The following is a 72,089-nucleotide window of genomic DNA, read 5'->3' as shown; positions in this document are numbered from 1 at the left end:
AGAAACTTTAAGGGGAGGGAGGAAGGGCATAAATGGGGGGGGGGGTTGCTTTAATTTATATATATATAAAAGTAGGTTCTTAAAAACAAATATTTTAGTATATTTTTGTAATATCTTCCGAACTGCCAATAATGTTGTTATTTTATTGTGGAATGACAAATCTGCCACGAAAATTCCTTTATAAAATCTGATCATGTTGTAAATGATTTTTTTTAGCATTTTTTTTTTATTAATGCCTAAACTTTAGAGTATATCCTTGTAGAACTAAAAAGTTAAAATTCAACCAAGTCTTTTGACATTTTGAAGAGTGTGAAGCTTTTAGGGGGGCAGTATCACATTTTTGTCAACGTTGAATTGTGAAATAAATCCGCAAAACCAATTAGTCGAATTTGAATATTTGTCTGTAAATCTGTCGATTCCCAGTTAAAGGTTTACTTTCTTAAGCTGCTTGGTGCTGTATGTTCTTAGCTATTTTTTTCTGATGTTTCGCCCACATTTTTATCTTTTTAATTTAGCGCCCGATTTTTACCAAAACTGCAAAAGCAAATGTGGATTTGTTTTTTTCATTGAAAATTGTATCCTGATTTCTGATTAGTTGCCACATCCTGATTAGTTGCCACAGTGTAAAAAATCAGTAAGTTGCCACAGTGTAAAAAAATCATTTTTTATTATCACTATGCTTGGTCCTTTAAAGTTTTGTTTTTTTATAGCTCATCTTTTTCTACGAATCTTAGTATTTTTTAGGCGTTGGTTACTTAGTCCTGTGCTTGTAACTGTGTATACAGAAGGAAGATAACGGTTGTGTGTGTCTTTTTAAGGGGCAATTGTATCAACCCAGTGGTCCAAGAATGTCGCAAGAGGGTTCTTTCGAACGGAAATTAACAGTTCAATGTCTTTGTTAATTAAAAAAAAAAAAAAAAATAGAATCACTTTTACCAAAAAACGGCATTTTGTTTTGCACGGAATTTAGTTTTGCTAATTTCCCTTGTTTTTGAATTTCTAAAAGTAATTAAAGATAATTAAAGTAATTAATGTAATTAGTATTTAAAGTAATTAAGAATTTATGATTAGTCTTGCAACAGTAGGCATGCATCAAATACCATTGAAGTAAAGAGCAAATGCTCTTTACTTCAATTTAATCACATGTCTTTGCTCAAAAGGTGCAGAAGAAATGTTAAGAGCAGTGCAATAACAATTCTCGAAGACGTTGCAAGTGAAGAGCCCAGTAAAAAAAATATTATGACCCTCAGTTTAGCGATTTGAACTGGGAGACCCACGTTTGTTATATTATTAAACAGGCTAGTGTATCTCTGTCTCGTTTTTTTAGCATTAGCAGAATCTTTTACTTTGGCAAGCAATTTATTGAACTATATTCCATATTTTTGCGCGACTAGGCAATTTTTTTTCTGCGTAACAGCAACGACCATTAAGTACTTTCTTAGATTTTCTAAGCAACAGATATGCATGTTTGATTATATATATATTTAATTACACAATTTTATGTGTTATCTGTATATGTCGTTTAATTTTATTTATTTAAGACGTGGTACTCATTGATCTTGTCGAAGATGAAGTCGAAGATGAACTCAGCGATAGCAATTTAACTGTTCCATTTAGAAGCCCAGGACATGGAATGGAGCCAAGCTCCGACGTATCTTCTGATCGTAATCTCTCGGAAGATTCACGAGGGGACGTGGACATGTCTGCTGTAAGTAGAATATATTCATTTCAGTGCATTTTTCGAGTAGATACAGTTTTGCGCTTCTTTTTGCTCTATTTTGAAAACTTTAGCCAATTATTATTGTGCTGGGGGACGGGAGAGGGAGTTTGTTTAAAGTAGACAGGTGTCCACTTGTGCTGCATACATGTGCAGAGCGGATAGTAGTTAAAAAAAATATTAATTTTAACATTCTCTCTCCCCCTTTCTCTTTCTCTCGCTCTCTTTATCTCTCTCTCCCTCCCTCTCTCTCTTCCTCCCTCTCTCTCTCTCTCTCTCTCTCCCCCTCTCTCTCTCTCTCTCTCTCTCTCTCTCTCTTTTTGTTTATTTTACTATTTTTTTACTTAAACTATTGCTTGATTATTTTGATTTAGGGGTCCTGGCCATTTTCATACGGAAATGTGATGAGCTTTTGACTCTTTTTTTTTACTTAAAACGAATTATTAAATTTAATTAAAAATTCAGATATCTTGTCATTTTGTTACCCCTTAAGACATCTGATCGACATTTCGAGGTACACATTTTTACTTTATCTGTGGCTGCTCAATGTTGCAGGTAGGGGAATTTTCCGTAGAGGGGGGGGGGGAATTAGCGATCATTTTTTTCCCCCTTTCGGATCATCAAGTGAATATGTATTAAATGCGTATCAATGGAGATTTTTCGCCGGATGAAAAAATTTTTTTTTTTAAAAATTAAAAGTAAAACGCGACTCTAAAACTTGGAACTAGTAGAAATAATGCTATATGAGAGTGGGTGCCTCCTCCGTGAACCCCAGCTATTCAGGGTAAAGTTTGACCAATCTTCAACTGATAATATGATTAATAACAACAAAATAGCAACTAAAACAAAAATCATTGATCTATTTACTCTCTTTAAACGAGCAACTGTGTATGCATGTATGTATGTATATGTATTTATAATTTTTTTCTTGTAAACAGCTCCATATTATTGTTATTTTGAAAATTGTCACCCTGAGATTTTCTGGCCTGAAAAAATGATTTGAATAGGTCACGAGTTTCAGAAAAGTCGTTTAGAGCCTTAATATTGGAAAAATAATTGTGTGTGCAACATCACATTTATGTACACTTAAAGAGCAAAATTACATACTTTTCCCCTAGGGGTGGTCGTATTGTTGTTAGAATCTAGGATGCACGCACAATTACACAAGAGGACAAATTACTCTGAACAGCTAAAGAAAAAGGTATGAAAATAGAAACAGCAAAAATCACATTGAATTGCAAGCGAAAATGTTGCACAACGAAATCCATGGAATGAAAAAAACAAGGAGAGCTTGAATATGCCTCCTTTGATATTCCGATTGATTTAGTAAAAGTATTTCCTGATAAACTATCAAAACCTTTATCAAATATTTATACATACATACAGACGAAATATACATAAAATGAAAATATTTTGGATTTCTATGGATTCCCACCAGTTTTCTTAACATCGATAGTCTCTAAACTGTATAAGAGCTTCGCAGCAGATCAAACAGTTCGTGGTAACGAACTGTAAGTAAGGAGCGACCCAGCTTAATGGTAACCGAAACTCTAAAAAAAACGGAATTTTTTATACCAAAAGAACATCAAAATAATCAAATTTTAATTCTGATTTCAAATATATAAGTTTCATCAAGTTTAATCTTATCTATTAACAGTTAAGGGCCTGACACAATTTGGCTGATATTTGAAAAAAGAGGGAAGACTCTCTAAAAGCTAAAAAACCTTAATGAAAATCACGCCATCATATTCAGCGTATCAGAAAACCCCACTGTACAGGTTTCAAGCTCATATCTACAAAAATGTGGAATTTTGCATTTTTTGCCAGAAGAAAGATCACGGATGCGTGTTTATTTGTTGTTTTTTGTTTTGTTTTTTTTCCAGGGGTGATCGCATTACCCCTATGGTACTAGAATATCGTTGGAGGGCTCATTCAAAAGAAAATTAATATTTCTTGTGCCTTTTTTAAATGACCAAAAAAAATTGAGGGCAACTAAGCCCCCTCCCACGCTCATTTTTTTCCCAAAGTCACCTGATCAGAATTTTGAGATTGCCATTTTGTTCAGCATGGTCGAAAATATTATAACTATGTCTTTTAGGATGACTTAATCCCTCGAAGCCCCCAGGGGGAGGGCTGAAAGTTATGAACTTTACCCAATGTTAACATATAGTATTGGTTATTGGGAAGTATACAGACGTTTTCAGGGGGAATTTTTTCTGGTAGTGGGGGGTGGAGGTGGGTCGGGGGTTATATGGGAGGATCTTTTCATGAAGGAAGTTTTCATGGGGGAAGGGACATTGCCATGAAGGGGGCGCCAGATTTACCATCATTATTTTTTAAAAAAATCAGAAATTAAATGTAAAAAAACAAGTTTTTTAACTGAAAGTAAGGAGCAACATCAAAACTTAAAACGAAAAAAAAATATTAGCTATATGATTGGGTTCAACTTCTAGTCAATGCCTCTTTAAGCCAAAGATTGTTTAGCACTTTCATAAGAGCTATTTATTCTAAATAACGGCCTTTGTGATTAAGGGATCATTTTAAAAAATTGGAACAAAATTCGAACTTTAGCTTAAAGAGCAAGGTATTGACTAGGGGGCGAACCCCCAAATATACGTATTAAAAATCTATTAATATAGAAGTTCGTTCCGTAAGTTAATTCGTAAGTTACTTATATTTATTACTAATAAAAATGTTCGTAAATAAAATTCAACAAGCTTCGAGAAAGCCTTTTAACCAAATAAAAGTAAAATTAATATGCAAATTTTATTGTAATTATTCATGCGCGGTTATCAAAAATAACAACCAGCATTAATTAAAAAACGTTCACAAATGAAATAAAAAAAAACAAGTTATTTTAACTAAAATTCAGGAATGACGTTAAAACTTAAAACGAAGAGAAATTATTCCGTATATGAAAGGGGCTGCCCCATCCTCAACGCCTCGCTCTTTAAGCTAAAGTTAGACTTTCTCAAAGCTCAATTTTTTTTTAACAATACAATTTTGCTTTAATTGCAAATTTTTCAATTAACTTTAACGAAATTCACACCATCAGATCCAGCTTATCAACGAACATTATTAAAGAAAGCTTCAAACTCCTATCTGCAAAAATGTGGAATTTTGCATTTTTAATTAACTTTAACGAAAATTACATCATCACATTCAGCTTATCAGAGAACCCTATTAAAGAAGTTTCACGCTCCTATCTGCAAAAAAGTGGAAATTTGCATTTTTTGCTCGAAGAAAGATCACGATGCGTGCCCTCCAAAAAATGGAGCGCAACTAGGCCCCCTCCCACGCTCATTTTTTCTCAGTCACCCAATTAAAATTTTGAGATAGCCATTTTGTTCAGCATAGTCGAAAATCTAATAAAAATGTCTTTTAGGATGAGTTAATCCCCCACAGTTCCCAGGGGAAGGGCTGCAATATATGAACTTTGCCCATTGCTTACATATTGTATTGGTTATTGGGAAGTATACAGACATTTTCAGGAAGGAATTTTTTCTGGTGGGGGGGGGACTGGAGAAGGGAGGTACTCGGGAGAATCTTTGTGAAGGATGTTTCTTTGGGGTAAGGGACATTTCTATGAAGGGTGCGCCAGATTTCCAAGCATTATTTAAAAAACGATCAGAAATTAAATTTAAAAAAAGAAAATTTTTCAACTGAAAGTAAGAAGCAACATTAGAACTTAAAACGAACAGAACTTATTACTTATATGAGGGGGGTCTACCCCAAGTCAATACCTCGCTCTTTACGCTACAGTTTTTTTTTAGTGCTTTCAAAAGAGCTATCTATTCTAATTAAAAGGACTTTGTGATTCTGGGTTTAGTGAATTAAAATTTTTTTTAACTTTTAACATAAAGAGCGTGGTATTGACTAAGGGGAGAACCCCCTCATATATATACGTAAAAAAAGCGATACGGCTCAATAGTAATCGAAACTTTTAAAAACGGAATTTTGATGTCAATAAATGTATCTATGGGACATTTAATAGCTGTGGGACAAAATGGGACAAAATGTATATATGGGACATTTAACATCTATTATTGCTTTTTCCCCAGATGGGAACAGTACTATGCCGTCAGGACTAGCAGCCAAAAATGTGAAACGTTTGCGGATATAAGCCAGCAGGACTAATTTTGCGGTCAAACTTTATTTCAAAAGACGACTTTGCCTTCGGTTCATGGATATGACCGTATTCCATTGCTTTAATTCTGTATTGCTTAGGATACAGAAGTTGTTTCACAACTGGAGCTACTGTCTTAACACGCTGCTTGCATATAAGCCCTGCTACTGAAGAAGTAATTCTATTTTTTCTCTGCAGCTGCCAACTATCGTCGATACAGACTCCCTGAAGGCGTGTGGATAATTCAATCTGGCAATTCTCTCTGACTCTGAACACTGTAAGCGCTGCAAAACAGCCACTTTTGTATTTTCAAAAGTTTCTGCGTCAAGATCTGGAGCAATTGCGTTGGGACCATAGTTTTTATCTCCTCGGCTAGCAATCTTTCCTGAAACACTGCCAAATATGCGCTTTTTGGCTTTGCATTTTTTTACCTTAAGCTAGCCATAATTCTTTCACGTGTAAGTTTTTTTCAATGGACGAGTTGGAGTTGCTCCTATGCCTTTTCTAAAAATCTCTCGCTAATCTAAATGTCCCATTGCATACCGTATTCCTGCAGATGCAGAACGGGTGTTATAATGTACCCTCTTAATTACTATGTTATTTTTTTTGCCTTTAAACCTAGCAACAGTGGACATAAAATACTCTGCCAAATTAATTGTGCCGTTCCGATCAGTAAGCGATCTTGTCTAATGAGGGTGTCAAACGCTTCATATGAATGACTAATGAACGCACTGCTTGGGATTTTTCATTTTCCAGTTCCACGATTTTTCCGGATAACTGACAGCAAGATGAACACTGTCTGTGGTCCCCACGAAAAAAATATAAAGGAATTGCGTTTAACTCTCTAATCAGATCTTTTGACGATATGACATGTGTAGTGGTTCGCACAATTGCTTTTCTTGCGAAATCGTCACAATTTTTTTATTACTGGACCGCTGAGAAATTTCCTACATTCTGCGCTTTCTTTGAATTTGTTATAAAGTCTCTTTTTCAAACACTTACAAGCATGATAGGCGCATTCAATTTCTTCCGCTATTCCACCATATGATACCTTTGTCTGAATGGGTACTTGAATCACCAATAGCTATAAACTTTGTATATTTTAGTTTATGCATAGCTGGTGCAACACGAAAGGCCTCTACCAGTATATCTGATTTCATCGCAGTGCTAGAACCACTCCAGTTCATAATACATCTATATTCAGGAACCAAAGTAGATTCTTGTTGTCGATTTGCCATGCAGATGCAGCAATACTTGTTTCTAATTCCTACACGTAGGAGTCTTTTTGGATAGAATCCAATTACAACACCACAACAAGATAATGCAGTGTATCTATTACCATAACTTTGTGTGCACTAACGGTCATCAACTATAACACACGTATCGACTATTCCGTTGGATTCAATCTTTCCATCAGCTTTCAGTGCCATTCGGCCCTCTATTTTACCGTTTTCTTGCAAATAATCGTGAAGGATTTTCTCTGTGGACTCCCCGATAATGCTTTCGTACTTGGTAAATGTTTTTTTCGATGGGCAGTGAATTCTAATTGTAGAAAAAAGGTCTTGAATCTGGGCATGAGTCATGCTGGCGTTTATAGCAGCAACTACAACTTGTTTGTTGATATTTCTAGACCCCGTTTCTTTTTGTTGCCTCTTTTTGTCCATACCTCTAATTGACCAGTCGTTTTTTCCGTTTCAGGCTGAGCGGTCGTGTTTTTGACAGTTCTGTTTTTTGCTATTTTTTTTTGTTACTTCTGCTAGCGTTAGTATACATTTTTAATTTAAATGGAATATTAGTGTGAATCGTAGCTTCTTCCTAGCAATATTCACATTTGAAGATAAAGAGGGAGCGCAAAACAAAAATGTACTCTCTGTCTAAAATCATGTTTTAAATAATATTGAATTCTTGACACCTACAATAAAAAAAAAACAAATAATCGGTGCAAGTTCCGTTAAAATATAATTGCACAATCATTATACAGCGGATAAACAACCCAACCAAGTAAGCTATGGGACAATTTTGTGTAAATATTTGCATTAAACGCAAAATATGTTATACGAGTGATTATGATTTAGAATCATTGCCTCACGAGCACCTATCAGTCCCCTATTTCTGTTGTTATCGGAGTCTCTGTCCCCCACGATATATTACCCTGTCCTGTGGTAGATTTCCATACCCGTATTTGAGTGGAACCTAGCTATTTTTTTCACCCCCTTTTCTTCTACGAGCGTGGACTCTCTCCTATACCAATTTCAAGGACAATACCCCCCCCCCTCCCGCGGCGGTGTGGTTTCCAATTACTTTTGACTTATAAAAAAAGACTAGAACTCTCAATGTCTGATAAAATGAGCATCATCCAAAGTTTTTACGACCATCAGGAGGAGGTGGGGGTGGTGAAGGGGCAGTCCCCTTCCTATAAGGAAGAAATTCTGCTCATTTCGGGGTTTGATATTACTCTTCACTTTCATAATAACAGCGTAGACGGAGGTATCCCCTGAAATCAAGAAAGATTAAATATCAGTTTCACATTTTTGATGTGAAAGTTTTTTTGGGAGGGGGGGGGGGGGGGTAACCCCCCCCCCCAAAAAAAAAAGAACAAAATAAATTAAAAAAATACCCAAACAAAAGTTCTGAATAAGGCCTAAGGGATTATACATCAATCTCTATCCCCCTTTCCCCTTGTCTCGTTCTTAGAACTAATTATGTATTTATCTGAAGGCTCAATGAGAGTTGGGATCTTTTGGCTTCAGAAAACATCCTTTGAGGCATGTCCTTCTATCCCTAATTAGCCAAAATATTTTTAAGGTCCAATTTCAAATTTCAACACAAATTTCACCGTCTTAGGTAAATTCTCTGTTGTTTTACAATTCCACACGCTATTTTAAGGTCATACAATATCATCTCCCCCTACTTTCGATGAATAAAAAAATTATTTAACCTAGATTTAATACACTTTCAAGCTTGTTTTGACTAGCGACCTAATGAAAAATCGAAAGAATTGTAAGTTCCAGGACTATTCCTACGTAATATTGTTTGTGTGTCTTTTAAATTCTGACAAAAAAGATGTTTTTGTTTTAATTTTCCCGTCTCTGTTCATTTTTAACTATGTTTGTTGAAATGGCTATCATTTGAATGAAATTAAAAGGAGAGAAATGTGTGAGAAAAAATGGTATACGAATTATTGGTGGTTCCAACCCTCCAGTGCTCCTTGTCACTTTGATCTAGAAAAATTCACTAGAAAATCCATCAAAATGTATCTATAAACCTACTTTACGAATCTTCGACCAGTCACACAGTATTTATTTTCAACTCCCCGTAAAAAAAAAAGCTATGCATTAGAATGTATGTGGAAATCTTCGTGACGGAAATTGTGAGCAAAGATGCTCATAAGATTTTATTTGTACTTATAAGCAAAAACGTATCCAGTTTCTGTCTGGAGATGGGATGTAACAAACACTTTTAAGAATATACAAAAAATTTTTTTGCGCATTTTTGCTACAATTTTGGAGGGGGCGGGGGATTCAAACCCGGTATATACCCCTTCCCTGGATACGGCATTGATTATATAAGACTCGAGTTTATGCTGCTATGACTACAATAAGTGTAAGCCCTTAATAGTAGAAAAAAATGTGTAAAAACGACACTACAAAACTAATTAAGCAACACCTATGAAATACTACCATCGCTTTCTTCACTTCTTGTTACGGCATTTACTTTTTATTTACCAGATTAAATAGGTCTGCAAATAAAAATTTTCTTTGACCTCTCTACATTTACAATTAAACAAAATAGAAATAAAACCCTTTTTAAATATATTTTCGTTTATTTATTTATTTATTTTTTTTTTTTTTTTCTTTTTTTTTTACAAGGGATATGAATTGAAGAAACTAAATTCGCTGCTCTTATTTTAGAACTATCTGCTGAACTTCACGACAAAAAGTCGACGACCTGAATTGCTTCTCATAATAAGAATGAAAATTAGGGCCTAGAAACCTAGTTTTTGTAGCTTCAAGCCCCCTCCCCCCACAGACACGCATTAATTTTACTTCCCCGTTAAAATATTATTTGAAGCTATGCATATTCCTGTAAAATATTATATAAAACAATACATTTAAATATATAAGGCAAAAGAAAAAAAAAACTACGTGACATAAATCGTTAATATCACTAAGCGGAAGGTCATAAATCAATGTCTTTACACTACAATTTAAATTTATACTACAAAATAAAAGGAATGAAAGTTGCATGCCTAGAAAAAGTGTTATTTGTTATGAGGCTGCAATCCCCTACCCCTCCTCTTGCGACAAATAATATTTTACTTCCAATCTTTATCCCTTATTATCAAAAGTAATTTCTACTAGGACTAAGTGGGATAGATATTAAAGAGTTTTAAGTTTTGAAGCTTCAATAAACTCCCCTCCCCCACATTTTTTTAAACTTTCTTGTCAAAAGATTAGATTCTTATGCATCTCCCGGTAAAATATTATGTAAAATTATGCACTAAAACATGTAAAGCAAAAGTAAAAAAAAAATTACATTCCATAAATCGTTATTAAGTACTTTATTTGCCCCTACGATAGTAGGCCCATCCCTGGATCTGCCAGTGACTAAGTAGAAGGTCATAGATCAAAGTTACGCTACAAAATAGAATGAATTATATTTTTATGTCTAGAAATTGCGCTATTTGTTAGGGGGCTACAATCCCCTTCCTTTCTCCTTGCGACAAAAAAATTTGTATCTTCCTTGATTTATCCTACATTTCTAAAAAAAATTTCTACTAGGGACAAAGTGCGATAAAAATTGAAGGGTCATAAGTCACATGCTTTTTCATAAGGCACATTCAGTGTGTTTGAATTTGAAAGTCTCTAGGTGAATAGAATTAAAAAAGAAAGAAAACCATCAAATAAACTTAAACACAAAATGTGTATTTGCCCTCTCCTCCGTTGCCCGTGTTGGTTTGTTTATCAGTCTGAATCTATTGATTCATCCGAACAACTTCCTAAGAGAAGTATGAGAATTCGGATCTAAGCCCCTAAAAGCACACAAACCTATAATAAGTCTAAGGTCTTTGAAAGGTTCATACTTTAAAAATTAATCAAGTGGTACTTACATATGTTTGATTACCAATTCTTCGTAGCTCTTTAGACATATGGGCACATTAACCATCCAGCGAGAATTTTTAAAAATATCCGATTCTAAATTGCGACCCGCAGTTATAACTTTCAGTCTTGGGATTTCTGCTGCAGGCTCTTCTTGAAGAGATGTTTCGTTCAAGTCGAGTAAATATTTTGGAAGTCGTGGTCTTCCAAGTTTTTTGTATATTTGCTTTAGTTTTTCCCTGTGCTTCTGTACAGTAACCAAGCCAATGCCTCTTTTATTACGCTTCTTTACCATCTTTCATAAAGCACTTTTGTGAACTAACAAGACCAATTTCTTTAATTGCCTTTCTCTTCCTTCAAAATCTTTGATCACAATCTAATTTGACGGAGCATTCCTATTTGCATAATATGTTGAAACAATCTCCTTTGATGTCAGTCGATACAAGTTGAAACCCTGAACGTTTATCACCTTAAAACCGGTAACCATGCCTGCCTACTGAAACTAAATATGCAACACTTCAGGAGTTTCTTATATAAAACTGATGGTAACAACTTCTAAATAAAGTGATGAAAATGCCTTTTTTGAATTAATCAGGAAAAACACTTAAAAGGCAAGTTGTTCCTTTCAAAATCCTCCACAAGTCCGTGTTAAATTTATTAAACTTGTATTTACCGTTTCCTCATACAAGTTGAAATGGAATTTGCACGAAAAAGTCTAATTTAGAAAGCCAAGTAAAATATATTAAAAAAACAGCAAACTCAGATTATATTGCTAGATCAGGAGAACAGATAGAAACCAAAATCGATGCCTTAATGCGTCTGTTGTCGTCATACAAGCTAAAAATATTTAACATGGAAGAGATAGCCGGGATTGTTTCTAATTCCGTTCCTCCTTAAGGTGAATGTCGCTAAATTCATTGCAATGTTAATTTTCCTATGCTACGAAAAGAGATCTGGCTCTCTGACCCGACATACCAGCACAATGGAATTTCGCACTAGTGATCTTTGAAAAAGGATCTAAAACTTGGTCGTTTTTTTTCTGATAAAATTACCAGGTAATAGAAAAAAAAAATCAAATTTTAAAACTTGGAGCTTTTTTTAAAAAGCTCGTGTGCCTCAGAAATTGAAAATTTTAAGCAATAGAAAGTACACTAAATTCAAAAAAACTTTAAAAATTAATGTGCCGGATTGAAAATTATAGATTCTTTTAATCTATTCCTCCACGATTGTTTTTGAGTTTTTATATTTTGGACTCTTGCACGGCATGGATAAAAGCGAAAAAATCAAAATTAACTTCAAATTGTAGATCTTTTTATATTTAGTTTATTCCAAACTTTTCAGCTTTCTAATCCGATTCATTAATTTTATATATAATTATAAATAAAATTAAATTTTACTCTGTTTCTCCTGTCCTACATAACCCCACTTTACACCCCTTGGCTGGAAACATACCCGAGGCTAGGACGGGTCATACTTAAACTTGCGTTTAATAGTCTACTTGTCTTTAATTGGAGTGGCCATTGGGGTTTGTCTGCTGAGAGAACCACACATAGTCTAGTCGCTTAGTCAAGGGTTCGTGTAAATTTGGAAAAAAAGTGTGTAAGTTGGTCCACAGGGGCAGTTTGATGTGTTCTTTCGAATGAGACTGGGACACAAGCCATCTGAACTCTTTAAAAGGGGGAAACAGGGGATAAAATTCACCCAAAATAGGGAAAAGCAAAAAAAAATTTTTTTCCTTATTTTAGCTTGATATTCACTGTGTATACTTGATATTAGACAGAAATTGAAGCAAAGTGATGGAAAATGTGCTTGAAGTGTCCCACCATCAAAGGGAGGGGTGGGGAGGGGGTGAAATTCACATAACAGGAAGGACACGGTAAATAGTTGTTGTTGTATATTTAAAATTGGCCTTCGGTTTGTTTATTCACTCTTATATAGTCACTGCTTTAATGGCTTGGCGAAAGTGCAGAGGCTGTCCTGGGAGGGGGGAAACAGGGGTAAATATTTCCCCCGGGGGAAATGCTACAGAATGGAAATGTATGATTTGCTGTCTCCAAGTTTGTTCTCGCCACGCAGTTGGTGCCCTGGTTCAGCAGCCTATTAGTTGCTGGCGTTAGATCTGTAGCAGGCTCCATTACAGGCACACAGATCAATGCATGGTAGTGAAGCCTTCATGCACTTGCATGATGGCTTGCAGGCTTTCTTGCAGCTACATTTGACCAGTTCTTTGCACGCCTTATAAGCCTCTGGTAGCGTCGTCCAGACAGGATGCCACTCATCATTTCCGAGCTTCCATCAGAATTCAGAGGGGGAAGGAGGATTCTGAATGGGGTCGGCTGCTCTTCCCCAAATTCGGCCAGCCTGAAAGTGTCTGGTGCGGCCGTCTGTGGGGCCGTCTGGTGCGCTGAAGAAGGGCGTCGGATGTTTGTGGGATGCGGTCAATCTGCCGTCCCTTGGCAAAAAGCCCTTTTCTCGCTTCGTCAACACCCAAGACTTCGCAGTGAAAAAAATCGTAAAAAACTATCCTGATTCTCACACACCAAGTGTAAAAGACTATTTGACAATCTTTACAGACAGCAAGCCTAAAGGAACAGCAGAGCGCTGTACCAATGTACGAGGAGACATGAACTTTGAGGCTGCGTGGGGTGTTATGGGGACAGGTGGAGGCTACGCCACACTATCTGAAACACTAGGCGTCCCTTAGGCATGTGCCCTATGTCAAAAGAGACTTCCATGAAAACTGAATCGGTAATTGGCAACATATGGATGGAAACGTTGACGGAAATCTTACAGCAGAACGGAGAGGAGTCACTGAAAATGGTAGTTCCCGAAAACAGGTTTCTGAATAGTTCCTATTGGACTACAGTAGTGGGAGACGGGGGGTGGAACAAACGCAGCAAGGGCCATGACTACACAGTCAAAGGATGTGTAGGGGTCATTATTGGCACTTTCACTAAAAAAAACTATTATGTATGGGGATAAAAAAATTAATATTGTTATATTTGCTTCAGCTGTGAAAAAGGGTGAAAATTCCGTCAGTCACGTATGCTTCATAAATTATAAGGGTCCATATAAAAGTATGGAGACATACATTCTCGTTGAAGGTTTTCGCATTAGTGAAGAGATGCACGGGTTACAATATCTATGGTGCGTTGGTGTCAGATATTCTAGCGTTTTTAAACAGTTCGTGGTAACGAACTGTAAGCAAGGAGCGACCCGGCTCAGTAGTAACCAAAACTCTAAAAATCGGAATTTTGATATCAATTGATGCATCAAAAGAATCAAATTTTAATGCTGATTTCAAATATATAAGTTTCATCAAGTTTAGTCCTACGCATTCTTAAAATTTATTTATCGCTTTCAGAATTGTAATTTTCTTACGTGCCTGAGAAAATTTACCTGATTTTCGAAAAAAGGGGGAAACAACCCCTTAAATTTTATAGAACCTTAATGAAAATCACACCATCAGATTCAGCATACCAGAGAACCCTACTGTAGAGGTTTCAAACTCCTATCAGCAAAAATGTGGAATTTTATATTTTTTGCCAGAAGAAAGATCACGGATGCGTGTTTATTTGTTTTTTTTTCCCGGGGGTGATCGTATCGACCCAGTAGTCCTAGAATATCGTGGGAGGGCTCATTCAAACGGAGATTAAAAGTTCTAGTGCCCTTTTTAAGTGACCTAAAAATGGAAGGCAATTAGGCCCCTCCCACTCTCATTTTTTTCCCACAGTCACCCGATCAAAATTTTGAGAGATTCATTTTCTTCAGCAGTGTTGAAAATATAATAACGATCTGTGAGGATGACGTAACCCCCCGCCGGCCCCGGGGGAGGGGGGAGGGATTACATTTTTGAACTTTACCAAATGCTTACATACAGTTTGGGTTATTGGGACGTATCCACATTTTGCCAGGGGGGTTTTTCGGGTAGGGGGGGGGGGGGCGGGGGGTATGGGGGAGGCTCTTTCCACGGGGAGGTGGTGCGGGGGGAAGGGAAATTGCTATGAAGGGGGTGCCGGGTTTCCCAGCATTATTTAAAAAAAACGATTAGACATTAAATTAAAAAAACAAGTTTTTCAACTGAAGGTAATGAGCAGCATCAAAACTTAAAACAAACGGAAATTAGTATGTTTATAATTGGGTTCGTCCCCTAGTCATTACCATATTCTTTAATGTAAAGTTTGTTTTAATACTTTCATAAGAGATATTTACTCTAATTAACGGCCTGTGTGAGTAAGGGGTCATATTAAGAAAATTGGAAAAAAAATTCGAACTTTAGCGTATAAAGCTAGGTATTGACTAGGAGGCGAACCCCCTAATATACGTATTAAAAATATATGAATATAGAAGTTCGTTACAAAAGTTAATTCGTAAGTTATGTATATTTATTACTAATAGAAACATTCGTAAATAAAATTAATTAACTTTCGAGAAAGCCAATAAAACCAAATAAAAGTAAAATTAATATGCAAATTTTGTTTTAATTATTCATGTACGGTGAGCCAAAATCAAAACCTGTATTAATTCAAAAACGTTCATAAATTAAATAAAAAAAAGTTTTTCTAAATGAAAGTAAGGAGTGAAATTAAAACGGCCAGAAATTATTGCGTTTATGACAGGAGCCGTAACCTCCTCCCCGCCTCGGTGTGTAATCGCAAGGTTGTTAAGTTCTAAAAAAATTAATTTTTATAACAAAAAAAAACAATAGTTTTCATAGAGCGGCGTTGAGTAGGGGACAGCTCCTTTCATATACGCAATAATTTCTGTTCGTTTTAAGTTTTAATGCCGCTCCTTACTTTCAGTTAAAAAACTTTTTTTTATTTATTTAATTTATAGACGGAAGCAAAGCGTCCCGTACAGCCTTTTAAGGGTGTACACTTGTGAACAATGAATCGTGTTTTTTATGGAACAGGCGTTGTTTTTTTCTAAGGAAATAATCTAAATAATTTTTCTGAGCAAATTTTTCTGAGTAAATAATCTAAGGAAGATCAAAATGATATCAGACTTCCAGTTTGGCCAGTTCTAAAAAAGATAACAGAACTGCAAGGTACTGCAGCTACCCTTGCAGCAAGGGGTGCATAGATACTGGTCAATAGAACAAGGATAGACAGTAAGAAGTCAGTTGTTTATATCCTGTTTCTACTGGGCAGTGGATCTCTGCAACTTTACAGCCCGATGGACTGAATAAATTCAGTAAAAAAATAGGTTATGGTAAAGGGGCAGATTAGTTCCCCCTGTATTGTAGGGTGCAGAGGTCCTACCAAAGGAACTGGGATATACAGTAAGAATTAAGTTGTTTAAATTCTGCTTCTCCTGTACAGTATCTTGCATTTTTACAGCCTAATTGAATAATTTACCGTTAGAAATAAGTTGTTTTTATCTGGGGGATCTAATCTGCACTTTTACCGAATTGCCTAATTGACTGAATAATATACTGTTAGAAATAAGTTGTTTTTATCTGGGGGAACTAATCTGCATCTTTACCGAATTGCCTAATTGACTGAATAATACACTGTTAGAAATAAGTTGTTTTTATCTGGGGGAACTAATCTGCACCTTTACCGAATTGCCTAATTGACTGAATAATATACTTGTAGAAATAAATTGTTTTTATCGGTTTTTATCTGGGGGAACTAATCTGCACCTTTACCGAATTGCCTAATTGACTGAACAATATACTGTTAGAAATAAGTTGTTATTATCTGGGGGAACTAATCTGCACCTTTACCGAATTACCGAATTTAATTTTTTTTTTAGCCACCAGCCCTGTATGATGTCATTCCCAAATGTTCTAACCTCTTAGTGTGCTTATTTTGCTAGAATTCATTCTAATATGTTGTATTTTTTCGGTCTAGTAGTTTGAAAAGAAGACCTAGAATATTTTAATTCTAAAAATCTTTACAAATTTTTAGTTCTGATTGGGCACAGTCCCCCCCCCCTATCTAGGAAAGTTTTCTTAACTTCAAGTAATCTTAAGTTTACGGAAAAGAGTTTTAACGGGATTAATTGCTTTTATTAAGATCGAAAAAAAACCGTTAGAAAAAAACAATATTAAAAACTGTTGCGCTTAAATTTAAATCTGTCAGCTCTAGTCTGTATACTTTTTTTCCTTAAAATCGTAAAAAATACATATTTATGAAAAATGCTAAACAATTTTACATGGATAATTAATGTTCTGCTGATGCAATTATTTTCAATCGATCAAAAAAACTAAATTGATCCAATCTAGCAACAACCATTCTGAGGTTTTGCTGCCTTTCATTAGGAGGCACTGATGAGCAAATGTGTCTTTCCGCAAAAACTTGAGCGACTATGTTACTTGTGGGGGATGAGCTTGAAAAGTAGACAGTGTAATAATAATAGAGCAGGTTATTCAAAGAGGATTATGCACAGTGAAATTCTCGTCTATTAAGAAGATAAAAGGGGTGACATCCATGACAGAGCTTACCCTCATATGGTACATATAATAAATGTCTACCGGTGGAGATACCTTGACCGTTGGTGGAGATTCCTGAGAACTGCAAATACATTCTTTTGACCATTTGAATACACAGTTGTATTGTGATTCAACTAAACGCCCTTTTGAAGCCGCTAACCCTAATTATTAAACAAATATAATATTTTAAAACTATTATCAATTCTTTAAATTCATATAATTGCTTCTTGCCGTAATTATTAGTTAAATGTCACTTTCTATTCATCCTAGCTTGTTCTTCTTTTTTTTTCGTAATAATCTTTAACGTTCGAATGAAACAGGCATCCATTTGGGCATTTTAATAAGTTTTAGCCCTGTTCTTTTTTTATTTTTTATTTACTTCTTTACATGTCTTTTATCTCCAATCGATTAATGTCCTTTTTCTTTTCTAGGTTGAAAATTAGAGATGAGCAGTAAATTTTGAATTTAATTCTGTGTAGTCTGTATACTGTTGCCGTCTTTTTGTGTAATGGCGTGTATTTTTACATAAAAAGTCGTTGCAACAGACATGGCTTCTTTTAATTGTAAAGTTAAAATAAAAATCAAGGGTTCTCAACTTTAAGTTCGTTTCATTCTCCGTATAATTGTTTTTTATGCTTTTTTTTCTCACAATTTTTACATTTTAAAAGAAATTGAACCCTTTACTTTTTTTCATTAAATTATCTTTTTGCTCATCTCTCGCTAAACGAATTTACTGCTTATTCAATCTCTTCTGCTCTTTGCACAGCTTCTGCTCCTCAGACAAGAAATCGTATCCCGAGTCAACAATCAAGTAAACAAGAAAAAAAATTCGAAACATTTTATTTTCTCTTTATCTAAATAAATATTGAAAAGAATGTTCAAGTACAACTTTATAATTTATATTCTTACATCTTATCATATACTTTGTAGTTCACTGTTCCTAGACTCAGGAATTATTGAAGGAACCATTATAAAAAGGTTGAATCAGATGGGAAGGTGATCTTGCTCAAAATCATGGGCTTGGAATTCTAGAATTGCTTTTTATCTTAGAAAAGAAGAACGGTATAGTTACAATAATGAATCTCTACTGCTAAATTAATATAATAATTATAATTTACATAAAATAGAAAAATACGCCGAATTAAACAGTGCGTGGTAACAAACTGTACGTAAGGAGCGACCCGGCTCAATGCTAACCGAAACTCAAAAAAACGAAATTTTTATACCAAGTGATGCATCAAAAGAATCAGATTTTAACGCTGATTTCAAATATATAAGTTTCATCAAGTTTAGTCCTACGCATACTTTAAATTATTCTATCGCTTTCAGAATTGTAATTTTCTATAAGTTACGTGCCTGAGAAAATTTGCCTGATTTTAGAAAAAAGGGGGAAACAGACCCCTAAATTTCATAGAGTCTTGATGGAAATGAAACCATCAGATTCAACGTACCAGAGAACCCAACTGTTGGGGTTTCAAGATCCTGTCTGCAAACATGTAGAATTTTGCGTTTTTTGCATGAAAAAAGATTGCGGATACGTGTTTATTTGTTTTTTTTTCCCGGGGGATCATCCTATTAACACATTGTTCGTAGAATATAGCGAGAGATCTTATTGAAATAGAAAATATAAGTTATAGTGCCCATTTTAAGTGTCCTAGAAATGGAGGGTAACTAGGCCTCCTCCCACGCTCATTTTTTTCCCACAGTCCACCGATCAAAATTTTGAGAGATTCATTTTCTTCAGCATAGTTGAAAATATAATCCCGATCTGTGAGTAGGCCGTGACCCCCCGCCTGCCCCGGGGGAGGGGGTAGGTAATACCTTTTTGAACTTGACCAAATGCTTCAATATAGTTTGTGGGATGGGGACGTCGCCACATATGGTGAGGGGGTTGTGTCGGGTAGTGGGGGTGGGGTCGGATTGCTGTGGGACGCTCTGTCACCGGGGCAGTTGGGAGGGGCGCCGAAAAATTGATATGAAGGGGGTGCCGGGTTTCCCAGCATTATTTAAAAAAAACGATTAGACATTAAATTAAAAAAACAAGTTTTTCAACTGAAAGTAAGGAGCAACATCAAAACTTAAAACGAACAGAAATTATTACGTATATGATTGGGTTCGCCCCCTAGTCAATACCTCGCCCTTTAAGCTAAAGTTTTTTTTTAATACTTTCTTAAGAGCTATTTATTCTAATTAACGGCCTTTGTGATTAAGGGGTCATATTAAGAAAATTGGAAAAAAAATTCGAACTTTAGCGTATAAAGCTAGGTATTGACTAGGAGGCGAACCCCCTAATATACGTATTAAAAATATATGAATATAGAAGTTCGTTACAAAAGTTAATTCGTAAGTTATGTATATTTATTACTAATAGAAACGTCGTAAATAAAATTAAATAACTTTCGAGAAAGCCAATAAAACCAAATAAAAGTAAAATTAATATGCAAATTTTGTTTTAATTATTCATGTACGGTGAGCCAAAATCAAAACCTGCATTAATTAAAAAACTTTCAGAAATTAAATTAAAAAAAAGTTTTTTTTTAACTGAAAGTAAAGAGTGACATTAAAACTTAAAACGAACAGAAATTAGTGAGTATATGAAAGGAACTGTCCCCTCCTCAACGCCTCGCTCTTTACGCTAAAGTTTGACTCTGTCTCACTACTTTATTTTTTTAAACAATAAAAAAATTTAGTGTAAAGCGCGAGGCGTTGAGGTGGGGACAGCTCCTTTCATATACGCAATAATTTCTGTTCGTTTTAAGTTTTAATGCCGCTCCTTACTTTCAGTTAAAAAACTTTTTTTTTTATTTATTTTATAGACTTAAGAAAAGCGTCCCTTAGGACTCGATTTTTTAAAAATAATAGTTTGCAAATATTGGTGCAAAAAAAAAAAAAAACTATATGAAATAACTCCCCGGCCGTTGAAAATATCCTTTCATGGCAAAAAATAGCGTAGAGGAACAGCTAAAAGGCTGTTCGAACAGTCAGCGTACAACAAAAAACTATGGAAATAACTCCTCGGCTGAGTGAAACCATACGAATATCTTTTGTCTTAGAGCAGTTCCTCACCTAACACAAAGCACCGTGGATGCTAATGGTATACTTCCAAGTTCACTGGTTGCAAAAGATGTCCTTATTTTTAAACAATAGAATTTATTCTGAAGAAGTTTTGTGGTTTTTTTTGTATTAGGATCAACGAAGGCGAAGGCATTGACGACAGCAGCCACGCCAACACCTGGAAATTTACCAATATCGGAGGCACGAAATGCGGCAAATGTTACTAAGATAGAGATTTTGACTCCTGTGGAAGATACTAGTGCGCCTTCTTTGCCTCAAAAAACAGGTAAAATTCATCGCTTACCCTCCAGACTTTACCATTACTCACTTTATTATTATCATTATTACATGGCCTGGTTAATGTGATTTAACTAACGCTGGCGCCCTCCATAATTCAATTTATCTGATTGGGTAGCTCTGGCTAGTTGAGATATAATAATGAATCTCTCTTATTGGGTGGCCTTACGTCAAATAAGTTGAATTTCAGAACTGGCTGTAGCTAGCTCTGGAGTTAAGTTAAATCTGATTATGAATGGGTCTGGTGCTAGTTAATTCTTGACTAGTGCCACTGACAGCGCAGCGTTTCACAGTTGATCTAAATATATTCAAATGAAGTGTATTGTTTACATATTATGATCTAAATATATTCAAATGAAGTGTATATTTTATATATTATTATCTGGATTTGGAGTTTAGGAGGAGCTCTGGAGTTTAGTTAAATCTTATAATGAATGGGTCTGGTGCTAGTTAATTCTTGACTAGTGCCACTGACAGCACCGTTTCAAAGTAGATCTAAAGATATTCAAATGAAGTAAATTTTTTTATATTATCACTTAGATTTCAATGCAACATCTTAAGTTCATTAATATGTTAAGTCCTTAAGATGTAAACATCTTAAGGTCTAGCCTGAAATTTTTTGAAATTAGGTAGATTCTTTGGTTTGTATTAATTATAAAACATGGCTAAATTAGTACACAGAACATACTTAAACTTAAAACTTAAAACTTTTTCGCATTTTAATCAAAGTTCTACGTTGCGCAGGTACCGATCTCCTGATTCAATGCCTTCGGCCGGGACTGCAATGCGTGGCTGGGGGCAAATCATCTGACACTTCCGGTGTTGATTCCCCATGTTTCTCCTGGTACCCATTTAGAGCTCGATCGACTCTGGCTGAGCTTACAGGTTCACGACATTGACCCCCGTTCCAAACCAAATAACACAGAACATATGCCATTTAAAAAAAAAACCATTAAAAAAAAACCTGACACAGAACATATGCCATTTAAAAAAAAAAACATAAAAAAAAACCAGGAACATAAAACAGGCCATATAAAAAAAAAAAAAAAAAAAAAACCTGAAACAGAACAAAGTCCATTTAAAAAAACAAACATGAAACAAAAAAACAGGTAAAGAAAAAAGGCCATATAAAAACACAAACATGAAAAAAAACCTGGCACAGAACATTGGCCAGTTAAAAACATAAACATGAAAAAAAAACACTGACGCAGAACATAGACTTGACTTACTTGACTTAAAGCTCTTCCTCGGCAGCGTCGACAGCGTAGAGGGAACAAGACGTCAGCGCCGTTAGTCGTCTCCAGAGTGACATGTTTTGTGCCAGGGTAGGAACGCCACTGGGGTCACTGCCCCACGCCGTGAGTCGATCGTGGCTGATATCCGCCCCTCTCATAAGTGGTCTACCTCTGGGGCGTTTCCAGCCGTTTGCAGTTGGATCGAAGTCCAATATAACTCGTGCAGGTGTTTCATTGGGTAGGCGAAGTAAATGAACGTACCAACGCAGCGAGCGGGACTCAGGGATGGTAATTTAAAGGACAAGAGGATATCCATGTTCCGTACCCTGTCGAGCCACCTAACGTGTTCAATTTAGCGGAGGTGTTTGTTCTGGACAGCATCTACCTTCATGATATGCGACTGCGTCAAAGGCCAAGTCTCTGACGAGTACAACACGACACTTATATATAGAGTGTATATATATATACAACACGAAACAAATATATAGAAAAAGTGAAACCAACATTATTTTACTTTTTAACTCGGGAGTCGTCAAAAAAAAAATCAGCGCAAAATCACTTATATCGCAGCAGTTATTCCCGATTTCCTAGCATAGGGAAAATAGCATTAGCCACTAATAAAGACGATTAGCCTTAAGGGTGTACACTTGTGAACAATGAATCGTGTTTTTTATGGAACAGGCGTTGTTTTTTTCTAAGGAAATAATCTAAATAATTTTTCTGAGTAAATAATCTAAGGAAGATCAAAATGATATCAGAACCCCGTCCAGTTTGGCCAGTTCTAAAAAAGATAACAGAGCTGCAAGGTACTACAGCTACCCTTGCTGCACGGGATGCATAGATACTTGTTAATAGACCAAGGATAGACAGTAAGAAGTCAGTTGTTTTTATCCTGTTTCTACTGGGCAGTGGATCTCTGCAACTTTACAGCCCAGTGGAATGAATAAAATCAGTAAAAATAGGTTATGGTAAAGGGGCAGATTAGGTCCCTCCGTAGTGTAGGGTGCAGAGGTCCTACCAAAGGAACTGGGATATACAGTAAGAATTAAGTTGTTTAAATTCTGCTTCTCCTGTACAGTATCTTGCATTTTTACAGCCTAATTGACTGAATAATTTACTGTTAGAAATAAGTTGTTTTTATTTGAGGGATCTAATCTGCGCCTATAGAAAATTGCCTGATTGACTGAATAATACACTGGAAATAAGTTGTTCTTATCTGGGGGGAACTAATCTGCGCCTATACCGAATTGCCTAATTGACTGAATAATACAATGTTAGAAATAATTTTTTATTATCTGGGGGAACTAATCCGCACATTTACCGATTTGCCTAATTGACTGAATAATATACTGTTATAAAAAATTTGTTTTTATCCGTGTGAACTAATCTGAAAATTTACTGAAGTGACTAATTGAATGAATAATATAATTTTAGAAATAAGTTGTTTTTATATGTGTGAACTAATCTAAACATTTAACGACATTAATACTTGACTTTAAATGATAGTTTTAGAAATAATTTTTTTTTATATGTTTTTATCCGGGGGACCTAATCTGCACCTTTACCGAATTGCCTAATTGACTGAATAATATACTGTTAGAAATAAATTTTTTTATCGGTTTTTATCTGGGGGAACTAATCTGCACTTTTACCGAATTGCCTGATTGACTCAATAATATACTGGAAATAAGTTGTTCTTATCTGGGGGAACTAATCTGTGCCTATACCAAATTGCCTAATTGACTGAATAATACACTGTTAGAAATAAGTTGTTTTTATCTGGGGGAACTAATCTGCACCTGTACCGAATTGCCTAATTGACTGAAAAATATTCTTTTAGAAATAATTTGATATTATCTGTTTTTATATGGGGGAACTAATCTGCACCTTTACCGAATTGCCTAATTGACTGAAAAATATACTGTTCGACATAAATTTTTTTTATCGGTTTTTATATGTGGGACCTAATCTGCACCTTTACCGTATTGCCTAATTGACTGAAAAATATACTGTTAGAAATAAGTTGTTTTTATCTGTGTGAACTACTCTGCTCCTAGACAGAATTTCCTAAGTGACTGAATAAGACACTTTTAGAAATAATTTGTTTTTATATGTGGGAACTACTCTGCACCTTTAAAGACTTGCCTAATTTACTGAGGAATTTACCCTTAGAAATAATTTGTTTTTATCCGTTGTAAATAATCTGATCAAATACTAACGTTCATATGTGACTTAAAAATAGAATGTTAGTAATAAATTGTTTTTATCTGGGGGAATTAATCTGCACCTTTACCGAATTGCCTAATTGAATGAATAATATACTTTTATATATATATTGTTTTTATCTGTTTTCATATGTGGGAACTAATCTTCACATTTAACGGATTGACTATTTTACTGAAATATATACTGTTCTATATAATTTTTTTTTATCGGTTTTTATATGGTTGAACTATTCTGCACATTTACCTAATTGCCTAATTGAATGAACAATATACTGTTAGAAATTATTTGTTTTTATCTGGGGGAACTAATCTGAACCTTTACCGAATTGACTAATTGACGGAACAATATACTGTTAGAAATTATTTGTTTTTATACGTGTGAACTAATCTGCACCATTAATGAAGTGACTAACTGACTGAAAAATATAATGTTAGAAATAAGTTTTTTTTTATCTGGGTGAACTAATCTGCACCTTTACTGAATTGACGAATTGACTGATATATATACAGTTAGAAATAATTTTATTTTATATGTTTTTATCTGGGGGAACTAATCTGCACATTGACCTAAGTGCCTAAATTACTGATCTATATACTTTTAGATTTTATATGATTTTATATGTGTGAACTTATCTGCAACTTGAAATAATTGACTAATTGAATGAACAATATACTTTTAGACATAATTTGTTTTTATCTATGGGAACTAATCTGAACCTTTACAGAAGCTTCTAATTGACGGAACAATATACTTTTAGAAATAAGTTGTTTTTATCTGGGGGAACTAATCTGAACATTTGAGGAATTGAAGAATTGACTGAACAATATACTGTTAGAAATTTATTGTTTTTATCGGTTTTTATCTGGGGGAACTAATCTGCACCTTTACCGAATTGCCTAATTGACTGAATAATATACTGTTAGAATTTCTACCTAATGCCTGAAAGATTGCCCTCTGATCACTTTTGACTCTTAAAAAGGGCACTAGAATCTCAATTTCCAATTGAATGAGCCCCCTTTGACTCGATTTACGTTGAGATACAAATCCTGGAAAATTAATTTGGTAAAAACTTATAATCCAGTGTTGACACTGGAACATCTCGATGTGGTATTCCACCAAATCTGAGCTTTGTGACATAAGAACGATGACGTGTAATTGAGGAAAAATGTAAGAAAGTTTGCAAGGACTTAAATGGACTGCATATAAAACAGGGGTGAGACCTAGGAGTATTTGAAAATGGTAAGAGTAGAAACTGAAAACAATTGACATCAAAACCACTCAAACAAAGACTTCACGGCATAACCTTATCAATGTAGAATGATGACAGACTTATAACTAAGAAAATGAAATATAACAACAGGTTCCAAGAACCTGCATCGGTCTGTTTTTATTGATAATTTAAAAATAATTTTAATAAAGGGTGCTACATAAGGGTATAGAAAAAGTACATGAGTGGGATTATGGGGAAAAAAGAGGTTACCTACCCAATCTACTGCATTGCATTGTTTGTTTTCACATACTTATATTGGATACTTATCGAATATTGACACTGATTGAATTGACAGTTAAAAACCACTAACTTGAAATTTTCTCTAAAATGGTTTTAAACAGATCCCAAATTATTGTTATAGAAATATTCGGCTGAGTATTGACGATTGATGGAAACTGGATTTGTTATTATTTTTTTTTATATCTATTTATCTATTATCATTTTTAAGCAGTTATTTTTCTAGAGATCATATTGCGATGCCCCCGGGGTTGACACAACCCCCAAGGCTTGGGAGCTCAGAGTGTAAAATATGGCCCGCGGGGAGATAAGGCTTTTATTGAAAAGGCGGTCGTATAAACTTCGAAGGAGACTCATTTGATTGGAAAGTGGAAGCACTAGCTCCATGTTTAAGAGTCATGAGTGATCAAAGGGCAGTTAGATCCCGCCCCATGTCTGTCATTTCTCCAAACGCATCCAATCAAAATGTTGAGAGAGTTGTTTTTTTCAGCATAGTTGTAAGATCTAATAAATAACTCTTTGGGGAAGTCTCCCTCCCCCCTCCCCACAGCCCTCCAGGCACGGTCTGTAATTTCTCCCTGTTGCCTAGTGTGACTATATCAGGTTTTGAAGGTAAGGGTGGTAGTTTAAACCTTTTGAATGCTATTTAATTTGGACATCTTCCTTTATCGGGATTTGCAGTGTTTGGGAATTTGTGAGCATTATGATGCACCCCTCCCCCCCTTCTCACGACCGCTGTTAATACCAGTTATTTGTTTATAAATTTGAAAGAGTCATTTTGTTCAAAATAATCCATAGGTCATATAAAAATACTTCGAGGGTTTACGCAACCCCCAGAGATTGGGAACAGGGGGTGTAAGCTATACCCCAGGGCTTATAATTTTTTTTTATAGAAGAGGGGGTCACATGAACTTTGGAGGAGGGTCATTATGCGAAAGGTTTGGCAAATTATGTCAGAGATTCGGCTTCTCTCTCCTCCGGCATCCCATCTACTGATCATTCCTTCCCCAACGCTTTTGTCCCTGTAAAATCTCGTCCCCCCCGCGACGTGACATAGTAGGTTCTGAAACTGACCCCAGTCCACTGTCACACCATGCGCTACAGTAAAGGTTTGTGCCAAGTTTTGTGAAATATTACAATGTTCTCTAGTTTTTTGATTCTTTAGTTTATTTTTATCCTGACGAAGTTTTATCATACAACTTTATTTTGCTAATTATGACTAAGAGACATCATATTTGGGCTTTGACCACGAGATCTATATCTTGTTTTTGAATTAAATGAATTAGAATTTGACAATCAAGACGATTATTTGAATAATATCTCAATGCCTATTTAGTACTAAGCTATTGATAGTTATGAGCTGTTTGTTCTACTATTATTGATATGGATGAAACTATTTCTAATCTTTCCCTTTTATTCCAAAAGGCATAGCTCTTACCGAGGAAAGTCAGAAATATACGGAGTTAATAAATAGATGACTTCACAAGAAAAAAGTTAGAACTGTCAGCATACGATCAAGTTAATTGTCAGATAATGTCTTGCTTCTCGCAAGGCGTAATCCATAGCGACAGGTCGTTTATGCCATGGAGTTCTCTTAAACTTACGCTTGAAACCCTTGATGTCAAGAATGACAAGTTTGGTGGTTGATAGGCATGTGGTTCCTGATTTTGGAGATTCTGCAGGAACGGCCAAAAAGGCAGTTGCTGCAGCTTTTCGGAAACTTTATCCCTTTTTAGTCAAGCTATTGATCAATCTCAATTCACGATTTTTGTTGCTACAAATAGTTCCAACTCAGTTAACGAAGGGACTACCTTTACGGTAAATAAATTTTAGACAATCCCGGTTGACTTCACGATCAGGAAATTTAATCAACTTGGAGACTTGGCTGATCTTTCAAATTCGGGTTCTTTTCGAAATTTGAGATAGGGTGATGTTCTCGACCTGTGCAAAATATTGTTTGATCGTTTTTTTTAACGCAAATACAGATACTAAGCCATCCTCTATTAGTTTATTACAAAACGTTTAATTATTTTTTGATCCACCAGCCCTGTCTGATTGCATTCCCAAATTTCCTCACATATTATTGTGCTGAATTTGCAAGACTTCATGCGAATATATTGTAGAGGGTATGGCCAGTATTTTGAACAGACTTCCTCGAAACTGTTAATTCTGACACTCTTCACAATTTTTTCGTTCTGAGGGGGCAAAGTCCCCCCCCTATTAATGAAAGATTTAAAAACGTAATTTGAGCGGCTATGTACGTTAACTATGGTTAATGGAAGAAAAGGTAGTTCTTCCTCTCGAAAAAAAAAACTTTTAGAAAAAAACAAAATTAAAAAACTTGTAACTTAAATTTAATTATTTAATATATATTTTTTATGATTTTTTTACTAAAAAATGTAAAAATTACATATTTATGAAAAAGGCTAAAAAATTTTACACTGATAATTACTTTTCTGTTGATGCAAGTATTATCAATCGATACAAAAAAATAAATTGATCCAATCTAGCAGCAACTAGTCTAAGGTTTTACTGCCTTTTATTAGGAGACACTGCTAATCAACTGCGTCTTTCCACAAAAACTTGTGCGACTATGTTACTTTTTGAGGGTAATCTTGAAAAGTAGACAGTTGAATAATAAGAGAGCAGGCTATTAAAAGAGGATTATACACAGCGAAATTCTCTTATATTAAGAAGATAAAAGTGGTGACATCCATGACAGATGTTACCCTCATATGCTACATATAATAAATGTCTACCGGTGGAGATACCTTGACTGTTGTTGAAGATTCCTGATAACTTCAAATACATTTTTTGAATATTATAATACACAGTTGTATTGTGATTAAACTAAACGCCCTTTTGAAGCTGTTAACCTTAATTATCGAACAAATATACTATTTTTAAACTATTATCAATTCTTTTAATTCATATAATTACGTCTTTCCATAATTATTTGTTAAATGCCCCTTTGTATTACTACTCGCTTGTTCTTCTTTTTTTTTCTTTATAATAATTCAAGTTAGAGATAAACCGTCATCGAATCTGGCATTTTAAATACTATTCCTGATAACGGTTCGCTTTCTAATTAAGTAAACTGGTTTAGGGTTTTGTTGAAGTATTAAACCTGTTCTTTTTTTATTTTTTATTTACTTCTTTACATGTCTTTTATCTTATATCAATGAATGTACTTTTTCTTTTATAGGTTGAAAATTATAGATGAGCAGTAAATTTTTAATTTAATTATGTGTAGTCTGTATACTGTTGCCGTCTTTTTTGGAATGGTGTGTATTTTTACATTAAAAGTTGTTGCAGCATACATGGCTTCTTGTAATCCTAAAGTTAAAGTAAAAATCTAGGGTTCTCAACTTTAAGTTTATTTCACTCTCCGTATATTTGTTTTTTATGCTTTTTTTTCTCAAAATTTTTACATTTTAAAAGAAATTGAACACTTTACTTTTTTTCAATAAATTATTTTTTTGATAATCACTCGCTAAACGAATTTACTGCTCATTCAAGCTCTTCTGCTCTTTGCACAGCTTCTGCTCCTCAGACAAGAAATCGTTTCCCGAGTCAACAATCAAGTAAACAAGAAAAAAAATTTCAAATATTTAATTTTCACTTTATCTAAGTAAATATTTAAAAGAATGCTCAAATACAACTTTATAATTTATATTCTTACAGCTTATTACATACTTTCTACTTCACTGATCCTAGACTTAGGAATCATTGTAGGAACTATTATAAAAAGGTTGAGTCAGATGGGAAGGTGATATTGCTCAAAATCATGGTCTTGGAATTCTAGAATTGCTTTTTATGTTAGAAAAAGAAGTACGGTATATTTACACTAATTAATCTATGCTGCTAAATTAATATAATAGTTATAATTTACATAAAATAGAAAAATACGTCGAATCAAACAGTTCGTGGTAACGAACTGTAGGTAAGGAGCGACCCGGCTCAATGGTAACCGAAACTCTAAAAAACGGAATTTTGATACCAATAAATACATCAAAAGAATCAGCTTTAGTTCTGATTTCAAATATATAAGTTTCATCAAGTTTAATCTAACCCATCAAAAGTTATGCGCCTGAGAAAATTTGGCTGATTTTCGAAAAAAGGGGAAATACCCCCTAAAAGTTGTAGAACCTTAATGAAAATCACACCATCATATTCAGCGTATCAGAGAACCCTACTGTAGAGGTGTTCCAGCTCCTATCTACAAAAATGTGGAATTTTCCATCTTTTGCCAGAATAAAGATCCCGGATGCGTGTTTATTTGTTTTTTTGTTTGTTTGTTGTTTTTTTTTGTTTGTTCTTTCATGGGTTATAGTTTAGACCCAAATGTTCGATGTTAGAGCGGGTGGGTTAATTCGAATTGAAATTAAAATTTCTATCGCCTTTTTTAATTTAACAGAAAAATGGAGGACAACTAGGCTCCCTCCTAAGCTCATTTTTTTTCCAAATTCACCCTAGCAAAATTTTTAAATAGCGATTTTGTTCAGCATGGTCGAAAATATGATAAAATATGACTGTTAGGATGATTTAATTCCCCAAAGTCCCTGGGGAGAGGGCTAAAAGTTATGCACTTTACTTGCGGTTACCAGAGAGTATTGGTTCGTGTGACGTATACAGACGTGTTAAGGGGGAATGTTTTAGGGTAGGTGGGGGAAGGGGGGGGTCTGTGGCTATGTGGGAGGATCTTTCAGTGAAGGCATTTGTCATGGAGGATGGGACATTTTTTTGAAGGGGCGCTAGATTTCCAGCATTATTAAAGAAAAATATCAGAAATTAAATATAAAAAAAAACAAGTTTTTCAACTGATCAAATGATTGTGATTAAGAGGTCATGTTTAAAGAATTTGAAAAAAATTCGAATGTAAGCTTAAAGAGCAGGGCATTTACTAAGGGGCGAACCCACTAATATACGTGTTAAAAATTTATGAATATAGAAGTTCGTTACTTAAGTTAATTCGTAAGTTACGTATATTTATTACTAACAAAAACGTCGTAAATAAAATTAAACAAGTTTCGAGAAAGCCATTTAACCAAATAAAAGTAGAATTGATGCTCAATTTTTGTTTTATTTTTTCCTGTACGGTGATCCAAAATCAAAAACTGTATTAATTCAAAAACGTTCAAAAATTAAATAAAAAAAAAACAAGTTTTTTTAACTGAAAGTAAGGAACGACGTCAAAGCTTAAAACGAACAGAAATTATTCCGTATATGAAGGGGTCTGTCCCCTCCTCAACGCCTCGCTCTTTACGCTAAAGTTCGACTTTCTCACAACTCTATTTTTTTAAACAATGAAAAACTTCAACACCGGAAAAACCAACGCTAGGAATGTCCTGCTACGTACTCTTGAATGTTGCTAAAAAGAAACTATTAAAACAGGGAAATGTTAAAAGTCTGGCATCAAAGGAATAAAGGACACCCTAGACGGTCAATCATTTCGATCAAAAGCTTCCGTCAATCAATTGATTACAGCAAGATTGACCGTCTAGGAACTGATTGAGTCATTCAAACTTTCTATCAATCACCATCAACGCTTGACTCAAGCTTCAAACAGGTTCCTTGACGGTCAATAATGGTTCAATCAGTTGATTGATGGAAGCTTTTGATTTGAGTTTCTTTAAGGCCATTAAATGACTAAAAATAGAGTCAAACAAAAATTTATAATATAAATCATTAGCTTTACCAAATAGCAGTAAAGAAGTAAAATATTACTGGGAATATGAAGGAAATTGGTAACTTGGCTGTATGCCATCAGCCAGCAATGACACCTGATTGAAGTTGAAAACGCAGACTAGCGATGAATTCTGTTAGGAGGTGGGGTGTAATTATTAGATTTTCAATTTTAGTAATATCGTATCTTGGATCTCACCTCTCTTGGGTTGAACTTTGCACCACCAACTACTTTATGGCCAAGATAAATATATAATAATAATTTAAATGTACTTTTAAATGAGAGGTGGTGGGGAATGTGGACACCTGGTCACGTATTTTACCTTCTCACACAAGTATAAGATGTCTGAAGTTTAGAATCTTTTCTAATAGCTTAATTAATGGCTTAAGCTCTAATAGAAACGATTTTCATGGACAAAGAAATGTTTCGCTTTTAATTTTTCTTTTTATGCCAATTATTAATAATGCTCGAAGTAGCTATCATGCTAACCCTTATTACTGCAGGGACTTGATACACTTCAAGGTTTATATATGAAATACATTAATAGTCTAAACTATTGAAAATTATGTAGAGGAAAGGAATTAGTTTTGCTAAAAGTATTCTTTTAAAATTAATTGTTAAAAATTTTAAAAATATTTTTTAACACACGAAGCTGAACAAGAAGCTACCTCTGTTCAACGCTTATTTTTTTCAATTTTTCCTTTTGTATTTAATTCCTGATTGATTTTAATTAATGATCTGAAATCCAAATGGTTATTTTAAATTACAATGGAAAATTACTTCATAAAAAGATCCTCCCTCCTAACCCCTCCCCCGCACCTCCCCCCCACGCAAGAAAAAAATTACAAAAAGGTCCAAAACTTCATAATAATCAATACTATGTGTAAACAGTGGGCAAAGTTAATATCTTGAAGTCCTTCCCCAGAGGCCTGTTGGGGTGTGAGTCGTCTTCGGAGACAGCGTGATTAGGTTTTTCGACTATTCTGAGCAAAATGGATGTCTCGAAATTTTTATTTGGTGACTTTGGGAAAGAAATAAGAATTGGAGGGGGCCTAGTAGCCCTCCAATCTTTTGGTCACAAAACTAAAACTTTTCGTTTCCTTTTTAATGAGCCCTCTTGCCACATTCTAAAACCACTGGGTCGATACGATCACCCCTGGGAAAAAATAAATACGAATCCGTGATCTTTCTTCCGGCAAACTACAGAATTCCCATTTTTGCAGATAGAAACTTGAAATATATATATATATATATATATATATATATATATATATATATATATATATATATATATATATATATATATATATATATATATATATATATATATATATATATATTAGAGCTAATGAAAGTTGAACTTATAATTTTATAAAAAGCTGGTTTCAACTCATCTATGAAGGAAAATTACCGTATATTTTATTTTGGAAATAAACTACACTTGAATGAGTCATTTTTTGGAAGCATTGGTATAAACAACGCACAAATCATTCTAAACAGTTGGGGATAATATCCCAATATATGTAAATTATTATACTAAAAACGATCAGAAATTAAGTATATAAAAAAGGAGCATAGTTTTTCAGATCAAAGGAAAGAGATTGTTTTTTTCTCGCGTCTCCAAGACTGACTGCGCCATCACAAGTGCAATCTTATAAACTGAATTAAGATTTTTTTTTTGTCACACCGTATCGATAACTAAAGGGGTTACTTCTTCGAATCTGCTTAAGAAAATAAAATTTTCAGTTCAAACGCTTTGAAAGACAATTGGCAAAAAAAAAAAAAAAAAAAAACTGGGAATTACCAACTGGTCATATTTTTTGGAAACTAAATTGGTTTTAGTAAATCACCAGTCAACTTTATCGTGAGGAGCTGGGAGTTGAGTTGACGACTTTCTTGCCCCCTAGTATCCGCTATTAATTATTGTCAGCACTACAACGTCCTCTGTTTAATACAATCAAATTCCTTGGTATGTGAGAAAAGCAAGGGGTTTCACTAAAACTTTGCTGTGCGACTTCTGATCAGTTAGGACCATAGATTCATAGTAGAATAGTAGGGACTCAAATATTATATTACAAATACTAAACAAAACTTCTTTTTAATTTAAGAAACTAAAAAAAAATAGTTTCAATGAATTTTTTTGTCGAAGATTAGGCGCATTCTTAGAGTCATGTTAACGCGTGGGCTTAATGGAGACTTGCCAAAGGTCAAATGATTGGTGAAACTGCAAACGACAGTCTTGTATAAATCACATATCTATTTAAACAAAAATTTAAGCCAATAAGTTATTTCAGCAAAAAATGTAAAGATTTAGCGACTAATCCTGTGATTTTTTGGCGACTTCGTTTGAGATACCCTAATGATTGAAATAATTTTAATTCCTATCATTTTAGAATATATGGTGTCGGCAAAGATAATCGCGGAGTATATAGATGTACAGCTTATACTTCAGATGGACGAAAGGAAAAAGATTATGTCCTTGATTTCAAAGGTATAGCTATTGTTTAAAGTGTTTATGTTTCAACCAGTATTAAAGTAATTTCCGATTGGTCCGATCCATTTACTTTAGTGAATTGTTCCATATGAATTTAAATAAGGATCTATCAATGAATGTAGAAACCATCGAATTGTAAATTTTTGATAATCCAAATTGTTAAAAAACAAAACAAAATTTGTTTTTTACTTGTTTCTTCTTCTACCCGTCGTTGAAATTGGCAAAACTATATCCCTTAAGCTAAATTTCGTCAAAATTTTGCGAAACACAAGATCTGCACAGAAAAAACTGTAATTCCCTCATATAACTCTTCAAACTGAGTTGTGACTCGAGCCACTGACGGTCCATAAAATTCGTAGTTTAAAATTTTGTTGATTTATTTATCATTTTTTTTAAATTATTTATAAAAAAATAGTTAAATACAATGCATTAGTAACTGAAAAACTTGTAAAAATTAAATATTATGCACATCCCGTGGATTATAAGTCTTTGTCTTGTTCTAAATAAAATGTCTTGTCCTAGAAATACCTAAGTCAAGTTTCTTAATTTTCTTGAGAGCTTCTCTAGTTTTTCCTATGTTATCGAAAATAATCTTACAACGCCTTCAATCACTAGATTATGTCTTTACGTTGGATTCTTAATCTTAACAAACAATGAAGTAGCTAACTAAGTCCAATGTATGAAAAGGTTTGTTATTCTAATTATCGTCTTTTAGTGTAATTAATTTAAAAAAAATTTTTTCACAAAAATAAGTTTTTCAAAGAAAAGTAAAGAACTCCATTAAACAAAAATGATCAAAAATAAAATCAAATAATCTATCAAGCGTGAAACTACCACAAATCAGCATCGATAAATAAATGAAGCCTAAACGAACATAAATTACAATAATTAACCGAGTCAAACTCAAAACGAGCAGAAATTAACAACGGCTGGGCGCCAAACCCTTATGCGTTCTCAGGGGCAGAACACAATTTGCACTTCATTCAAAAAATTTAATTGGCTTTACTTTTAGAATTTCAATAAATTACATAATTCTATAATTTTGATTACTAAATATCAGTAAATGTAATTAAACTGATAATGCACTTTCATTTATATTTTTTCAGTAAAGCGCAAATTTTGTTCTTATAATAATTGTCTTTTAATATAATATTGAGACGAGGCGCTCTTACTTTACAGTTTGTTACCGAACTTTTTGATTATTTCAAAAATCAAATATCTTTGGAAAGACTGCAGTATGAAAAGATATCAAAAATGAAATTTTTGTAAAAAGTGATTCTATTTTTTAATTTTTAGTTTTTTGATTAAAAAAGGCAATAGAACTTTTAATTTCCGTTTGAATGAGCTCTCTTGTGATATTCTAAGGCCACTGGGTCGATGCGATCACCCCTGGGGAAAAGATAAAACAAACAAATAAACACGCATCTGTCATCTTTCTTTTATAAAAAAAATTCCACCTTTTTTCTTTTGGCAAGAAATTCCACATTTTTGCTGATAGGAGCTTGAAACCTCTACAGTAAGATTCTCTGATACGCTGAAACTGATGGTGTGATTTTAATTAAGAATCTATGACTTTTAGGGGGTGCTTTTTTGATATTCCTCACACCCATACACACCTTTCAGTTAGTATAGGTTAGAATTCGTTCTTTATTGTAAAATATTGAGGTTTTATCTGGTTTGAATAAAAAAAGGAAATTATTGATCAGGCACCATAAAAATTTTTGTGCTTTGCAGATAAACGAAATTATTTTATTTAAAATTTTCAGGAATTATTCTAGTTTCAGTTGACAAATAAGATTTTTTTCAAGGAATCGAGCAGCTAACTACGTCCAATCCATGCAATGTCATGTTCTTCGAATGATCGTCTTTAAATGTATTTCGGTTGATATTGAGACTAGTTTCTATTAATGAAAATTTAATTAACACGAACTTTTTTATAAACATTAATACTATATTTTAATTAATAAATATTTTAAACTAAAATACAGTTTTTTTTTTTGCAAAAAATTATTAGATTTTAAAAAATATTTTATTTTAATTACAAAAGGCACTAGATGTAGCAATTTCCTTTAAAATGTGCCATTATACAGGTCTCTATGTATTTCCAGTGCCGCTTGAAAGTGAAAACTTAAAAGTGAAACCTCTATATTATGGAAGGTGCATTCGCAGGGATTTGTCTTGCGGTGATCCCGATCGGGATGGAGAGGATTGCAGTGGAAATGGATCAGACGAAGGTATAGCCTTTAATAACAAGCAATATTTCTACTCTCTTTAACCGTGCAATAGTTGTAGATTTATGTATATAATATTAAAATAATATAAAGTAATTTGTATTGGGAAACCAAAGGGTCATATGCAAAAGTCGTGATTACATACATCTAACTACAAACTTACTAAAATCCAAACTAAACTGTAAGCACTTTTGATTGCGACGTTTGCGCCTCACTTCTATCACCCGATATTCCCCAACCCAATATTTCCCACTATAACAATCGTTTTTAGAGTAGGCTAGTTGATATAAGAATAAACTTTTTCCTCGAAAAAAGCTCCATAATTTTATTTCGAAAATTTTTACACTGAGATTTTCTGGCCTGAAAAAAATAATCTAAATAGGTCAGGACTTCGGGAAAATTCATTTAGACCCTTAATTTGGGAAAAATATTTTCATCTCAATGACCTCATATTCACATACACATAAAGAGCAACTTACATCATTTTTGCCGGGGGTGATCATGTCGTTTTGGTAACTATGACCCATGCGAAATTATACAAGATGACGAATGACTCCCAATGCACGGTTTTTAAATCCTTTTCCCCCTGTACCCACCAAGCCATTATGGTTTTTATTTTTATTGTAGATATCTGTTAATCTTCCAACGCAATAATAAATGGTAGGGACAGCATAATTGAGAAAAGTACGCATCAATTTAAATACCTACTATAGTTGATTTGGGAAATATCTTCGGTATTTGGTGGTATTTTATTACATACCATCGTTCTCTTAATTAGGGTGGATTCATACAAAGATGTTTTTTTCGACTTGCTCTTTAAGCTGATGCTCAGCTGTGTTGTGATGGGGGTAAGAGAGGGCTCAATATCACTTTTAACAGATTTTCTTTTTCCCTTTCTTGGGCTTCACTCAGGCTCTCAAACTCTGTGAGCTCCTCTTCAGTCTGCTCCTCATGCATTAGATTAGCAGCGTTGCACGTATTCCATTATTCTGGTGAACAGTTGTTGGTTTTAACACCTTTGTAGTAAAAGTGGCATAAATGAGTACCACAAAATACAAGATTGTTTTAAAATCATTCCTAATTAATCAATGGTACGAAAAATAAAGGTTTCTGATTAAGAATTGAAGATTCTACCTAAAAGAATTAAGATAACATAGTAAAAAAAGGATAGAATGTGGTAAATTGAAGTACAATGCTTCTAGAAACATTTGTGCAATTTGAGTTTTTCAGCTCAACAGCTCTACAAATATATTTGCTTTTTTTAGTTTTTCATGATAAATCTAAAAAAGAGGGTCAAATATCCAACCCCAAATCCAATAATTCCAGTTATACATATCTACTTCTCTTTAAGCGAGCAATTGTGTATATATTTATGTATCTGTGTTTTTGTAAAAAACAGTTCAATACATTTTTTTTGAAAATTGGCACACTGAGATTTTCTGGCCTAAAAAAACATAGTAGATAGGTCTTGGGTTTGGGAAATTTCGAGTTTGGGGAAATCTGTTTAGAGACGTGATTCCCAATTTGTGGCATGGCAATATTTTGTGGGTCTTGGGTCGGCAAACACCCTTTGTTGACTCAGTATATTTAAGAGCGTATATTTTTCAAAAAAAGTCATGTGAATGACGTCACATTCATATTTACTTAAAGAGGAAAAAAGATACATGATAGTAATGCAACAACGTCATGTATTGTTTTATACTGACAATAATGATTACGTATAGAATTCTGGTGAATTCCCTGAGTATAAAACTTCCCCTGAACAATTCCCCCTCTGGAAATTTCCTTATTTTTAAATTATAACAATGCAAAATCCCCCCCGTAGGTAATTCATCCAATCAATTTTAATTAAAATAAAAATGTTTGTAAGACGAACTTAAAAAAAAAAAACAACAAAAAAAAAAAAACAATGAGGTTTACCAAAAAACAAAGTCCTTTTAAGATTGCTTAAGGTTAATAAAATTAAAATTTTTAACAAATAAATTTAATTATCCCGAGGGGGGCATCAGGATTTTTGAAATGCCTAGGTGGGGCATGGCCTGAAATCGGTTGGCAACCACTGGTTTAGAGCCTTAATTTTGAAAAAAAACTTATTTCATGTCAACAACGTCACATTTACCATATGTAACCGTTTACCGTTGCGTTTAGTAAAGGTCATAAGGCTTCAGTGTTTTGTTCTATTAAATTATTTTTTGCAGAGGCACTTCAGATGGAAAGGGTAAAATAAAAAGTTTGGAGGGCCTTCATTTCATTGCAAATCGGAAGTTCTAATGCCCTTCTTAAGAGTCAAAAGTGATCGGAGGACAACTAGCCCCTCTCCACATTCTTTTCCCCAAATGCATCTGATCACAATTTTGCGATAGCCATTTTGTTCAAAATAGTCCAAAGATCAAATAACAAAATTCTGGAGTCGATACGACCCCCCAGAGCCCAGGGGCAAGTGTTGTAAATTTTGCCCTGGAGCATATATAGTTTTTATGGAAGGGATGGTTCTTATAAAATTTGGAGGGGGCTCATTTGATTGGAAATTCGAAGTTCTTGGTTCCTTTTTAAGAGTCAAAAGTAATCAGAGGGCAACTAGCTTCCCCACGTCCTTTTTTCCCAAATGTATCTGATCGAATTTTTTTGACAGCCATTTTGTTCAAAATAGTTCAAAGATCATATAACAATGCCTCTGGCGTTGACACAACCCCCCAGACCCCAAGCGTAAGGGATTTAAGTTGTGCCCTGAGGGCATATCTGGTTTTATTGAATGGGTGGTCGTATAAACCTTGCAGGAGGCTCATTTTATGTGAAGTTGACAATTATATTTCCGTTTGTGTGAGTCCAGAGTGATCAGAGGGCAACTAGCCTTCACCCCTCTCCGCCCTCATTTCCCCAAATGCATCCGATCGACATTTTAACGATAGCCACTTTATTCAAAATAGTCCAAAAATCATACAAGAATGTCCTCGGGGTTAACAGAGCCCCCCAGAGCCCGGGGAAAGGGCTGTAAGATTTGCCCCGAGGGTATGAAAGTTTTTTTTATGAAAAGAGTAGTTGTATAATTTTTAGAGGGGGCTCATTTGATTGGAAACCGCAGGGATTATAAGTTGTGCCTCGGGATATAAGGTCCCTATGGAAGGGGTGGTCCTATAAACTCTGCAGGAGGCTCATTTGATTGGAAGTTAAAGGTTCTAGTTCCCTTTATAAGAGTCAAGAATGATCATAGGGCTACTAGCCCCTTCCCCTCCACGCACTCTGTTCCCTCAATGCATCTGATCGAAGTTTTGAGATGGTTATTTTGTTCCAAATAATCCAAGAATCATATAAAAATGCCCCCGGAGTTGACACATCGCCCCAGAGCTTGGGGGCAATGGTTGTAAGTTATGCTCCGAGGGCATATACAGTTTTTGTGGAAGGTTTGGTTGTGTAAACTAGCCATTTTGTTCAAAATAGTCCAAAAGATCATGTAAAAATGTCTCTGGGGTTGAAACAACGCCCCAGAGCCCGCAGGTAAGGATTGTAGTTTGTGTCCCGGGGGCATATAAGGTTTTTGTGGAAAGGATGGTCGTATAGTCTCTTCAGGAGGCTCATTCGATTCAAAATTGAAAGTTCTAGTTCCGTTTTAAGAGTCAAGAGTGATCAGAGGGCAACTATCAACCCTCCCCACACCCGATTTTCCCCAAATGCATCTGATTGAAATTTTGAGATAGCCATTTTGAACAAACTAGTCCAAAAATCATATAACAATGCCTCCAGGGTTGACAAAAGCCCCGGGGCAAGGGCCGTCATTTATGCCCCAAGAGAATATAAGGTTTATATGGAAGGGATGGTCACATAAAGTTTGGAGTAGACTCATTTGATTGGAAATTGAAAGTTCTAGTTCCCTTTTTCAGAGTCAAAGGCAATCGGAAAGCAAATATTCCCCTACTCTCCACCCTCATTTCTCCAAATGCGTCCAACCTAAATTTTGAGATAACCATTTTCTTCCAAATAATCCAAGTATCATATAACAATGTCTCAGGGGTTAGCATAGCTCCCCAGAGGCCGAGGTCAAGGGTTATAAGTTATAGTGAGGGGTATATAACGCTCTTATGGAATAGGTGATGGTATAAACTTAGGAGTAGGCTAATTTGATTGGAAATTGAAAGTTCTAGTTGATTTTTTATGATTCAAAAGTGATCAGAGGGCAAGTAGCCCCTCCTCCAAGGCCTCTTTTTTCCCAAATGAAGCCGATCGAAATTTTGAGAAAGCAATTTTGTTCAAAATTGTCTAAAGATTATATAGCAATACGTCTGGGGTTGACAAAACCCGGCAGAGCCCCGGGCAGGGTTTTTAAGTTAAAATCTGGGGGCACATAAGGTTTTTGGGAAAGTGTTGGTCGTATAAACTCTGGAGGAGGCTCATTTGATTGGAAATTGAAAGCTCTAGTTCCTTTTTTAAGAGTCAAAAGGGATCAGAGGGCAACTATCCCTCTCCCATAACGCCCTCTTTCCCCAAAATGTGTCGGATCAAAATTGTGATATTGCCATTTCACTCAAAATAGCCCATAGATCATGTAACAATCCCTCCAGGGTTGACACAATCCCCCAGAACCCGAGAGCAAGTTATGCCTTGGAGCATAAGTTATTTTTTTCTATGAAAAGTGGGGCGATATAAACTTTGGAGGAGGCTCATTTGATTTACATCACTGGAGGCTGTTTTCACTCAATGCATCCAATCAAAATTTTGTGGTAGCCATTTTGTTCAAAATACTCCAAAGATCATATTGTTACGAGGGCTGCTAGATATATTTCTGGCCTAGGCAACACTAAGTGTTGCCAGGTGCAATCTGACATTTCCATTGGAAAGTTTGAACTTTTGTAGCATAAATGTACTCAGAACTTTTTGACTAACGACAATTGTTTTTTCTTTTACAGGGTCTTGAAAAAACGAGGGCTGCTATATATATTTCTGATTTTGTATCAATGTGATGCAGTTTCAAGCAGACTATAGTGGTTTCTAGCGTCTTTTAATTAGTTCAAATCGCCAATGCTTTAATAGAAGAAGGGTTAATAAAAACACATACGAATATAAAAGTCCGTTACATAAGTTACGTCCGAACAAAATTTAGAGAAAGCCATTTAGCCAAAAAAAAAGAAAAATTATTATGGAAATTTTATTTTGATTATTCATGTACAGTGAGCCAAAATCAAAGCTGCATTAATTCAAAGACGTTAAGAAATTAAAAAAAAAAAATAATTAAACTGAAAGTAAGGAGCGACATTATAGCTTAAAACGAACAGAAATTATTCCGTATATGAAAGGGGTAGTTCCCTCCTCAACGCTTTGCTCTTTGCGTTAAAGTTGAATGTCTCACGACTTTATTTTTTTTAAAAATAAGAAAATTTAGGGTAAAGAGCGAGTGTTCAGGAGGGGACCGCCTCTTTCATATACGAAATAATTTCTGTTCTTTTTAAGTTTTAATGTCGCTCCTTATTTTCAGTAAAACAAACCATGGTTTTTTTTATTATTTAATAAAATAAAAGACCGATGTAAAATCGTTTCGATGAATTCCGATGAATCATTTGGATTAATTAGTTTATCAATTTTATTTATATGTTTGCAATATTTGCATTATCAAACAGTTCGTGGTAATGAACTGTAAGTAAGGAACAACCCAGCAAAATGGTAACCAAAGCTCTAGAAAACGGGATTCGGATACCAATAGGCACATCAAAAGAATTAAATTGTAATGCATATTTCAAATATATAAGTTTCATCAAGTTTTTTTTCTATAACAATTGAAAGTTACGCGCCTGAGAAAATTTGCCTGATTTTTGAAAAAAGGAGGGAAAAACCCTTTAAAAGTTATAGAACCTTAATGAAAATCACACCATCATATTCAGCGTATCAGAAAACCTTACTGTAGATGTTTCAAGCTCCTATTTACAAAAATATGGAATTTTCCATTTTTTGCCAGAAGAAAGATCACGGGTGCGTGTTTATTTGTTTTTTTTTGTGTTTTTTTTTTCCAGGGGTGATCTTATCGACCCAGTGGTCCTAGAATATCGTGGGAGGGCTATTGGATCGGAAATTAAAGGTTCTAGTGCCCTGTTTAAGTGACCAAATACATAGAGAGCATCTAGGCCTCCTCCCACGCACATTTTTTCCCAAAGTCATCCGATCAAAATTTTTAAAATAGCCATTTTGTTCAGCATGGTCGAAAATATGATAACTATATCTTTTAGGATAACTTAATTCCCAAAAGTCCCCGGGAGAAGGGCTGAAAGTTATGAACTTTACCCAAGGTTAACATAATATTACTGGTTATTGGGAAGTATATAGACGTTTTCAGGGGGAATTTATTCTGGTATTGGGGGAGTGGCGTGGGTCAGGGTTTATGTGGGAGGATCTTTCCATGCAGAAAGTTTTCAAGGGAGAAGGGACATTGCTATAAAGGAGGCGCCGGATTTCTCAGCATTATTTAAGAAAAGATCAGACAATAAAAGCTTTTCAACTGAAAGTAATGAGCAACATCAAAACTTAAAACGAACAGAAAATATTATGTATATGATTCGATTTACCCACTAGTCAATACCTTTCTCTTTAAGCCAAAGATTTTTTAATACTTTCATAAGAGCTATTTATTCTAATTAACGGCCTTTGTGATTAAGGGGTCATTTTTAAAGAACTGGAACAAAATTCAAACTTTAGCTTAAAGATTAAGGTATTGACTAGGAGGTGAACCCCCTAATATACGTACTAAAATTATATGAATATAGAACTTGGTTACGTGAGTTAATTCGTAAGTTACGTATATTTATTACTAATAAAAACGTTCGTAAATAAAATTAAACAACTTTCGAGAAAGCCATCTAACCAAATAAAACTAAAATTAACATGAAAATTTTGTCGTAATTATTCATGTACGGTGAGCCAAAATCAAAACCTTCATTAATTCAAAAAAGTTCAAAATTAAATAAAAAAAACTAGTTTTTTTTACTGAAAGTAATTAACGACGTTGAAACTTAAAACGAACAGAAATTATTCTGTATATGAAAGAGGCTGTCCCCTCCTCAACGCCTCACTCTTTACGCTAAAGGTAGACCTCACTACTCTATTTTTTTAAACATCAAAAAAATTTAGCGTAAAGAACGAGGCGTTGAGGAGGGGACAGCCCCTTTCATATACGGAATAATTCTGTTCGTTTTAAGTTTTAACATCGTTCCTTACTTACAGTTTAAACAAACTTGTTTTTTGTATTTAATCTACTCAAGAAGTGACACCAAATGTGTTTTTTTGTCAGGGCGTAATTTTTTATGAGGTAGGGGGCAACTGCCCCCTCCTGACCCTAGTCCCCCCTCCCCAGCTGAAACATAGTTTCTTCGAAAATCTTGTCAAAAACAATAGAAGCCAGCATAATTCAGAGAAACGGGCCCGGTTCATTTAGTACTTCTTTGCATTTATGGTACTATAAGGTTTTTTTTTATTTCTCACTGACATTTTCACTTGATCTGGGAGACTTTGGTCATCTTTCTATTGAGTTGGTCTACCTTTCTAAAGTACCTTCTATTGATATTCCAATAATCAACCAGAGGAATAAATATAAGAAAATTGAATTCCCTAATTGATCTTTTTAAAAAGACGTTTTAGTAGGCAAGTCAATTAACTAAACATTTTAAGTTTTTAAGTTTTTTAAAGTGTCTTGATTAATATTGTTAATTGTATCCATATTGATGTATATTTTAGATTTATGACAGTGTTAGCCTTTTGAAATAGCAATCAGGGAACTTATATTTATAGAGCTCCATGATGATGATTTTTATGCTAATTATCTGCTGATTATGTGGGGGGCTGGTTTACCCCTAGGACACTTTTGACTCTTTAAAAAAGAACTAGAGCTTTAAAAAAGTGTCGGGTAAACCAGCCCCCCACATCCTTTTCCCCAAATGTATCTGGTCAAAATTTGAGATTGCCATTTTGTTCGAAATAGTCCAAAGTCTAAATAACTATGTTGAAAAAATTGAATTCTATATAATACATTAAGCGTCAAACTTAAATTGAATATGCAAATCACGCTTAAAACGAACAAAATATTTTACTTGTAAAGAATAAACCCAAAACGTCCAGAAATTAAATAAACAGACATAGCAAACAAACATGAAACATATACTAATTTAAATGGATAAATACATCTTAAAACGAGTAAAACTGAAATCTAATATGCAAATAAATCTTAAAACGAACAAAAATCACTAGAAACAAGAGTTTGGCTACTGTCCCCTTCCCTAACTGGAAAAGTCTAAAGACTGCTGCGTCAATATGACCCCTCTAGTTTGCGGATCCTTTTCTGTCCCGTCGGTTCCTTCTTTCCGGTGCCTGGGTATTAATGTTAGTAAAGCACTAAAATCTTTCCGAAAGCTTGTTGTCGCTGATTGCAAGAAGAAAATTCAGTTAAGTTATTCTAAAATTGTTGCAAATTGAGGTAGATGTAATAGAAAGTCTCTTGCTAAATTATATTCTGTTTTTACAGATCAATTCGGTTTTGTTTCTGTCTGGAATTTACCCTATTTTTCACCAAAAAGACATCAGATCTCTTCATTCATATTATTTCCGGTTTTCCCGCTTTCTCTTATATCCGCCTCCATAGTATAGAAATCGGAATCTCATGTCTGTTTACGGTCTTCCGGATATTGGGTCAAAGCTTACGGAACTGGCTGGGAAAATACCCCTTTACATCTATAAGTATATGCCATCCCACAAGGGTCGGACTCGTTTGATGCAGTTTTTTTTTTTTGAAATGTTTTTGTAGTTGTTTTTTTAGTAATATTTTTTTTCTTAATATTAATTTAAATTCGTTATATTAATTAAAATGTAATGTTCAAACATTTCAAATATGTTTAATTTCTAAATTGGATTAAATAATGCTCCATTAAGTCCTGGTCCACTGTATTAATTCTTGGTCTGTCCTTTGTCATAAATAGTTTTTTTTTTCTTTGGTTACTCTGCTATTGCGAAGGTTTAAGTTTTATGTACTCATGTACGTAGTGTATTATCTACTCTTTTCTTTATGCTCCACAATTATCATTTTTGTATATGATTTGGGTTAAAAATAAATTATTATTAATGTTGCTTTACTGAAAGCATACTTTACTTCAAATATTGTCTTTTGTGCTTCAAAATTGAAAATAAAATTAAAATTGTAGTGACATAAAATATTAAACTGATGATCTTTCAGCAAATACTAATTTGGTATGATATAACACGTATGATACAACATGTCTTTGATACAATTAGAGTATTTATAGATCCTGTCTTATCATGTGTAAAATCAAACACATTTGTAGCTTCCATGATTCCTATCAAATGTATGCAAACAGGGCGTGTAGATTATAGGTAAAGCATTGCCTTTAGTCATTTGCAACGGTGGAATTTGTACAGAAATACCAAATACATTATTCAATCCTATGTTTTTTAAACTTGCCATTTTTCTTTCGATAAATTTTCCAAATTTTGTGACAACTACCGATTTTCGCTTTAACTTTTCTGTCTTTCAAGCTAATTTTTTTAAGTAATAATTTTTCAGAGAAAAATATTTTGAGTTTTTCTTTCACACTGTTTGTGGCTAAAAAATATTTGTATCCTTGTTCACTCTTATGGTGGTTGTCAAGCGTCGAAAACTGTCTCCAATTAAAAGGCTTATAAGTAACTTGGGTTCTTAGCTGGAAAGGCGATTATATAGTAGTCGAGGAGAAGCTTTTTAATGAAGCAGGAAAATGTCTGGACCTAGTCCATAAGAAATATGTTTTCCATTTGATAAATGAAGTTTATTCTTTTTCAAAAATACTTAAAAGGAAGGTAAGGATGGTCTATCTAGAGAAAGTATTACGTCTGAGCATCAGGAAAATATTTCTCATTTAGAAACTAATTTGCAAGATTAATAAAAATGAACAAAATAAATAAAATTACTGAAATATATGTCGTTTACAATAAATTATCTGAAATTTTCATATTTTTTTATAAATTTTAAAATAATTTCTTATATTTAAAAAATTATATATTAAATAAATTTCAAATCTAAAAAATATTTATTACTTTAAAGAGACTACTAGTATAGCTCTTTTTTAATTCACTTTTATGGATGTTGATTGGGACATGCTACACTGTATGTATGTATCTTAGGCACCTCAACTTAAACGCTAAAATAAATTTATTACTTTAAAGAGACTACTAGTGTAGCTCTTTTTTTAATTCACTTTTATGGATGTTGATTGGGACATGCTACACTGTATGTATGTATCTTAGGTCTATACTTTATTTATTTTCATCATTTTAATTTTACTTTCTTTTAATAGATTATGAGATCTGCGAAATATACGGATATAAATACTGCCCTGATTTTATTAGCACACAGGTATGTCGTTTTCTACAATGTATTTTTTATAGTGAATATACAGAAATACATTTTTTAAGTACACTGTTTTTTTTTCCCCAATAAAAAAAGTTAAGTGGGTAATTTACAACAAACTGTGTACTTTGAAATACAGTACAAATTTTAAATGAAATAAGGTAAAGGTGGTAAAGCAGCATTTAGGTTGTTTTTATAGAGATGTTGGGCCAATCGTAAACAAAATCGATACAAAAAGCTTATTTTTTAAAATATACTTCGACATTTTTGTTTCGTTTGGATTAATTTATAATAAAAATGCCCCTAAAAAGACGTATTTCAAAATCTGGGGAAAGGGAGCCAAGACTCCTACCAACTACAAATTAGTGTCACTCCCCAAAATACTCTTGTATCACTAAAGCTAGCATGTCAGAACTTGACGCTTTGTATGATAGATTATAGTCCTACTGACAAATCCTTAGAGCTTTCTGGACAGTGATACATATTCAAATAGTCATTAAACGTCATGGCAGATTTTCTCGAGTTTGCTTAATAAGAACCTTGACTGCATACAGCGCAGGCACAGGAAAGAGCCTCGTGCTTTTTCTTAGCCGGAACCTAACAAAGAACGAATGACAGGGAATCAGGCTGCGGAGTAGATTCCAGTCCTACTGGCTGCTTTCCAAAGCTTTCTGTGCTGTAACATATATTCAAACTGTCTGTATATGTCATGGCGTCAAGGTAGACCTTTCACGAGTTTGCCTAACAAGAACTGTGACTGCAAACAGCGCTGACACAAGGAAGAACTTTTGACTTTTTCATAACTGGAACATAGTAAAGGTCGAGCCATAGGAAATCAGGCAGCGGAAGAAAGTGAAAAAAAAAATCAGGAAAATGAAAACCGCTCAATAAATGTGTACATTCACCATTATTGCTCTCTTAAAGAGAGTAAATGAACAATGCTGAAACACGATGAATTCGTCACCCAAAAATTTCTTTCAGGCAGTTAGATTATGTAGCCTACGTCTTAGCCACCGGCTTCTCTACTCTAACCTCCACTTTAATCCTCCAAGGAGATTTGAAGCAAAAATTTGTATAGAGAAGTTGTAATGTGTTGTAAAGATTTGCTGTGCTGTTCGAAATATTATAATAGCAAATCAATAACATGTATAAATTATGAATAACATATTATAACGAATTACTTAGTTACTCACATCAAATTTGATTTTATTAGGCTATAATTGACCATGATCCAGTTTAGCACCATCACACTGATTAATTCCCGTTTGTTTCTCGTTCCCCTCATTTGTCATCGCTAGGTGTATTATTGCTCGCTGTATTAATTTATACGATTGGGGTAAATTTTATACCTGAAATCCGAAAAAAAGAGCCTTTCTGCAACGAATAAGGAATTTCCTTGTCACTTTTCACCCTAAAGGATAGAATTTTAATTTAAAATTTCTGTAATAATTGATGATGTGAGGAAATCACTCCGTAAAGGTAATCCGTCAGTGATCCCATCCAGAGTTTATCTTTAAGTTATCCTTGACTACACATGCGGATAAGTGGTGTGATATTGAGAAAAATAGACTATTTTCCTGGTCCTTCTTCTTTTCTTTTTTTTTTTTTTTCTCCTTTTTTTCTTCTTTTTTTGGCAAAGACAAGTTCAACCGGAAAATCATACTGATTATTATTTTTTTAAAGAAGTTTTTAAAGGGATTATTAGTTTTTAAAGAAGCTTTTCTTAGACTTCGTTTCCTTACAGGAATGTTATGCTGCTGAATCACTTTGTCCAGGGCAGGAAAAATTTCTTTGTGGAGATCAGTGGTCATGTGTAGACTATATAGGTGCAAAGGCGATGAATTGCGATTTATAGGTGGAAAGAAGGTGGAATTGACTGATTGTAATAATGCAACTGAAGAATTCCATTGCCTGGAAACTAGTACAAATAGGTAACCTTTATCATTTCATTTGACTTTGTATCTGCCAGAATTTTCATTGATAAGTATAAGTTCCTAACTTTCAATGCTCTTCAAAGGGATTTCGCAGTCCCTGTAGGGCTCGGAAACAGGACCAGGAAACAGGTTAATTTTTACCGTCGTTTTTTTATTTATATTCAGCATTGAGTTGTTTGTGATTCTTATAACCGAATACACTATTTTTTCTGTAGAGCAAAAATAGGGAAGACAAACAATTTACCCCAAGAGAAAATAAAGAAATTTAATATGACTTTCTAAATAAAGTGGAAACCATCACAACCATATATATATATATATATATATATATATATATATATATATATATATATATATATATATATATATGTCTTAAGGAATTAAAAAAAAAACGGAACTCAATTTTCAATGAAAAAGACCACCATATGCTGTTAGGTAGTGTAACGCCTAGCAGGCGTAAAGTTTGAAAATGACGAACATGTGAGCATAATCAGCAGATAATTAGCATAAAAATCATCATCATGGAGCTCTATAAATATAAGTTCCCTGATTGCTATTTCAAAAGGCTAACACTGTCATAAATCTAAAATATACATCAATATGGATACAATTAACAATATTAATCAAGACACTTTAAAAAACTTAAAAACTTAAAATGTTTAGTTAATTGACTTGCCTACTAAAACGTCTTTTTAAAAAGATCAATTAGGGAATTCAATTTTCTATATTTATTCCTCTGGTTGATTATTGGAATATCAATAGAAGGTACTTTAGAAAGGTAGACCAACTCAATAGAAAGGTGACCAAAGTCTCCCAGATCAAGTGAAAATGTCAGTGAGAAATAAAAAAAAACCTTATAGTACCATAAATGCAAAGAAGTACTAAATGAACCGGGCCCGGTTCTCTGAATTATGCTGGCTTATATTGGTTTTGACAAGATTTTCGAAGAAACTCGGTTTCAGCTGGGGAGGGGGGACTAGGGTCAGGAAGGGGGCAATTGCCCCCTACCTCATAAAAAATTACGCCCTGACAAAAAAACACATTTGGTGTTACTTCTTAAGTAGATTAAATAAAAAAAGCAAGTTTTTTTTAACTGAAAGTAAGGAACGATGTTAAAACTTAAAACGAACAGAATTATTCCGTATATGAAAGGGGCTGTCCCCGCCGCCACGCAGCGCTCTTTTCGCAAAATTTTTTTTAATTTTTAACAAAATAGCGTAGTGAGGTATAAAAGTCCAGTAAAGTGTGAGGCTGGGTGGAGGGACCCGCCTCTTTAATATACAGAATAGGTTCTGTTCGTTTCAAGTTTCAACGTCGTTAATTACTTTCAGTAAAAAAAAACTAGTTTTTTTTATTTAATTTTTAACTTTTTTTAATTAATTAAGGTTTTGATTTTTGCTCACCGTACATGAATAATTACGACAAAATTTTCATGTTAATTTTACTTTTATTTGGTTAGATGGCTTTCTCGAAAGTTGTTTAATTTTATTTACGAACGTTTTTATTAGTAATAAATATACGTAACTTACGAATTAACTCACGTAACCAAGTTCTATATTCATATAATTTTAGTACGTATATTAGGGGGTTCACCTCCTAGTCAATACCTTGATCTTTAAGCTAAGGTTCGAATTTCGTTCCAATTCTTTAAAAATGACCCCTTAATCACAAAGGCCGTTAATTAGAATAAATAGCTCATGTGAAAGTACTAAAAAACATTTGGCTTAAAGAGAAAGGTATTGACTAGTGGGTAAACCGAATCATATACATAATATTTTCTGTTCGTTTTAAGTTTTGATGTTGCTCCTTACTTTCAGTTGAAAAACTTTTATTGTCTGATCTTTTCTTAAATAATGCTGAGAAATCTGGCGCCTCCTTCATAGCAATGTCCCTTCTCCCATGAAAACTTTCTGCATGGAAAGATCCTCCCACATAAACCCTGACCCATGCCCCTCCCCCACTACCAGAAGAAATTCCCCCTGAAAACGTCTATATACTTCCCAATAACCAATAATATTATGTTAACATTGGGCTAAGTTCATAACTTTCAGCCCTTCTCCCTGGGACTTTTGGGAATTAAGTCATCCTAAAAGATATAGTTATCATATTTTCGACCATGCTGAACAAAATGGCTATTTTAAAAATTTTGATCGGGTGACTTTGTGAAAAAATGTGCGTGGGAGGAGGCCTTGATGCTCTCCATGTTTTTGGTCACTTAAAAAGGGCACTAGAACCTTTAATTTCCGATCCAATAGCCCTCCCACGATATTCTAGGACCACTGGGTCGATACGAGCACCCCTGGAAAAAAAAACAACACAAAAAAAAAAAAAAAAAACACGCATCCGTGATCTTTCTTCTGGCAAAAAATGCAAAATTCCACATTTTTGTAGATAGGAGCTTGAAACATATACATTAAGGTTTTCTGATACGCTGAATATGATGGTGTGATTTTCATTAAGGTTCTATAACTTTTAAAGGGTTTTTCCCTCCTTTTTTCAAAAATCAGGCAAATTTTCTCAGGCGCGTAACTTTCAATTGTTATAGAAAAAAAACTTGATGAAACATATCTTTGAAATCTGCATTAAAATCTGATTCTTTTGATGTGCCTATTGGTATCCAAATCCCGTTTTCTAGAGCTTTGGTTACCATTTTGCTAGGTTGCTCCTTACTTACAGTTCATTACCACGAACTGTTTGATAATGCAAATATTGCAAACATATAAATAAAATTGACAAACGAATTCATCGAAATGATTCATCGGAATTCATCGAAATGATTTTACATCGGTCTTTTATTTTATTAAATAATAAAAAAAAACATGGTTTGTTTTACTGAAAGTAAGGAGCGACATTAAAACTTAAAACGAACAGAAATTATTTCGTATATGAAAGAGGCAGTCCCCTCCTCAACAATCGCTCTTTACCCTAAATTTTCTTATTGTTATAAAAAATAAAGTCGTGAGACAGAGTCAAACTTTACCGTAAAGAGCGAGGCGTTGAGGAGGGAACCGCCCCTTTCATATACGGAATAATTTCTGTTCGTTTTAAGCTATAATGTCGCTCCTTACTTTCAGTTTAAAAAAACTTTTTTTATTTAATTTCTTAACGTCTTTGAATTAATGCAGCTTTGATTTTGGCTCAACGTACATGAATAATCAAAATAAAATTTCCATATTAATTTTATTTTTTTTTGGCTAAATGGCTTTCTCGAAATTTTGTTCTGACGTAACTTATGTAACGAACTTTTATATTCGTATGTTTTTATTACGTACCCTTCTTCTGTTAAAGCATTGGGGATTTTGAACTAATTAAAAGACACTAGAAAGCACTATAGTCTGCTTGAAACTGCATCACATTGATATAAAATCACCTTAAAATCACCTTATCCTTTAATTACTCAACTTATGAGAGGATGGTAAGAAAATTAAAAGATTGGATTTAGCATACGAGGGCCAGATCTTGATCTGGTCCTTTGTTTGTATTTTATTCCTCTTATTAACTTTTGTTTTCTTTATTTTTAAGGAATTACTTTGAACATATTGCCACATTAACTCTTCAGCTGAAAGAAGCTAAAGAATTTGCTGATCTGCTGCAACTGAAACAACTGGAAGAGCTGCAAAGAAGTCCATTAAATTTAAGGGAAGAGGTTGAATATGAAATAAAAGAACTTCGTATGATCAAAAAACTTCAGCGTCAAACTGAAGAGGTAAACACAAAAATTAGCCGCCTAGACGAAATAGAGGACGTAACCACTGATTTAAAATCACCGAGGGCAAAGGTAAGACATCTAAAACTTGCACTTGTATTAAATATTGGGTTTCATTGAGTAAGTTATGTCAAAAGTAAAACCATTCATCTGATCAAATATCCAGGGTTTTCGTTGAAACCTGATGGATTACATAATTCAGTCATTAATTTAATTACTGGTACATACATAACCCAATCTAGCATTACCTTTGTATGCTTCATTGGATGTCTTAAGACAAATAGGACGTTCAAAATATTTCTGTAATGGTAAATTGAATTTAATGGACCGAATTATGTTATAAGATGTGCTAATATTTGTCTCAATTTACAATTAAATAAAACGAATTTTTAACTGAAAGTAAGGAGTGACATTAAAACTTGAATCGAACAGAAATTATTCCTTAAATGAAAGGGGCTATCCCCACCTCAACGCATCGCTCCTAACGCTAAAGTTTGACTCTTTGTCAGAACCCTAATTTAAAGAAAAAATAATAACTTTAGTCTAAAGTGCGAGGGGTTGAGGAGAGAATAGTCTCTTTCACATACGGAATGATTTCTGTTCGTTTTAGGTCTTAATGTCGCTCCTTACTGTCAGTTAAAAAGAATTTGTTTTTTTTATTAATTTCTGAACGTTTTTCAACTAATGCAGGTTTGAATTTGGCTCACAGTACATGAAAATTTAAAACAAAATTTTAATATTAATTTTTGCAGATTTATTTATTTATTTATTTTTTCCAAGAGGCACTTCATATAGAAGGGATCGTCGTAGAAACTTCAAAGAGGGCTCATTCGATTGAAAATCGAGAGTTCTATTGCCGTTTTTCATAGTCGAAAGTGATTGGAGGGCAACAAGCCCCCTCCCATGCCCCTCCGTACCCTAAACGCCTCGAATCACAAGTTGGAGATAGCTATTTTGTTTAGCAGAGTTGATTTACAGAGAGAAAATATTTTTTTGAGGAGGACACTCCCCCCACAGCCCTCGGGGAAAGGTTTTTAATTTAAACCCTGGGGGCATATAAGGTTTTATAGAAAGCGTTGTCGTAGAAACTTCAAAAAGGCTCATTCGATTGGAAATTCAAAGGGCTAGTGGTCTTTTTAATAGTCGAAAGTGATTGGTGGGCACCTAACCCCCTTCTCACGCCCACTTTTTCCCAAAATACATCCAATCAAAATTTTGAGATAGCCATTTTATTAAACGTAATTTTGAGTTCCGGAAATTGGGTCTTTGAGGATGACAACTCCCCCTAAGCCCTCAGGACAAGGGTCGTAATTTTTGCCCTGGGGGCATATAAGGTTTTTTTATAGACAGCGATGTCGTAGAAACTTCAGAAAGGGCTTTTTCGATTGGAAATTTAAATGGCTAGTCCCCTTTTTAATAGTCGAAAGTGATTCAAAGGCAACTGATACCCCTTCAATGCCCACCATTATCCCAAACACCTCCAATCGAAATTTTGGTATAGCCATTTTGTTCAACGCAGTTGAAAGTTCGGGAAATTATATGTTTGAGCAGGACACTCCCCCAGAGTTTTCTTTTTAACGAAATTTAATTACTTTTAATTAATTTCTCCTCTTTTTACTCTTAATATATAATTATTAATCACTGAACAGATTGTTTCATATATATATATATATATATATATATATATATATATATATATATATATATATATATATATATATATATATATATATATATATATATATATATATATATATACTATACTACATATATATATATACAAGCATTGTGTAATAATTTACACAAGTATTGTTTTTTTAATTCGCAAAACTAGATAGGATATTTAACTACTGGTTAAAACTTAAAGCATTTAAAAAAATAAAACACAGTATAGACTATTATTGGAATTATTTCAAATTAGTGTTTTGTTCATTGCTATAAAGGATTAATGTAGAATAAATCTTGAATGCTACACAAAGCAAAATAAAAAAAAATACACAACATATTAATTCACTATATTTACATAGATAGTTTAGGATATATGTATATATTGACAGAAGTTATGTTGATACATAACTTAATTGTTAAAAACAAATAATTATTATGTACCCTAATAATTTATTTAATCACTGCAATATTTGTTCTTTGTAAAAATTCTAAATAAGTCCATCAAGACTTTTATCTTATAAGTCTTAACTGCAATTAAAATATATATAAAAAAAATCAACTCGATCAAATAGAGTTTATAGTATAATTAAGAAGTATGACAAGCCTTTATTTAATGGCTTAGCAGTAGTTCGTATGAACTGATTTCGATGTTAAAATTTACGTATTTAAAATTTTTCGTTTTTTTATATTACAACAATTCCACATTTATAAAGGGTTTTCTAAGCATCTTTATAACTGCATGATTTTTCTCAACATCATTTGTTACCACTATATAACTTTTCCATATACGACTATATACATTTTCTTATCGTTTTTTTACAACTTTGGTTCTATTTCGAACCACTTGTGTCATTAACTGTTTTTAGCTTACTATATGCCTGTTTGTTTATTCAGACTTTTGAGCTTTTTAATTCTTTTTGAATTTTTAGGTACTTGAGACAGTTTTATAACGTTTTTGTCTGTAATCTCTTTATTTCAGCTTTAATGTCCTTTTGGTATAATACTCCATTTACAGCTTAGATCTGATAAGCTAAAAATTTAGCTATTCGTCTTTTTACCTGTTTCGGCACTATCGATTGACTCGTGCCTGCACCCTGAAGGTTTGCTTACCAGGGCTGCCTTCTGGTAGCTCGTAACATTGTTTCTAGGTTCTCTGTCATCGGCTACAGCTAAATGGACTATTATGAACCTGCACACACAATAATTAATTATTTATAGTATTGCCACACTTTTTGATTTGTGGACACAGTTTTCTCTTGGGCTATTCTTTTATCAAACAAAGTGGCCCTTCTGCAGAAAAATAGCTTGCCTTCATGGGTCACAGTAATTTATTTTTTGACATAAAGTGATAATGATTATTTTCACTTTAACTTCCAAACTTTTAGTGTTCTTGTGTTAGGTTTCGACTTAAACTTAGTTTCTTAAGGATTTTATTTGCCCTACTTTTAATTTATATGCCATTTTAGTAATTTTTTTCGAACACGACTCCCACATAAGAGAGCAAAATTTTCCCTGTCTACTTTTAGCATATCTACTTGGCTCCGTAGTATTAATGCTGCTTATTTTGTACTTATTTCATCAATCAATCAATCAATCATTTTATTAATACTAAACTGTATTACAAACATAAAGAAAAATTTAGTAAAAATATTTCGTACTAGTCTCGTTCGGTCTGTTCAATATGCGCGTATATCATAGTTTAACTGACTCCATTCAATTTCTTTTCCTTTTAATTTCGTCTGGCTATATTTTCAACTTTAAACATTCTCTTTTTTTTTCTTTATTTCAATGAAGCCTAATGGGTTTTTTTGAAAGTTTTTTTTTTCGCTTTTTAATTATAATAGTTTTTTTAGCGACATTATTGATTTAATAGTGACATGATTAATTTAATTCATCGGCCTTAGGAATAGTCAAATGAAAGCTACATGTTTTTTTATAAACACATATAAAAATAATACATGTCACGAAAAGTTTGCACACATACGGCCATTAATGTACACCCTTATCGTAAAATACTGTATTAAATTAGCAGCTTGTTTTCTTATTTAAGGTCTTTCCAGTTTAAAATTTTTATTTTAAACAATATATTTTCCTATTGAAATGCAATTCTGGCGATGATCTGGTTGTAAATGTTTTTCAAGCTATAATAGTTATAACTCTAATTTCGATCTTAATTATTACGTCTATAAAATTCTAAAATATTTGGCAGATTTCATGAAGGAACTAATCTCTTTAAAGCGGAAATACTCTTCTGATAACGAATAATTGAAACAAAATGAGAAGCCTTCTGTTCATTTTGAATTGTTCGTTTCCGTGGCAATGTGATAGTTTATAATTATGTGCTTAAATAAGTGAGTTTTTTTTCACACTAAGCTTCCAAATTGTGAGAATGGCTGCGGAAATTTGGGGTAGAGTATACTTTAATCTCTGCCCTGTTTCCATCTCTCTTGATCTGTTGGTGAAATTCACTGTTTTGAGTCAACTTCTGTCTGTGGATTAATTAATTTATTTTTGGATATCTTTTCTTTCTTTAAGTATATAACGACTTTTCATCCTTTTTCGTAAGTTTTATCATAGCTTATTTTTTCACTTATTTTTCCTATTTTGTCTGTTCGACTAAAATCTACTGATTTGTAATTAGATTAGGATTGTGGATGATTTGTCATTGAGTAACTATATGAGTGGACCAGAATTATCAATATTAGCTATCCCAAAAGGATACATTGTCTTTTCTGTTTGTCCTAATATGGGCTTATATTCTATGTAAACAAGTGTAACAGTTTTCAAACACTGGCTTGTTTTGCATCTGCATGGCTCGAAAGCAGCCATGGTTTAAAATTCAAATTTGAACTTTCTTCTGACTCATTTCGCAAAGCTAATTCAGAATTTGAACTTTTTTTAACACCAATGTTCAAATGAAGGGTCTCTGTGTAGTGAAAAGAGACCCATTTCAGACCTAACCCCCTGCTTCCTTTTTCTGTGATAATCGGTTTCTCTCACCAAATTTTTTGCAGTATTCACACTTTCTCTCAAAACTGGATAACAATTCTTTTTTTTTTCGCGTACTATGGAGACTTTTAATAGGCTTACACATGTTTTTTCTTACTTATAAGGTTATTTTTATCTTTTTTATCATCATTTCATCAAGTGACTGTGAATTTATATATCTTTCATTACATTTGATTGTGAAACTACAGAACTAACTTAGTATTTGGATTAGTTTTAAAAAAGGTTGCTATTGATTATTACGTCGTAATCTGCAATATATTTGAAGCGTCTCTACTCCTAAAACACTCAGAAATGGCAGCTTAAAACATGTGATTGTTCGGACCACAATTTATGTGCTTCCTTTGCTAAATTGTAGCAGTGTTATCCTTGAACAATAAGTCTATAGCCTGTACCTGTAGTAAGGCTGAATTAGGACCCAATTTGCTACTATCATGCCTAAAATTCTTCTGTTTCTACCAAAGTTTCATCGGTCCAGCTAGATTTTTTTTCTGTACGTATTACCTTTTTTTTATTATTTTAATTTGCGGTACAAATACTTTATCATTTAGTGATATACGGCACAATTAGATTAAATTTATTAATAACATTAATAAAACTACTAATTATACACTAATTATACACAAAAGTAATTCTACTTGCTAAATACTGAATACTGTTTTTTTCATTTTACAATTCTTGATTGAGCTTTTTTTTCCATTTTATCTACTGTACCCAAATCTTTGAGGGGACACTAATCTATTTATAATATCCAAAGTTTAAGCAAATCTACTTGTAGTTTTTCTAATTCGAGTACTGGTAAAAGCAAAGTCCATATGCTTTCCCCTTCTGATAAGGTAATTTCGATTTTGTTTTTTTTTTAATCTTGCAACCATATTTATTATTATAGGACCAGTTTTTCCGCATTGCCAACAGCTGTGGTACAGTGACTCCTAGGGTATTTAAGTGGTGCAGTAGTAGATATCTTTATTCTAAATAGGGATGATAAACTGTGGTCCTAAGGTATTTAAACCTTGGAAGCGTGCCTTAGGCTATGACCGAAATAATGAGGTGTCCCAGCTGGGTATATTTGAGGGACTAAAGGCAGATAGTAGAGAGGTTGGATCAAATACACTACTTTCGTTCAATTAACCTAATATAAGACCAGATATATCTTTTCGACTAGGACTGGCTGACCCAAGAAGACCACAATTCTTGGAAAACTACAATAATATATAATAAGATGCTTAAACACTTACAATAATTCAACAATATTCCAAGGTATTTCTAAATCAACGGACCAGAGGTCAGTCCGGCATAAAGTTAGTATCAGTCTATCCCTTCCCATAAAATGTATCTTTTATACATTTTTATCAACCACATCTTCCTGCACCCAACCGACGCAATAGCTAGGAAGTGGTGATTTCTCAATTTCCCGTTAAGCAGAAACTTGGCAGGATATGTTCCTTTTCTTAATAAAAAGTGGTATTTCGAAACTTTGTATTTGCGTCTTAATATATTTTTACTAAATTTCAAATTGACTTAAATTAGAAGGCTTTACCATAAAAAAACATACAACAAGTAATAATATAAATGAATAAATAGATCTTAAAGCGAGCAATGTTTCCATTGAATATGAAAATTAAGCTTCAAACGAAATAAAATACTTTGCTATTGAAGAATGAATGAACGTTAAAACAAACATAAATTAAATAGGCAATCAATGCGAACAAACGTACAATAGGTATTAATGTAAATTAAGGATATCCATTAGGATATCCAAATTATACGACAAGAATATCCATCCTTGTCTTATAAGTTGCCAACTGCGGGGTTTTACTTCGCCAATGTATGTGTCAAGCTTCACTTATAGTTTATGAAATATGGTTCACTGTAATTTAATCCATGCGCCTTAGTCGTTTCTTAGAGGCCGCCTTGTGTCCAGGCTTTCTTTCTGTTCACGGACCACTCGTGGTTCGACCTTCCCCCCCCCCCTGGCTGATTGATGGTGCCTTGTTTTTATTTTTTTGTCCTGAGATTTCTATTAAATAGCATCAAAAGTGCCAATTAGACAAGGTTTGCCCTCCCCCCTGGCATTCAGCTGCTGGGTGCCTATGCGTACAAAGAAAATCAAGCACATCTTTCCCAAGAGCACTTGACTTGTTTTTATGAACTCTTATTTTGTAGAGGTGCTTTTCCTTTGATTGGGAGGTTGTTTTGTTTTTCTTTGTGCTGGACAATAATGCAAGGATACATTCAAGTTCATATTTTTTGTAAGGTTAATAGGAAAGCTTTTCCCTTTTATTTTATTTTACTAAAGAACTTAATTTAACGACTATGATTTAGGTTTTCTCTCTCCTTTTTTTTACTATGGTTTTCTTTTTTTGTCAGCCATTTTCCATCATAAATAACAGTAACCGTCTTTAGTTTCCTTGTGCGCTATTTATAATCAGCTAAATTAAAGGTTATTCTTTAATATATATGTAATTAATATATTTATAAACAAAACAAATTTTCCAGTGCATGGTTGTAGTGGTATAAATATAGAAAGCAGTTCTGTCCGTTTTTGATTCTTAATTGAGCAAAATAATAAATTGTCAGTCTATTTTAAATGAGATTTTTCGCTCTCTTTTTTCCTCTTGCTATTAGTTTTTTTTTGGAAAATCTTGACATCTACTTTTCTAATAAACTTATGTACGACCATGAGTTTTCAGGACAGGGTGATATGACAAGTGACAAAATAACATTTGTAGTTACGTATTTTGACAATTCTTGGAAAGCCTTAGGTTTGACCAGCTTTGGTACCTGAGTAAATAACAATCCAAATAAATGAGAAATCATCATTTATTGTTTGGTTTTTGTTTTGTTTTATTAAGTTTAAAAAAAGATTAATTTTAGAATCATTTTTAACAGAGTCTCATTTCTGTCAGTTAGCGCGGGCCCTAGAGTTGCGCTTAGCAAAGAAGGGGATGGGGATCAGAGTAGTTTTTTTATGGGTTTGAGTAAAAATAAAACTTTTGTACATTTTAAAATTACAAAAATAAAAATTTTATAGTTCTATATTATTTTCGAGGAAGCGGATACTTTACATGGATTTAAACGGGACTGGAATCCCCATCCCCTCTGTGTGTGTGCTTATCTAAATATCTAACATTTTCAATTGACCAATATATTACATTTTTTTGATAATGCGACCTTTATTTTTATATTTGAGAATCATTTTTTTTTTCAGATGATGGTTTCGGGATATCCTGGACAAAGCGCTCAGCAGCAATGGAATCCCGTGGCTGGACTATTAATGTGTCCCAGCATTTAGCAAATTTACCGAGGAGGGTCTTGTGGTTATGCAGGTTTTCCTCTCCCCCCCCAGATTTTTCAGTCAGGAAGTACATTCAATGAGGTTCGAGGCTATGTTCAAGTGGGAATTACATCAGTACTTCCCCCCTCCTCCTCCTCCAGCAGACGTATTTCAAGATAGTGGACTCGATCTTCAATTTTTAATTTATTTTGTGATTCCGAATATTCTTATTGAATGATTAATAAACCTGGTGTAGATAAAATTCTGACAATTCAGGAGTTTGTAGACCAAAAGAACAATTCTAAGCTGTTTCTGTGTGTCTTTTTACTATGCAACAGATCTATCTTCTGGTGATCAAATGGGAATTGGCCTTCACAAATTAAATGCTTTAAGCGTAAATTTTGAGCAACTGCGAATGGAAAATTATGCTGTGTTTTGCGTTTTATTAGCTTATTCGTTATTTCCTGCACTTTTTGCGTGATAACGTCGCAGCCGCTATTATGAGGGGTTGATTATGTACTTTGTTTGTATGATTGTATGATTGAAATTGAATGATTTTGTACTTTGATTGTATGAAAGTATCACAGTATTTTCGGCCGGGAGTGTAAAATGTCAGATCAGCAAAGACTTGGTGAGTTTCTTAGCTTTTATTTTCCTTTTATCTCTGGTGAATTTTAGTAGACTAGGCTAAACTGGAGGTTACATTCTGGCTGTTCCACATTATATTATTCTTGTATATGACGCTTGTACTGTTAGTCTAGCTTAGGTTCACAGAATAAACTAGCCTTGCTGGGAGTGAAATAAATTTCTCAGAAATCTGCCAGATTCTGTCTCATAGGGTTTGATAAGTGATGGCTGAGGTAGCTGAGGCTAGCCTAGTTGATTCAAGGAAGCAGACTCAACGACTATTTGCCACTTATTTTCCTCTATTTTGACAGTAAAGGTGTAGTTTAGTTCCCTTTGTAATGTAGAGTACAAAGGCCCTACAGATAGAACTGGGGTATACAGTAAAAAGTGTTCTGCTTCTACTAGACAGTATCTGTGCAACTTAGCAGCCCAACTGGGTATTTGTTTAGCCTTGTGTCGCATGATAAGGAGACATGTTAAGAAAACAATTCCTACTTTAAAATATGTATAATGGTTCTAGTTCTTATATTATCCAACGGGAGAACCTTTATCATCAAGTCTTTCCTCTGAAAATCCTTCTTTTTCTAGCTTAAAAGAAAAAGTTTCCTAAAAGTACCACATTGAGATTCAATGCTTAAGTCTTTTTAAATTGCCGCTATAGATAGGGTTGCCACTCAGCCGTTTTTTTTTGGTGCCACTGTTGATGGCAAAAAAGATTAAAATTTTTATAAAAATCATAAATTTACAAAAAATTTCCGCATGCAACACATTGCGTGGCGCGCGCTCATATCAACAAGTTTTTTTTAATTGAAAATATTGGCCAATCTGCTTGGGATCACCCCCTTGTGGTTTCCTATTTCTTGAAATTCTCCAACTTGAAATATCGGATCTAATGCCATCTATCAACTATAAAAAAGAAACTTAGATTTTACTTAGTCAGTGCTGATTTCGGGCTGGCTTTGCGCAGCACTTCCACTCTTGTCAACTTTCCAGTCCCCTCTTAAAAACCCGCTAAAACACAAATAGTGCTTATTGTATAAAATGGGAATTCGTCCCACAGAATACTTTCTTCTCTTTTTTTCTGAGCAATCTTTGTTCATAGCATGAAAAAGGAACAGAAAAAGGAAGGAGGAAAAACCTTTGTTTTTTTTCTTTTGAGAAAACGGAAATAAAGGACAGCAATACTCATCTATATTGAGAGTTTTTCATCCCGTTTTTCCATAAAATGGACTATCTGGATTATTACAGTGCATTCATGTGCTTAAAACTATTCTTTTCTCTAAAAATGCTGAAGAGAATGCCACGAACATACATTGTTGCTATTGATGACCTTATGATAAACACAACTAATAGTGGTTCACACACTAACTTTTTAAAATAATTTATTTGGCAAAAACTAGTGGAAAAACAATAAGACAGCTATATCATCTAATCTGTTTATCACAACCTGAATAGAATAAGTTTCACGAGAACTCTCGCCACTACCAGTAAATTATTCTTTGCGATGTCTCCAGGGACTAGGGCATAGGAACAGTTTAAGTATCAATATGAAAGCACCTTTATAATTAGAAAAACGAGCATTTAGAGTTTCAGCGTAAGCACATTTACAATAAAAAATTAGTGGGAATGGAATAACTAAAATGAGGAAGTGTGTCCAAATTCAATTTATGTAATGATGTGACATAAATTTAAGTAAGAAAAAAAAAAGTGAAATTAGATTCTGATTTTGCTAATGATTGCATAGGATTGAAGATAATGGAAGTTTTGGTATCAATTTTTTTTTAGTATGATGGTCATGTATGAATATTCATTTGTCCATTGCCAATAGTTCAAAGAAAAAATATGAACAGAAATGTTAGAGCGCATTTTTGCGTCACTGGCCCAGTCACTGAAGAGGTCACTAAATATTCTTGTGGGATACCAGTGAGCTCAGTGGATGTTTCTGCGTTGCTGAGTGATTGTGTGATGTCATCAGTGAGCTTTTCAGTCACCTGGCTTCAAGATCTCCAGTCACGGAAATCACTGAAAAGACGCATAAAGTTGAGCAGTCACTGGCCCAGTGACTGGTTAACATAGTAACAGCTAGACCCAGGCCCCACGCCAGCAGATTGACCGAACACCGCCTTCAAGTGGCCCAATCGAACGCCGCTGGTGTGCCGCAGGCGCGCCACTGCCAGCAAAGGTGGCGGCATTCGGTCGACTTTAAATTAATTTTGTGGTAACTCTTTATTGCGTCAACCACAAAGTCGGAGCTTTATCCTTCTCATGTGGTATAGTATTTCGATTTTCCTGATTAGAAATCAAACAGGGCTTGCACTATCCCTGAATTTTCGAGCATTTCCCCGAAAATCTATGCGTTACCCCGAAAAAAAATTTGGTTCCCCGAAAATCACGCAATCACAGTGCCACCCCTAGCGATTTATCAAAAGTGACTTTCCCTGCCAAATATTACTTTGCATACCATAATTCTTCACTACTCTCTGGATCGTTAATTTTCGTCTCTTGTTAAATTGCAAAAAAAAGCCAGACAGATGCAATATGCAATTGCATTGCAAATATTGCAATATACACAGTTCTTCATATGTTGTCCAGAAAAAGTATCGTCTTTATGAAATGAGTTTAAATCATTTCGAATCCAGTTTCCCACTTGCAATTCCTTACATCATTCATAGTCAAGAATTTTATTTTCAAGTTAAATAGAATTATAGAACGCAATATTCACTACAGTGTGATTTTGAAATTGATAACAGAAAGATCGTTTCTTCAGCTGAATTGTAAGTTTGCAGAATTTTGTTTTCTTTTGATGTTTTTAGGTAAGATTTTCTTAATGTTTATTACTCAGTTGTTGAACGCCTGATAGATTAAAGAAAACACAATCTTCCGTCTGAAAAATTATATTACCCGCCTTCCCCCCCCCCAAAAAAAAGACAAAGAATAACCTTCAATTGAGACAAACTTTAGTTATAGACTAAGCTATGTACAAGGTTGAGGAATTAAAGGTTGAAATGGCAGTTACCCCAAAAATATGATTCATAAAAATTTTTAAATTATTGCCTACAGGGGGAGGGGATAGGGAGCAATCATTTTTAAATGATATTACTCCATTTTTTATATTGAAAGCAGGGATGCCAAAAAGATATTTATGTTTTTCATTTAAAGTGGAGGAGGAAGAAAATACTATCAAATTCTCTGGGAAACCATTGAAATATTTTGATAGACCGAGGGCCACCCATTGGGACCTGTTCATTGTCTTGGGTATTTTGCGATTTCTCATAGGCTATTGGCCTAATTTGGCTTTTGTGTGTACTCCCTTTTAATTAGATTCTTGGATATTATTGAATGCCATGGCGAATCTATGACTCAGTTTTCAAATAGTTTGATGTATATCTTAATAATTTCGCCTTTTTTGTTGTTGTCTTAGTACCTCTTTACTCATACCCTCAATTTTTTTTTTCAAGGAACACTAAGCTGTTTAACATTATTTCGCATGTTTGTTTGATCCATATAGTGACGTATTTAATCATTTAATAAATTATTTTTTTTAATGTAAAGCTGAGACGGTATCCTAGCAAGAAGGTATCCAGAGAGGGGGGGTAGGGAGGTATTACATTTAAATGATAATATCTCGAATTTTTTTTAATAAAAGCAGGGATGCAAAAAAGTTATTTTTTTTTAATTTAAAGCAGAGACAGCATCCTATCAAGGTGGTATACAGAGGGGGGGGGGAGATATAATATTTAATTTATAATAAATCAATTTTTTTTGAAAGCAGGGATGAAAGTTAGTTAATTATTTTTTTTATTTAAGGCAGAGACAGTATCCTATCACGATGATGGTATCCAGAGGGGGGGGGCATAGAGAGTTAGTTTATTTAAATGATAATACCTTAATTTTCTTTATTGAAAGCAGAGATGCCAAAAAAGCTATTTTTTGAATTTATAGTAGAGAAGGTTTCCTATCAAAACGGTATCCAGAGGTGGGGGCATAGAGAGTTATTATATTTAAGTGATAGTACTTTGATTTTTTTTTTTTTTTTTATTTAAAGCAGGGAGGCCAAAAAGTTATTTTTTTAATTTAAAGCAGAGACGGTATCATATCAAGGTGGTGTCTAAAGTGGGGGGGGGGTAGGGAATTATTATATTCAAATAATAATATCTTGAATTTTCTTATTGAAAGCAGCCTCAGTCCACACAAAGGGGATAAGTTGATTTTTATTCATGACAATTATAGCCACATCCCGCAGTTAGAATAGACTTCCAAGTTTGAGTGAAGGAATTTTTTTCCACCAGTTGACCCCTAGATTTTTTGTCCCTCCATACTATTTTGAAATATACCTTTTTTTTTACACATACTAATATTTGGACTTTCATTAGTATACCAGCTTACCCGTCATGCGTTGCCACGATCTTAAAAGAAAGAAAATTCAATGAGAGTACCCCTAAGGAAAATTTCTAAACGTTCACTGTCTTAGTTATAAGTTTTTAACGTCATAATGTTTTCATTTTAGTTTAATAATAATTGAGAAACATATTCGAATCATACAAGATTACGTTGAATTGCTATGCATGCTCTTCGAAAAGCTGTTCAATTTTCTGATATCGTCCATTATATAAATTCATTTAAGTTCGACCAAGCTAATTGGTTGAGACTGACACATTGATTGGAAATTAACTTCTAGTTTCCTTCCAGTACTGAGGTGGGTCATCCACATTTCGTCATTGGGAACTGATGTTAGATTATTTTTAAATGTGAAATTTTAAGTTATCCTATTCAAAATTATAATAAATGATTGTGGAAAAAATTGGTAGGACAGGTTAATGTGTTTTACATATATTTCTGCTTGCAATTGTATGTTCTTTTGTGTATTGTAAATATTGTTTTATGTTTTATGTATGGTATTTTTCGACCGTTGGATTATGTTTTGAAATATGAATCAACACATGTAAATTAAAGAAGGAAGAAGCCAAGCAAAAATACTCCGTACAACATATTTGTCTAACCCCTATGATAGTTTAAAAATTAACAAGATTTTCGTGAGTTATACCTAATGTATTTTTTTAATTGTTATTAAAACCCGTTTTTAATGCAAGGAAGGTTTTTTAGGAGCAAAAAAAAGCGATCAACATCAAAATCGCCCATTTCAACTGTTTTAAAGGTGACAAAGCAGATATTGGCAAAGGGCATTATGAAAAAATTAAGCTTCTAAGTTAAAACTTATATTCAAAGTTTTTACCCAGATAACTGACGAATTTTGTGATATTGTATCTAAAGTTTTGTATTTAGTAGGCCTAATGCTTGATGAAAAAAACTACTAACTTTGATAATTATTTATGTTAAGAATACATAGTTAATAGATACTTCAACTATTATGCAAGGGTTCGGAAACGCCACAGCCATTTCGTTTCTACTAGAGTTCTACTTCTCTTGATGAATAACAAAGAAGACCAAATTCTAGCCAGCGACTTGTGAAGTTTTGAGCTCATGAATAGGCTCGAATCTGTTGTAAATTTAAGCTGTGATTTGAGAAAGATTGATGAAAACATTAATTTTTGCTGTCAACATTGATCGCGCTGGCGGTGCGCCGCCGACATATTACCGGCGGTGTGGCGTGCTGTTTTTGGCACCGCTGCTGCCGGTCTTCCCTCATCGGCGTGGCGCCGGGGTCTAGTAACAGCTATTAACCTAGTGGCGCAAAAATACACTCTTCTTGCTCTTTTCTTCTTTGAATTGTAGTCAACCCTCAAATAATAAAACATAAAATTGAATTCGGACCCACTCAAGAATTGCAAACTGCTTGACTGACTTATCTTCTATGAGCCTACAAATTATTGCAACAGCACAAAATAGTTGAACTAAATAACTGAAAACAATTGAAGGCTTCTCCACCACATTACAGTTAAATGTCTGTCTCTGTCCTCTTCATTGCCAAGTATTTCGTATCGAAAATCACCGGGTGATCTTTGCTTATCAGTGATAAAAATAAGAATATGAAAATTTCTCACACGCAGATAGACAAACACGTTTACGTTTTTCACCGCACAGAAAGATTCTTGCATCTAATAATTGCCGCGCGCGAAGTTAAGATAAGAATCTTAATTGACAGAAAAAGGATATCGATGCATATCTACATTGACAGTTTTCCTTCCGGGTTTTTGTCTGAAAAAATTATTTTTTGGAAAATAGTGCTACTTAGAAAAAAGTGCCACTTTTGCTAAAGAGTGTCCTAATAGTGTCAGGTGTCCCAAAAAGTGCCATTTAAAAAAAATAGTGTCAAAAGTGACACTAAAGTGTCACTGGTGGCAACCCTAGCTATAAACTGCTGCCAAATAAGTTTGTTTTATAGATAGCGTTCATGCCGGTCTTTTTAATACTTTTTTTTTTAAAGAGCAGTGGCGAAGGGCCAACATCAAAATATGAACGCTAACGACCGGCAGCAGTTCTATATATAAAACAACTTCACAGGCAGCAATTTATAGCGGCAATTTAAAAAGACTTAAGCATTGAATCTCAACATTATTACCAAAACAAGAGCTATTGTGTGTATTTTAGGCATTAGGGCTGTTTTTTCCCTCATCAATGTGCTAAGATCTTATATTTTTTGTCAGAAAACGCTTAAAAGTGAAATCTTTGAACTAAGATCTTACATTTTTGGTCGTTTTTGTGCAAATGTCTGATCATTCTGATCAGCGGTCTGAGAACAATATGGCCCTTTTTTCACTCAATGTGCTAAGATCTTACATCTTTTGTCATTTTTATGCAAACATCTTTCATCATTCTGCTCTGATCAGTCGTCTGAGAACAATAGGGGCGTTTTTTTCAGTCATCAATGTGCTAAGATCTAGCATCTTTTGTCAGAAAACGCTTAAAAGTGAAATCATTGAACAAATATCTTACATCTTTGGTCGTTTTTGTGCAAATGTCTTTCATCATTCAGCTATGATCAGCGGTCTGAGAACAATGATGAGTAGATCATCAAAGTTCTCTCATCATTGTTCTATATGGCAAAACAGTGGCGGTCTTCACAGTTTTTGCTAACATCAGTGAGTTGTAAGATCTTAGAACAAAGATGAGTTAAAAAACGATAATCTTTGCAGAAAGATGTAAGATCTTAGTGCTTAAAAAAACGGGCCTAATGATGAATAGATCATCAAAGTTTTCTCATAATTGTTCTATATGGCAAAACAGTGGCAGTCTTCACACTTTTTGCTAACATCAGTGAGCTGTAAGATCTTAGAAGATCATCTTTGCAGAAAGTTGTGATCTTAGTACTAAAAAATGGGGCTATTGTAGTGGAAAAAGGAAACTTTCTCCTTTTTTCCTATGGTTGATATCCCTAGTCAACTTTTGGTTATGTATGATTTCTTATTTAATACTTTGAATCTCAAGTATTGAAGAAAGCAGAATGGCATAGCTCAGTGGGAATAAAAATTAGAAACAATATACATGTTTTTTGCAAGATGCCATGTAGGTGCCATCCAAGGTGTGCTGTCATCTATTATGCAGCTAATAAGCTTATATGAAATAGGGTTTTCAACAGAATCCAGATTTTCAGTACAGCAATTAGGTTCCCTCACTGTAATCCAACATCCATGTCCTCATCTTCCTTTTGTTCCATGTCTTATGTTCTATTCACATAACTGACAAATGGTGACAGCTTTTTCTGCTGGAACTGCCTCTATGAGAGGATATTTGTTTTTGAAGCGCCAGCCTTGGACAAGAGAAGATTTACGCCATGGTGGCCATTGTGAGGGGTGCTCATAAACATATACAAAGGAACAGAATGGATTTTTCACAGAGTTTTCAGTTATGTGAATAACCTTTGGCTAGTTTGGAAGGCATAGCAGTTGAGGACTTCAGTTTAGCAAACTAGAAGAGATTGGAATGCCATGGTTGGTCACTAATGTTTTGTGTCCCACTGCAACAATGAAAGATCTAAGCTGTGCCAAAATGATCCTGCAAATAAGGTTTGTTTGAGAGTGCTAGCTGGTAGCTTTTTCAATCCCAGTCTATGAGGTTTCAAAGATCCAGAAATACAGGAAATTCTGAATTAAATAAAAGAAAATTTATAGACTATAGAATAAAATTCTACTCAAATAACAGGAATTGTATTTTCAGCATTAAAACCAGAGAAATAAACTGATAGGCAAACTGAAAATTAAGGTAAAATATTGTTTTGCCAAAATTTCAAATAGGTATAGTCCAGTTCACAAATCTTTAAGACTTATAAATCAGAACAGCATTAACATGGAAGCTTTTCAATACCTTCCTGGAGTATATTTTTTGCCATGGATTCACTTTTCTACCCTAATCCCTTTCAAAAGATAGCAAAAAGTAGCTAAACTTGAATTTTACCCAAATATTTGGATGAAAATATTTCCTATCTATATATATTTCCTATCTCTCTATGCCGACGACTCCAAGCTGATTGGGCCTGCAAACCAACAAAGTCTGCAACGTGACCTTGTTAAAATCCAAACGTGGGCACAAGACTGGCTACTTGAATTCAACACATCGAAGTGCGGTGTCCTTCACTTTGGAAGCAACAACCACCGTCACCAGTACAACATGTCCGATCCCAATTCACTGGCTAGCTTAGTACTAAAGACAAGTCCCGAAGAAAGAGATCTAGGAGTGCTGATAGATGAACAACTGAAGTTCCACGGCCACTGGCAACAAGCAGTTTCAAAAGCAAATTCAAGCCTTGGTCTCCTCAAACGCACTATAACCAGCCGCTCCCGTACAATCTTTCTAAGGCTCTATAAGGCTATAGTTAAACCCGTTTTGAATTTTGGTACGTGTCTCACCTCCCCTTCTTATAAGAATGATACCAGTCTAATCGAAGGAGTTCAGAGACGTGCCGCAAAGTGCATAGCTGGCCTACGAGATCTCCCGTACAACAAGAGACTGGAACGCATGCAGCTGCCAACACTCGTCTTCAGCCGCCGCCGTGGTGATATGATGCTGACCTACAAGTATAACGTACAACCAAATAACCCCCTCTGTACTAAACATTCCAGTCAGCACCATAAAAGAGGACACTCACATAAGCTGTCAAAACACGTACGCAGCAACATTTCTTCTCCAACCGTGTTGTCAACGATTGGAATAGCCTTCAAGCTGAAACGGCGACTGCACCTACGGCTGCGTCCTTCCAGTCCAGACTTGACAAGGAATGGAATAACAAGCCATAGAAATATGAGTGGGACTGTCCGTCCCACTCAACTACTGACTGATGCCAACTTTATCATAACGAGTGTCTTGCTAGGAGGCTGATGCCACTTGTCATACCCAACCATCTCGCATACTCGATCCGAAGTTGCTGTTGTGCTGCGGTGTCAGCTCTATACCACTGAGAATGGTCTTTACGGGCCATACCTACCTCGTTGCCACCGCTACCGAGTGGGCTTAAATTGCATCTCTCCAGCAGACCTCTCCTATGGCGTGTCACTGGGCCCTAACACAGTGACGAATTTTTGCCATCATTGACCCGGAGCACAACAGATCCAGTATGGACCTTAATTGGCTCCGAAGTGCGAATTAAGGTAATTAAGGTATTATCCCAGTCCTTATGTCTTGTTTCATTTCATGTGTCTATAAATTGTATAAGCTAGCTAAACTATAACAAAACAAGAACCAGAAAAACAAGTGATGGGTGGTCTAATGCATTGGAAATATATAATTTGGACTGGATATTTACAAATGAAGGGGGTTGAGGGCAAAGTATAGCAGGGTTAAATGCAAAATGTGCTAGCTACAATCATTCTGCATGTTATGAAGCAGGCTATGAATTGTTTTTTTTTAACATTTTTCCTCCTCTAGACTTATACCCTGAATGGTACAACACAACTCTTTTTTTACTATTGTACTTAGTTCAGAATTGACCATGCGCAAGACTATTGCAGGGAAATTATTGTCATGGGGGAGAGAAAGTTCAAAACTAGGCTAGGTCTATCCTTGCTATCTAATCATAGGCTTAACCTAGCAATAAAATAACCCTCAGAAACAAACCAATGATTATGATTGAATAAATTTGTGAAGCTGAAAACAGTTTTGTGTACTTCATTTAGGCAGAAGATCTATTTTACAAGGTTTCACTACCATGCTGTAGTATAACCCTACCCTCTTGGAAGGCGACCTTAATTCAAATCTTTGTGGGTAAGATGAGGGTCTTTTGCTGCTTGCTATTGCCTTGGTTAAACTGACCAGAATATGCTATCATGACTGAATTAATTCATAGATACCATGAATCTTATTTGCTCCATTTTTCCTTTATGCTTGATCAAAATTGGGTAATTTTCACAGAGTTGGTAAAGGAGATCCAGTATTTTCAGCTGTGTAAAAGTGGTTCACTTCTGGTCCAGCGTCAGGAATACAGATATGTTCTGGAACAAGAGCACCTGGTACACACAAAATCTATGGTAAAGGTGCAGTGTAGCTCCCCCTGTAGTATAAGGTGCAGAGGCCCTACAAATAGAACTACAACATACAGGAAGAAGTGTGTTTTTTGCATTCTGCTTCTACTGGACAGTATCTGTGCAACTTAACAACCCAATTGACTGAATAATATACCTTTGGATATAAGCTTTTTTATTAGGGGGAGCTACACTGCACCTTTACCCTTAAATTTTTTTTACAAACATTTGAACATTTATTTAGGTGCCAAAAAAGGCAAAGGAGTTAAAAAGATGTAACACAGAAAGATCAGTAGGAGTCTTCACAACAATGCCAAAATGTTTTATGGCCAAAGAAACTGAATTGACTTTCCAGTTTTTAAGTTAATTTGATCCTTAAAAATTAAGACTGTGAACCAGTATATCATGACTGTATAGACCAATATACCATGAATGTATATGTTTTGAACCATGAAAGCTTAGGTTCTGCTAGAAAGGTGACAACAATTGGATGGTTTTGGGGTCAATGCACTTCTAAAACTCTCTCTTGGTCCAACCAGGTGGACTGAGTTCCAAAACATGCTAGCAAGTTGCTTTGGCCTTATTGTTTAGAGTTTTCAAATATCAGGCAGGAATGGAAAAATGACTTAGTACTGAAGAGTTGAAGACTGACAGCATTTTCTTTCCTTTACTAGCATAATTGGTTCCACAAAAGAGCAATATTTCACTCCCTAAGCTGTATTGTGCTTATTTGAATAAATAAAAAATAAATGAAAAGCTGTTATGAAGATACATTCCCACATCTATTTTTTTTTTAAGAAATGAGAAAAACTCTTTTCAACTGCAAGGCTAGAGTTGCATTACTGAGTTCTACTGCATGCACCACATAAACTAAAGTTTCTTTTCAAAAGCTCTCTTCAGTTGTTGTGAGAGTGAAACCACTACAAATTCAGTGAGCTAACAGACATTTTTTCAGGTATCATTCCACAAATTGCCAAGA

The 72,089-nt window shown here is 34.2% G+C and overlaps 2 protein-coding genes across 2 annotated transcripts in view; both read left to right on the top strand.

The window, feature by feature from the left end:
* Window positions 1-18,260, top strand: part of LOC148954516 (uncharacterized) — a 118,093-nt gene extending 99,833 nt beyond the window's left edge. Inside the window, exons 3-4 of the mRNA XM_089087129.1 lie at window positions 1,542-1,708; window positions 17,810-18,260. Of these exons, the coding sequence (XP_088943255.1) occupies window positions 1,542-1,708; window positions 17,810-17,821 (179 nt within the window). The 3' untranslated portion in view covers window positions 17,822-18,260. The remainder of the gene's footprint in view (window positions 1-1,541; window positions 1,709-17,809) is intronic.
* Window positions 18,261-27,324: 9,064 nt separating this feature from the next.
* Window positions 27,325-60,089, top strand: LOC148954515 (uncharacterized). The gene is made up of 5 exons (XM_089086309.1): window positions 27,325-27,515; window positions 33,777-33,874; window positions 35,986-36,111; window positions 46,428-46,486; window positions 60,006-60,089. The coding sequence occupies exons 1-5, from the start codon at window positions 27,325-27,327 to the stop codon at window positions 60,087-60,089; spliced, it is 558 nt and encodes a 185-aa protein (XP_088942435.1).
* The last annotated feature ends 12,000 nt before the right edge of the window (window positions 60,090-72,089 follow it).

This window comes from Artemia sp. Qi Xiang Cuo, chromosome 3 (genome assembly GCF_049724085.1).
Source record: "Artemia sp. Qi Xiang Cuo chromosome 3, ASM4972408v1, whole genome shotgun sequence".
In the NCBI taxonomy this organism is placed as follows: domain Eukaryota; kingdom Metazoa; phylum Arthropoda; class Branchiopoda; order Anostraca; family Artemiidae; genus Artemia; species Artemia sp. Qi Xiang Cuo.
Note: the sequence above shows the minus strand (reverse complement) of the source record. Positions and strands in the feature narration are given on the sequence as shown.

Excerpts from the sequence above, each read along its gene's own strand:
- LOC148954515 (XM_089086309.1), top strand. The coding sequence starts at position 27,325 with ATGACAAGTTTGGTGGTTGATAGGCATGTGGTTCCTGATTTTGGAGAT. Across the intron at positions 33,875-35,985 it reads TTATGTCCTTGATTTCAAAG|TGCCGCTTGAAAGTGAAAAC; the intron begins GTATAGCTATTG and ends ATGTATTTCCAG. Across the intron at positions 46,487-60,005 it reads CTGATTTTATTAGCACACAG|ATGATGGTTTCGGGATATCC; the intron begins GTATGTCGTTTT and ends TTTTTTTTTCAG.